Below are 72,089 nucleotides of genomic sequence, written 5' to 3'. Positions count from 1 at the left end.
TTGATACCCATACAACATACAACACATGCACATATATACACACATTAGAGAATTTTTTTAATTTAGGAATCTTATGTAAAGATAGTATTGTAAGGGGACAAGTAGTACATAGTATTCCTGAACACTGTCCTCAAAAACAAATGATTATTTATGCAACCTCCATCACTAAGAAAGAAGAATGACATATGGTATACCATGTTGGGTTATGGAAGCAGCATATTCCACAGCTGAGAATCGAGTTCTGACTAGTTTACCAGATGCCTGAAATGCAGCCAGATTTGACTATAGCTGACTAAAAAGGAATCCTGAAACATACTGCTAGACTATGTAACAACTCATAGGGTCTTGGGGCCTCACAAGCATATCATACTATGTCTGCTCAAAATTTGAAGCAGTTCTTAAACTGGCATGGCTTTATAGTAATTTAAGGTAGATAATGCAGTCTGCTTTGGTTGCTTGAAGCTGACCATGTTTCATGTATAAAATTTGTCTACTGGAAAGAAACATACCATCTCCAATGTTAGGAATGAAATGATTGCTAGCACCCATCTACATGAGAGTAATATCTAGATAATGATCACACATAGTTGCAGATTGAGAGATTTTTTTTTCCATAGACTTCCTGAAGTCAAAATTATCACTTGAAAGATGAAGTTATTTGATTAACTACACAGTTATTTCTTCTATATAAAGATGTAGTCTTCAGCTCATAAAAATCTCCAAGGTCATCTGGTTCGACACTTCAGTTATACAAATGAAGAAACTGAGGCAAGAGAAAAAATTAAAGAATTTGCCTAATACACTTGCAATTTAAATTTGAACAAAGCCTAATTTGCATCCAATTATATTCCCATAAAACTAAGTCTCATCAATTCCATATTTAACAATTAAAAATGAAAATCAATCAAATCTAAAATGCAATCATATAAAAGAGAGTCATATATTAAATCATAAAAAATAGAACAGGTGATTAAACAAAGAGTCATTTGTTCAGCCATCTCCTTATCTGGAAACATAGTTCACATGTCACATGGTCTTGTCTTTATTTCTTCTAACAAAATCCTTTACACAAACTCATAATGATACAAAGTTGCTAAAATTTATGTCCCCATTTGCCCTGATTAATTTATAGACTGCACATGATCACTTTTAATCATTTTATGAGAGTAGTATTTTTATGGCCAGAAAAGGCCTCAAGGTTATCTTTTGTGCTATAGGATTTGTCTCTAAGCTCCACAAATCCAAAGCTTGATGGTCTGATAAGTCAAGGGAAAAAAATAACTTACTCCTCCCAAACCTATATAAGGCTAATGGCCACCATAAAAGCCAGAAATCAGTCAAGCAAAGGTTTCAACCGATCAGGCCCTACACACTCTTTTAATATTAATTTTCTTAACCTCGTCTTTGAACTTAGATGTTCTTCTTTCTGGGCTTAATTAACACATCACACTTCTGACTCTCTCTCCACCTTTCTCAGCACCACAGCCTCCTTTACACCCCTGCATCTCAGTACTTAGATGCGGAAGTGCCTCAATTTGTAAGCAGGTGGGCTTCCATTCTTTATGCTCCATGATAGGAATTCCTTCCAGAGAAGATATGAATAAGAAAAAGTAAACCCTTATACCTGCTCATCCAAATTCAGTATTCTCTTTAATTATAAAGATATATAATAAACCAGAGTAACAGTAAAGTACCTGTCATTTTTTAGGCATCTTTTAAAATCACAGACTTCTTTAAATCTTCACAATAAAATTGTTTCAGAACATTTATGGGTCATTACCTACTTCATATGTATTGGAGGGGACCTAGGAAAAAGGTAAATCAGTAAATTGCTTGTCATGCACATATGAAGACCTTAATTACATACAAGAACCGTGTGTGTGTGTGTGTGTGTGTGTGTGTGTGTGTGTGTGCGCGCGCGCGCACGTGCGCGCTTTTATAGAGTGCCTGTAATTTCAGTACTGGGAAGGCAGAAGCAGGAAGATCCTCTGATTAGCCAGCCTAGTCTACTTGGTGAGCTCTGGGCCAGTAAGAAATATTGTCTCATAGACCAAGGTAGATACCACCTAAAGAATGACACCTAATCTGGACAGCCACCTGAGACCAAGTTGGTGTCTGAGGGCCTTGCTGCTGCCAAGGTCATGCTGATCTGGGTGGCCTGTGCCACCACAATGGCCATAGTGATATCTGGGCCTGAGCTGCTGCCAAGGGCCATGTCTGGACTGTGGTCTTGCTTCTGAGTTTGATGATGTCCATGGCCTATATTGCCACAAGAGATCATAGGAACCATGCATGATGAGGGCCAAGCTGAACCAGGGCACCGCCCTTCACTGGCCCTGGGATATCTGGCTGTGCTCCTTGCTTTGGGTGGGATGGTCCCAGTGGTCCATACTGACCAGCTATCACCCAGACCTACATCCTAGGGCTTGGGTTGGCCCAGCCTAACATCTATCCCATCTATGACCTGCTAGAACATATTAGGGACTAGTACTGTATAATGATAACCATAAGATCCCCATGATTCATGGAAAAAGCAGGATATCAAGAGTTTTAGTAAGGGCCCACTGATGATGGTGTGTCAGGGGCCTTGAACCAGATCAATGACTGATTGCGATGAATATTTTATGGGTGGGTCTGATTGAATAAAATGGTATATTGTGCAACATGCTGCAGCACCCAGTGGCACTAGGATAATTAAAGAGTTGTTGGAGAGAGGAGTGAGGTGTGGTTATTTTTGTTGTTTTTAAATGATTTTGAGGGTTCTTTTATGGGGGATGCTGCAGGGATGAGGAGAGTATATGGAGGGGCTGGGAGTATGTGATGTGAAATCCCCAAAGAATTACATAAAAAATAAATAAATAAAAAGAAGGATACTCAAGGTTGAACTCTGGTCTCCACATATGCACACAAACATATGTGCACATGAGTACACATACATACACACACACATGAAGAATACACACATACACACACACACACACACACATACACACACACACACACACAAAAGAGTACTGTGATCAAACCATCCAGTAAAAATGCTGGATGCATGTGAAAGTGTAAAATTGTTAGAAAGTACAGAATAAAGGAAAGATTAAGGTTTCATGGAGGTACTAAGAAGTGTATACATTTCTTCTCATGAGTTGTGGAACATTTTATAAAAATAACATTCATTATTGACCTTAAAAGATGTATAGGAGTTGCCCTGATGAGAAAAAAAGCCATCAATTTGAAGTCAACAGAATAAAAGCATCTCTAGGTCTCCAAATTGTGAAGGGAAGGGATGAATGGCTATATTCCATAGTAGCCAAGGACATAAATGAGTAATGAAACAAATATTGGGCAGATGATGAAACAGAGAAAATACATGGGAGAGAGGTTGTAAGGATGGCATAGCATGGTAAGACTTTTCAATCTTTTTTTAAGACAATAATAAACAGTTAAAGTTTTAAGCAAAATATTGCAACATCTCATTTGCATTTTAAAGTGGTAATGCCAACCACCATGGGGGGAAAGCTGACTGATGGACTAATTTTCAAGCTTAGGTAACACAATAAAGACTTTTCTACTAACATAAAAAGAACATGTAGATATATGAACACCAACTTTCAATCTGAAAAGTGATTTTTATATTGGAGAATTCACCCAGCTTCATGCAGGAAGAAAGGAAGGAAGGAAAGGAAAGGAAGGAAGAAACTGAAACTAGCAGAGGCTAAATAAAAGTAGGCTTTTCCTTTTTATACAATTAAGCAGTTTGAGTGTGGGAAGCTATGGACACTTACTTGATCAGAAGCTAATAATTTTTAGCTTCACCAAGGAACAAATAGGGGTATTAAATAAGCATCTCATCTTATTAATCAGCAGACAAATGGAAAACAAAAAATTTGTTGGAGGTATCACCATCAAATTATAATATAGAACTATAGTTATCAAAACATCATGGCACTGGTATAAAAATATCCACAGTGGTCAATGGAATGCAACTGAGAACCCACGTAAGTCCATACAACTATAGTTATCTAATTTTTCTAAAAACTAAAAAGATTACAAATTAGAGAACAGATTTATCTTTTTAAAAAATTATTTATTTACTCAAATTTCATTTTACATTCCAGCCACAGTTTTCCCTCCTATATCCTCCTCTTGTCCTCCCTTACCTTCCCCATCCCCCATTCACTCCTCCCAACAGGTAAGAGCTTCCATGAGAAGTCAACAAAGTCTGACATATTAAGTTGGGTCAGGACCAGGCTCCCTCCCCACTGTATTAAGACTGAGCATAGCATTCCACCATAGGGAATGGGTTCCAACAAGCTAGCTCATACACCACAGTTAGATCCTGGACCTTCAGCTAGGGCCCCCCTCAAAAGCTTCACAATTGTTTCTCACATCTGGAGGGCCTAGTATGATTCCCTGGAGTATCCACAGCTGTCAGTCTAGAGTTCATGAGTTTCCAAGAGCGTGGCTCAGCTGTCTCTATAGATTTCTCTATCATGATCTTGGATGCCTTTGCTCATATATTCCTCCCTCCCTCTCTCCTACTGTATTCCTGGAGCTCTGCCTGGTGCTTGGTTGTTGATCATTACATCTGGTTTCATCAATTACTGGAAGAAGGTTCTATAATGATAGTTGGGATATTCACCAAAAAAAAAAAAAAGTATCTTCAACAGATGATGCAGTCAAGAAGTAAATGTAGAAGAATGAAAATGAAATCTGTTCTCTCATCCTGCAACTTAACTCCAAATGGACCTCAGCCTACTATTCTTAACCTATTAGAGGAGAAAATATGGAATAATCTTCAATTATAGACATAGAAAATGTTTTTCCAAACAGGAACCTGGTTGTACAAACCTTAGAATCACAAATTGTCAAATAGGATCTCAGGAAACAAAATGCAAATCACTGAGAGACCTTTTTTTAATATTAACATCCTGGGCCATCATGGAAATGCAAAGGAACTTCAGATTTCATTTTACTCCAGTCAGAATAGATAAAAACAAAAAGACAACAGATGTTTGTATGGACGTGGGAAAAGGGAAATACTTATTACTAAGAAGCTTAAGCCAATGGCCAAACAATTTATAATTAATATAAGTCCTTATATGTTTATTTAGGAGTAAACAGCTTTGGGACCAGGTGGGACAGAATTTCCATCTGCAGTAACCCAGACCCTGATAAGCAAATGCCACATTTTCTCTCATATGTGGATACTAGGCTTGAATCTGTAGATTTATGTGCCTAAATTGCAGTACCTATGGAAATAATGGAAGTGGAAAGGAATAATAAGGGTATATTTCAATTAAAGGAGGATGGAACATAGGTGTTATGAAGGGGAAAGGGGGAACAATGGAACAGGAAGTGGTAAATGGGGCTAGGGGTTTGGGGCAGGAGAATGAGGAGGGATACGATAAAAGATCTTTTTGAAAAACTAAAATGAATGCCTAGTATTGTAGAAGCTCTTTTATATGTATACATATAAATGTATAAATGGAATTAGCCTATAATGGAAGAATGCTCCACCCAGTTACCATGAGCTATCAAACAAAAAGCTGCTTATTGCCATGATAGACAAATGGCATTGCTCTTAGTTATTGCTGAACATAACTATATACTTGAGTCATAGTACATGAAGAAATGGGTCTGGTGCTGAGCCAGGAGCTTCCCATTGTTGGCTAGCTGTCATTGTACTGGAAGTTGTTATGCTTGCTACCAGGGTAGAAAACTAATCCCTAACTCTGTGACCTGAAATAAAGATTGGCCTGACAAGATATGCCCACTGGTGCTACAGTGGCAAGAATATAAGGGAGCATTGAACCACTTTCTGGTTGGATTTAAAGTTCATTCTAAAAGCTGTAACTCACAACTGGTACTATTAACCAGACCAAAAAATTGTGGCTAGCTAGGCTCTAGGTCCTAGGATATAACTTAATACTATTGTTCTGCTAAAGGGATATACTGATAAACTGCTGCAGGTCTTACCTTTATGTCCAGTTATTAGTGCATCCCTCGACCCAAATTAGAGAAACTTCTTTTTGGAGTAGATGGCAATTGATATAGAGACACACAACTGGTCAGTATGCAGAGACTGTGGAGCAATTACCTATAAATGGGACATGTATCATGGAAGAAGGGGAGGAGAGATTGCAAAAGCCAGAGGTAGTGTACATTTTGGTGAAACAATATTGGATGGACATGGCAGGACCATTGCATCTATGAATTCACAGGGGCTGACTTCATGCACAAAACCAACACAAGGTCAGAATAGCATTCTGGAATGAAATGAGGAGTAACTCATGAGCTCCACACCTTACTGAGATGTTTTTTGACAGCTGATGGCTCCTAGAGGAAGAAGAATATGTTTTCTTTGAGGGTGTGGTTCCTAGTAGGTTTACCAAGCTCCAGTGGATGGCCCCACACTCATGAGTATATGAGCAGCACAAATTAGACGGCATAGTTTTTTTTTTAAGAGTATTAAAAGGGGACAGGGGTTTGTGTGGATTAGGCAAGAGTTAGAGGAATGAGTGTAAGGTGATTATGATCAAATATACTGCATAAGATTCTTAAATAAGTTAATAAATTTATTACTAATTAAAACATGATAAGCATTATACATATGTTAAGATCACAAAATTCAAGAACTGAAAATGCCAAATGGGATATGGAAAACTGAAAATTTCAAACACTGGGGACAGGAAAAGAGGATGACTATAAAGAGGCATGAGAGAAAAGTAAAGGCTGATTAATTTTACTGAATATAAATTCTCTTGCAAGGGGTGTGATATGGATGCAATATGTGTTAGAATGTACAAGCATGTCTACTTTCAATTTCTTAAAAATTAAAAATTGGTTATTTTTAATTAATTAGACTGATACAGTAGCATCAAAACTAAGCATGATATGAAAAAAAGAGAATTAAAGAATTAATATTAAATAGTAGAGTTTGCTGGTCAGAAATTTAAATTTCAATGAGATATGGATTTCTTTAGATCTGTGGAAATTAGTCGATGTACTTAAGGGTAATTAGAATGTTTTATCTTGATGTAATCATAAATAGATCCCCTTGCCTACCACACTTTAATTTTTTCCCAATGTATTCACTCCCCAACTTTTGTTACTTTAAGCAAGTTCTTTGCAATGCCGTTTTTTATCTTCTTATTTTTCAAAATTTTCTTTAGCAAAATACATTGCATACTCAATAACTATTATTTATTATTATAAATTAAATAAACAGGTTTTATAAGTGTGACCACCACTTCACACATATCATATCAGGACTTTTACCTATTTAACTATGCAAATATTAGCTTCCAAATAATTAAATCTGTAATAGTATAGATACGGTAGAATAAATAGATGATAGATAGATAGATAGATAGATAGATAGATAGATAGATAGATAGACAGACAGACAGACAGACAGACAGACAAATGATAGGCTTACAGTTTGGGGGTAAGACTAGTTGATAATTTTTTATTATTACATTGCAGAGAATATGTAACAACTCATCTATTTTTTTTTCAAAGTTTTTTATGTGCATTGCTCATACTAACCATTCAACATCTCTAATCATGTAAAAAAGATGGTATCTACAGAAGACAATGGTTCAATTCACTATGAATTCACAAACAGCACTGACTCAATAGAATTCCACATCAGGCTTTTTTTTCCTATTTTCTCATGACAGAATCTCTAGTGCATGAATACACGTCCAGGGCACAATAAAAAGTAAGTTCAAGGACAACAGTACTGCATTTTCTGGGTTAATAACGCCGAATTTGGGAAGCCATCTTTGCCCGAGTTCTCACCCTAAGTCTCCTGAAAGACGAGCTTGCGCCCGCACCACTGCAAACACTGCGGACTTGTTCTCAGGTTACATTTCTCTTCTATTTATGAACGTTTTGTCACAAAGGCTTTGTCAGATTTGTCCCACGCAATTATTTCTCTTCTGAGTCAGGCCCGCCTCCCCTCAGGCCTGCGGAGGACCCCCAAACAGAGGTTGTGAGTGAATGCACCCCGAGGTCCACTTTCTGACCTCGTCACTACACTGTACATGACTGTTTAATTTCCTCTTTAAGACAAATTAATTGTTGCATGCTCTAATGAGACTGCAAAAGCCCCTGCTCCAATCTGTGAGCTGGGGAGAGGTTACCCAGGGGTTGTCCAGATTGATGGTTCCAGGGTGGGTGACCTAAAGATGAACTTTGACTAAACTTTGCTCTTTGTGTACTTGGCAGTCTGCACTTGGAAAGGGGTAATTTTGCACAAGAGATGGTTTAAAACTCCAGGCCAAGATTGTGTTTGGAAGTTAGCCTTTGGAAAAGGAAAGGGGAAACTCTAAGCCAATGTTTTCAAAACCAGTAGTATCAATTGTTTTTCTAAGTGCTTTTTTCTTCTTTATTACATACAACTTACATTCCAAAATAGAAAGCATTAGCCCAAATATAAATGGCTTTTTCTTTTCACTTCCTTTCATCTAGGCACTATAAAAGTTAGATTAAATTGAACCCAATCTAAAATAATGCAAGTTATATATTGTTCATCACTTAAGAATTTCATTAAAACACTTACAAATATTCCTTGCTTCCTGCAACCTATGGGCCATGAGCTTAACTTGTTTTACTGATTACATAGAATTCAAGTCTGGATTATATTGGTACTAAAGACAGCTAAGTTGAAAGTCACTGAATTTCAACCATGGAGTGCAAGAGTAAAACCTGAAAATTCTTTCTAAACTAATTCAGCAAGATGCATATAGAAGGACACTTTTTCTTTATTGTTGCAAGTATTGTCCAAAGTAAAGTATTTGCTTTAGTGTAGTCTGGCACTTGAACTAAATTCTATGTGCTTCATAATAACATAGAAGTGATCTTATTTAAAGTTAGATGAATAAAATACCAGTTTTACTTTATGTGCTGTATGTTTCTCTTTGCCAATTAATTAAATATCACAATATTGTCATGGTGAACCATGAACAGGAAATTGCATCTTTGTATAAGGGACAGGAAAATGACCTTAGGAAGCAGCTTGGATTATTTTAATTAAACAGCAGGGTGGAACCTGTTAGTAGACAAATTTTAAAGAAGTTGAGGCAGGAGAGTAATGAATTCAAAGCCAACCTGGTCTTTCCCTAGAGTTGAGTGATAGCTCAGAAGGCAAAGTGCTTGTCTTGCAAGCATAGGGACTTGAATTCTACGCTTCAGAACTCATGCCAAAAACAGTAGTGTGGTGGAAGGCAAGAGAGGAAGGCCCCTGAGTTTGGTAGCCAGCCAGCCTAACCTACTGGGCAAGCTCTGGGCCAGTGCAAGAACCTGTCTCAACAAAGTGGATGGAGCCTAAAGAGTCACAATTGAAGTTGTTCTCTGGCCCTTCGCACACACATGCACATGTGCAAATGCATATGTACACACATACACACACACACACACACACACACACACACACACACACACACACTCAGAACCAGAAATCAACATTTCTTACTTTCTTGCCAATCTTCTTTTTTCTTCATTCCTTCATCATGTCCCAAAGTGACCAATGCAATTTTAGTAGGTATTTCTTTACCCTGTCCCTTCAGTCTCATGGTAATATGTGTGGAAAATGACCATGACACTGCCTTCACATGTTCCTTAGGCAAGTAGACAGGAAAATAGTTCACAATTGGCTTTTATTTGATCACAGCCACACAGAAACTACAAGATGTCATAAAATAAATTTGGTGCATTCTTTTTCAAATCTATTCTTTTAGAACTTTATATGTGTACAGAATAAAATATAGCCATATCTTGCTCCTTCTAACTCTCTTGGGTAATCTGAGACAATCCCTGTCACCTTCCTGTCCTTTTCTTCTTTGTTAATCCAGTAAGTCCAATTCATGCTGGCCCTTTCCTGAAGAATGCACAGGCTTCCAGTTGTCATACTTTCATAAAAGAATGCATATCCTCCCTCTAGAAGCTCCCCAGTTAGGGGCCAGGGCCTCATGAGCTTCCTCTCCACTCACAGCATAATTTTTACTGGCTTGCTCTTGTGAATGTCTGCTATGCATTCATGGGTACAATAACCATGTCACATCCAGATCACAGAATTTTAAAACAACTCCCCCCACCATCCTCCAGACTTTATATTCTTTTCATCTACTCATCCACGATGTTCACCACATTCTTGGAATCAGATCAAAGTGGATGTGAGAGACTCTGGGTCTCCCAAGGCTCCATAGAGAAATGCAGGATGCTTCATCTTCTTAAGCTTCCCTTGAACAGGAACATTTTAAAGAGATGCCCTTGGAAGGCATCAGCAACTCTTTCAGATTGCAGAAAATGCCACAACTAACTACCTTTGAACATATCATCTTCTCTAAGGCTAAGGCCAGTTTTCCCAGAGACAAGATGGATTGAAATTGCTGAGTCAGTTCCCATCATACTTGCCTAATTGAGGGGATCAGTTTTTTCAGTACCAACTTGTACCTGTTGACTGGTGGAGTTTGGCAAAGGTCAAAGAAGGTCTCTGTCTAAACTACATGCCACTAGCACATGCCCATTGAGGAAACAAATCCATGGAACAAAATATTACTATGTGGACTTTATCATCTCTTGAAATTAGATTATCCTTGGAAGACAGAATTGATGAAGGACTGTTAATAGAAACTTCAATCTTATATGTGTTCTTTACTTCCTCTGGCTTGTCCATTGGAACTCTCAGACTTGGATTGGAAATGTAATCTATGGCCAAAAATAAAATAACAGTCTGGGAGACACAACTCCAGTGGCAGCATTTCTTACATTTTTGGTTGTGAGCCTAGCCATTAACGACTGAGCCATTTCTCCAGCCTCAGTGGCAGCATTTCTGAAACACTGCTTTCATCTGAAGAAGCAACTGAGATAATAATCCATAGGATATAGGCCCAACCTCCTTTGTGAGACTATAGCCAATAGGGGAAGCTCCAGTGAAAAGAGCAGACTCTGATTTTCACATGAACAGATACAGTTTGAGTTAATGTTAGCAATGAAGGTGTCAAAATGAACTGGAGAATAAGTAACATGTGTAAATTGGAGAGGGTTTGTATCTGCTAAATAAAATGTCTTTCACACTGGTACATGAGACATCACCAGCTCTTCTAGGGCCATTTCGAATCTCTTTGTGTGGTGCTAACTTGGCTCAGAGGCTAGAAATTTAGACAGCTGTGGTCATGTGTTTATCAAGAGTTCAGGATGCTGTGGGGAATGGGGATGATGATCTGCTCTCTGCTGCATGCTTTTGCTCATAGATTTGCTTCTTTCTCCTTCCTCTGTAGGACTTTATTTTAGTGATGTTATTCTCATGAATATTTTTAAGTAACTGATTTATTTTTGGTAGAAATTAAAGATGTATTCCACCACAATTGCAGAACAGTGATGTAGACTCAAAAGGGAGGAAGTTGATAGTTGGGTGCCTTTGATTATTCCAACTTGAACCTCACATCAAGACTCTCACAGCAAATGAGGTGACTCCATGGATAAGTACACCTTCCTGCAGCCAAGCCTGAAGACCTGAGTTCAAATCTCAGTACCCATGTGGTAAAATGGGAGATTTAACTCCAAGCAAAATTTTCAGACCACCACATGTATACTCTAGAACATACACATGTACCACATATACCTGACATGCATATACACCCAAAATATAAATAAGTACATTTAAAAAAGCTGCAGCCATCTGCATTCTCCCATTTCTCCACTGGGATGTAGATTATCTGAAACTGTCTCTACTGACCAGATACATCTTCCTTTTCTTTTATGACTATTTAGGGGGCAGAGCCACTGCAAAGTTTTAAACTACAACACAACCAAAACATACCAAGCAAGAGAGAATTCCATTTTCCTCAATGACCAGTGTCCTTGATCACAGGCCACCAGAAGATCAGTGCAGCCTGGCTGGAGTTGATTTCCTCCTCACAAATAATTCTAGTAAAGTAGTTTGTAGTTCTATAATGTCAATTCTTACTATAGTTTCAGTTTATTCATCCCTGAAATATAAAAATAAACCCTTTGAAAGTCTAAGGTCTCAATAATTATGAGAATGAAAAACATTTACTCCCCATAGCATGCTTTTGAGTTGTTCAGTAACTAACTTGGAGTTAGATGATATACATAATGAAAAAACTTGAAAAGTGGGGAAATTCCTTCCCTAAAATATATTAGTCTATTTATCATGAAGGCAGGGAATATAACAGGTTCAAAGAGGCTGGTTTTTGTAACATATGCGTACATACTCATCTAAAAGTAAAACTGAATGTCAAACTTCAAAGTCTTCATTAATGTTTGTTTTCTTAACAATAATGTAAAGGCTTTTCTTTAAAAAAAAAGAGGTTATTGTTCTTTACTCCTTTTTTCCCTTTTATTAAAAATAGATTGTCTTCTCATACAATATATATTGTTTTCTCATACAATATATCCTGATTATCATTTCCCCTCCCTGCATTCCTCCCAGTTCTTCCCCCACCTCTCTTCCCATCTGGATCCACTCCCTTTTTGTCTCTTATTAGAAAAGAACAGTCCTTCAAGAGATATCAACCAAAAATAATAAAATAAAATATAATAACATAAAGCAAAACCATTCATATCAAAGTTGTACACAGAAACCCAGCAAGAGGGAAAAGAGTCCCAAGAGAAGGCACAAGAGTCAGAGGCACACTTGTTCTCACAGTCAGGGGTCAAATAAAAATATTAAGCTAATAGTTACAATATGTACACAGAAGAGCTGGTACAGACCCATGTAGGCCCTATGCTTGCTGCTTCAGTATCTGTGAGCTCATATATACCTTACTTAGTTTATCCAGAGGGCCTTGTTCTCCTGACAACCTCCAAACCTTCTGACTCTTACTTTACAGACTTTCCACCTCTTCTTAAACAGGATTCCCTGAGTGAAGGAATTTGATGATGATCTCCTCTCTCTCTCTCTCTCTCTCTCTCTCTCTCTCTCTCATGTCTCTGCATCTATTTTCATCTGCTGCTTGAGGAAGCCTCTCTGATGATTACTACACTAGGCACTTGTCCATGAATATAGCACTTCTAAGAGGTTGTTATAATTATTAGATATCTAAGGACCTATGGGCCTCTATATTATCATATTCATTCTACTGTCAATGTTGAATACCTTGGATTTCTCTTTGCTCATCTGTTTATGTGAGGCAGATCTCCTTCATATTATTTCCAGCACTGCTGAGGTGTGAAGTAAACATAAGACAACCATGTGCAAAGTATTCATTAGAATTAGGGGGGGAAACCTCGAAACTACTCAAGCAAAATTAATAAGAAGGGATGTAACAAGCCCATCTTCTTATGATTCATATGAAAGTCAGATAATATCAATTAGCATTTATAAAATGGGCAGGTGAGGATGACAGCATTTGACTTATCTTGCAGGATATGATATGATGAATGACTTGTTCGTGAAATATCTTGAGTCAGCATTTCCTGAGGACTCACAGTATGTTCTTAAGCAACCCCAAACATGTAGGCAAGTAGAAAAGTAGTGTGGAGCCACAACTGTGTAGATTCAGGCCCCAGTCACCAAGTCAGAGTTCTAACCTTGGAACCCTTCATGCCTTAGAAACAAACATTTTTAAAAAGTTAACCTGGAGTCTATTTGGTTTGTCCATAATACAAAGACTGTTTTCTGGGTATATATACCATTCTTTTATTAGGGCTCTAAAGCTAACTCCCCTCTTTCAAGATGGCTGTCATTTTAAAAAAAGAGAAAATGAATTCAAACCTAAGATTAGGAACCCTGTTAGACCAGCATTTTGCCCACTATGCTAAACTGCCTTTTGAAGTACCAAAGCCACAGGAATATTGTGCATCTATAAGTTAGAAATGGAAATATTGTGGCTGCTCATCAGATCTACTGAGTATCGACCTTCAAGGTTATCATGGATATACAAAACCACCTATACAGAGAATAGGATTTTCAATTCAGGAAGACATAGATCTTTCCCATGTCCCACCTTCCTTGCTGGCAAACCAGCTACCTTCAGTAGAAAGACAGTGCTTTTACCTTGTAGTTCCCAGCATCCTCTCATCTGAAGCCACTATGTCAATTCAAGTTATATGAATTTTATTTGAATATTGGGCATACTGGTAAGAACAGACTACAGAATGAAGTGCTGAAAGCAATTCTAATTGTTGCAATATGAGTAGTTTAGGTTATATCCATAAATCTGAATACTTTGTAGTTCTTGGCTTTCTATTACAATACATAATTATTTACATTAAATGATAATAAAACTGGTTTTATAGGAGATTATTTAATGCAGCTACAGCTGAAGTTTTCTGAGTCCATAAATGCATACACACTAATTAGCACAACTTTACAATAGGTTGTGCTTCTCATACAGCTAACAACTGCCTTGACACACAGCAGGTTAGGAGACTACCTCATTGGCAGAGAACTTAGAGGCTAGCAGAGGCGATTGACAGAGTACACTCAAATATATCATGATGCATGCAAATAAAACACTATGGATGAAGAATACTGGCAGATAATAAAGGAAAATACCCAGGTGACAAAAATGCATGTATGGAGAAAACAGGTAGCTGAATGTAATACAAGGAAAATTTTAGCCAGGGATATGGGGGCTTTGAGAGAGCTAGGTGGGAAATGAGGAAAAATGAAACAGAAACCAGGAGGACATGAACATGGCTTTAAAATGCTCTTTGTTTGAAAAAGAAAACGAGTTTAATGAAAATACAACTGATATAATGCTATAGGACATGTATATCATTTTTTGATGATTGGTGTTTTTTATATAAGAATTCAGTGAATATTTAACTCTACTTCCAAAAACTCTATAAACTACAAAACATGAAATATCGATATGTAGTTTGATTAAAAATGTTTCTCCATACTGCCCAAAAGTATGTAAATGTACTTAACTGGGCAAATTAAATTAAATAAATGCTGAAAAAAGAGAGTAGTGGTTAGAATCTGGAAAAGTGAATTCAAATTTTTAATGTTCTTTTAAACAACTTTTTTTTTAAAGATGACAACTCTCCACACATCCTTGGACGGCCTAGAACTCGCTATGTATAGACCAGGCTGGTCTTGAACTCACTGAGATCTACCTACCTTTACTTCCTTAATGCTGGGATTAAAGACATGTGTCATCACATGTGCTCTAATAATAGCATTTTAGTTAAACCCTCACAAATGCAAAGTTGAGATATTCAATATGATTTAAATGTAATGTTCAGCATTAAGAAGATATTGCTCTCCGCCCATACTCCCAATTTTCTCAGGAGTTAGGGAAAAGGGAAGGGGATAAGAGGTGGGGAGAGGAAGGCATGAGGGAGCAGGAAAATTGAATCAGGGAAAGAATAGAGGAGAGCAAGAAAAGAGAGATCACAATACAGGGAGCCATTATGCTATAAAAAGAAATCTGTCACTAACAAAATGTCCAGAGATCTACAAGAATGACCCTAACTAACAATATAATCAATAGGGGAGAGGCTACCTTAAATGCCTTTCCCCAATAATGAGACTGATGGCTATGTTATCATCCTGGAGCCTTCATCCAGTAGCTGGTAGAAAAAGAAACAGATACCCATAGCTAAAAAACTGAGCCAAACTCGTGGAATCCAGTTGCAGAGAGGGAGGAGTGATGAGCAAAGGGGTAAAGACCAGGCTGGTGAAATTCATAGAGACACCTGTGTTATCAGTATGTTTTTCTACCAGCCTGGTCCCACCACCATGCCAGACCCAAATAACCTACAGAGACACTGTGTTAGATATAAATGCTGTTGGCCAGTTACTTGTTTCTTATTGGCTAGCTCTGTCTTAAATATTAACCCATTTCTATTAATCTAAGTACTTCCAATGCTCTCATCTTACCAGAGAGAGGGGGGCTGGCATTCTCTTTGTCAGTCCACCATCTTGAATCTCCTCCCTACTACTTCCTCTTTCCTCCTAGTCTCCTAGTCCTGCCTATCTTGCTTTCCTATTGGCAACAGTGCTTTATTCATTAACCAACATGAGAAACATATTTACAGAATGACATCTCCCATCATCTTCTCTTTTCTGTCTAAAATAAAAAGAAGGGTTTTAACCTTAGCATAGCAAAATATATCACACAACAATTATCAAATAAGAACCACAGTAAACAATGTCCAGTCCATTAACATTTAGTAAGATTTAAAGAAAATATTTTATCATCTATCCTATCTTTGTGAGTCAAAAGTCCTATATGTAACTTACCTTTAATTCTAACTAAGAAAAACTATAATCTTACCTATCTGTCTTCAACTCCATCAAAGACCACAGAAGGATACTATATAAACTCTAGAAATGACAGAGACATCTTACTACCTGGTCAGTCACCCGAAGTTCTTCTGTAAAGTTCCATCTTCATCCTGTAGGCTATAGTGGGTCTGGCAGACTCCCCAGCAAAGCAAGAAACTTTAAAATGTCCACCTGTATTGGCAGTTTGTCACTTTTCTCTGTGTCCTGCAGAATGTCTGGCAGACTCTTCCATGGACCAGGAACCCTGTAGCAATGTACATCTTGTATCAGCAGTCACTTTCCTATGGGTCCTGCATGTCCAGTTTATACAGCACAAAGTTGAACAGTCCAGACAAGAGCAGTATCTTGTCCAAATAGTTAGTTTTGCCATGTTGAAATCAAACTCCATATTGAGTTTCTTTGATGTCCATCTTCCTTTTTGACACAGGTGGTGTTGTCAGGAACAGTTATATCTCACTGTCAAGAAAAAACCTAAACTATTTTAAATGCCATATTCTGTAGGTCTTTGAAAGGTTTGAAGAATATTTATCTCAAATACATCCTGTATATCTAGAAATCCTAAGTAACTTAACTATAAGCTTTGACTATCATAGGTAACTGTACTAATTTATACTTTACATTTCTAAATTAGCTATATAAACACAATACCTAAACAAGAGGAGAAATATAAATATCACAAAATTGACCTTAAATTGTATCAATAAATGAAAATCCATTCTAAAACAAAGTATTCATACCTATACCACAATCCCCTTTTTACCTTTAAAAAGAGGTTGGTTGTGGTCATTAACCATTTATAACAAGTCCACTTAAATAAAAACAAACATTTATAAACAATACTTGGGAATTTGGGCATGTTCTTTCCAAACTGCTTCCTGCTGGTAGGGGGCACTGTCATGGGGATCCTAAGAAGTCACAGAAAACTTTGCTGTAGTCTGTAGGGCTGACTTGTCCCAACTGTTTTGAATGTTGGGTCACCTGGGACACTGTTTCAGGGGGTCTGGCTTGATCAAACCACATTAGTCTGGAAAGAATCCATAGCTTTTCATTTTCTGTGGAAACAAAAATAGAAATCCTTTTCCCCAGTAACCTGTCCTTGAACTTAAATTTTGAAGTCAGAGCATTTTTAAAATATATAAATTGAATTAATCCAGCAGCATTTCTTTTAACAGTTGCTGTTATTTCCCTATACCTATAAGAATAGTCAGACATAGATGCTTAATCTTCAAACACTTGATAGACCTGCTGAACATGGCATTTAAATGTTTTAATATTAGTACTCCGTTGACATGAGACACTGTTGCTCCTAACAGCACCGTGCAATTTCACGAAAAAATGTTGGACACTGTTGTTGCTCCTTCTGGAGTTCATCCTCGCTTCAGCTAATGGCCTCTTGGACAAAGAACTGCCCCACCTTGACCACTGATTTGGACTGTGGTCCTATGTGCTTGCAGGAGACAAATATAAAAAACTGCTGAACCTTGCCAAGTCAGGTTAAGACAGCCTTTCTACCTCCATGCTTTTGTTGTGGTCTGTCAAGTACTCTTGGCCTTAGTCAAAATTGGGTGTACCAATGTTGCTATGAGACCTTGGGTGACTGTCCATGTAGCTTGCTATTTCTATCCTCACTGCACCTTTTGGAAGTTGCCCATCCGCACTTCCTGTCTACCCTAGTATTGTTATTTTCCTTCCAGGTCTTGATGAGGTTGAAGATTAAACTATCACAACTATTATTCTCTCTTCCTAGTTAGATATATTAGGTACTAGACTTAAGCTTTCCAGCTTAGGACAACTTCACCCTAGGATTAGATATGTAGGTCATTTTGTTCTCGATTTTCCTACTCTTAGAGCACACTTGTTATTACTGTTTTGTATATAGTTTTGTAACAAGCCTAAATCTTTTCTTTAGACTAAAAGGGGAATTGTAGTGAGATTTTTCACTTTGTCTGCTTCTGTGGCACTGACCACACCCATTGGGGGTGGAGTCACGGACAGAAGTGACCTGTGAATCTAGGTCTGAGGAGGAGCCGGGGAAGGCTCTCTTGGTGGTGGGACACAGAGAGGAGAGCATCCTGTGGAACCTGCTGGTGTTCATCTGTCTAGGTTGTAAGTTATTTCTCCCTGAATAAACATCTGTTTGGCCTATTTGTTTATCCTGACCCTTATTAAACCACAATACAACTGATCTGAACAAGGGGGAGCTCATGGACTCCAGTCTGATAGCTGGGAAACCAGCATAGGACTGATCCAGAACCCCTGAATGTGGGTGTCACTTAGGAAGACTGGGCAGTCTATGGGGCCTCTGGTAGAGGATCAGTATTTATCCCTAGTATACCAATGGACTTTGGAAGCCCATTCCACAGAAATGGATAGTCTCTGAGCTTAGACATATGGGGGTGGGGGCTATGCCCTACTCCAAATGATATGACAGAGTTTGAACATCACCCAAGGAAGGCATCACCCTCCCTGAAGATCAGATAGAGGATGAGATGGGGGATAGGGGGACAGGGAAGGAGGGGAGGTTGAGGAAACTGAGATTGACATGTAAAACAAGGTTGTTGCAAATTTAAATAAGAGAATGTTACCAAAATTCAAAAATATGAAGATATTGCCACTTTATAAATGGAAGAGTCAAATTTAAAATGTAAAATTTAATTTTATATTAGTTGTAATAGAGCAACTGTAATAAAGAGTCATGTTCTTTGTCATTCGAACAGCACAAATGTATTCTGTTATAGCTTACAGGCTCAAAACCCAGAATCAAGGCCTTGGCAATGTTGAACTGGTTTCTCATGCTTTCGTGGTAATCACTAGCATCCTTTGGCTTCCAACACCTTCAAGTCCTGCTCTATCATTGAATAACCTCCCAAGTTTGCCAGTTTTGTAAAGGCAACAACCATATTGAATTAGAAGCTATCCTAATATATGATGTTCCAGGCCAGACTGGGCTGTATGAGACCTTGCCTCCAAAAACCTAAACAAACCAAACAAAAACAGGAAGGAAGGTGGGGAGGGAGGGACAGAATCAACAGAACTCATGCTAGTTACTTGATTTTAACTGGATTACCTCTATTGACCCTGCACTTTCCAAACAAGGTCACATATTAGGTTCTAAGAGTGAGAATTATAATGCATGCATTTTAGGTCATGAAGACACCTAACTTCTGAAAACTGAAAAACACTGAACACAAAAATCTATGCATACTGAGAAGCACACTGTGTCTACTGCCTGGATGACTCAGGATGAACATGAGTACTACAGCTGTCAACATGCTAACAGAACATTAAATGTGTGAGAGATAAGATTTATATTAAAAAGCAAAAGAATTATAATTGTCAAATAATTTTGAAGGAGAATAAATTAAAAGGAATGCACCACCCAATACTAAGTCACAAGAAAACTGAAATAATAAACTATAGATTGGTTATGGGATAGGTACCTACATAAATGAAATAGAATAGGAATACAGAAATCAGCTTACACATATTTGTGCCAATTGAATTTTGATTTAAAAATGTAAAGATAGGCTGGGTGGTAGTGGCACATGCTTTAATCCCAGCACTTGGGAGGCAGAGGCAGTTGGATCTCAGTAAGTTTGAGGCCATCCTGATCTACAAAGTTGAGTTCCAGGATAGCCAGAGCTGTTACACAAAGAAACTTGGTCTCAAAAAAAAACAAACAAAATGTAAAGATAATTCAGGAATAATGAACAATATTTTCAGCAATTTGTACTGGAATAATTGAATATCCATATCCCAAAGATGAATCTCAACCTAAATAACACACCTTCTGTAAAAATTATTCAAAATAAATCATAGATCTAATTGTCTAAGTCAGTATTATAAAACATTTAGAAGAAATAGGAGAAACTTTTTGTGATCTGACATTAGTAAAAGAGTTCTTAGATATGATGCCATAGGCTTAATTCATTAAATAGAAAAATGATAAATGTAATTTTAACAGAATTTAAAATTATTACTCTAAAAAAAAAAACAAAAAACCACCACAGTCACAAGAAAGAAAAGACAAAAGTCATGAGTCTAAAAGGAACTTGTATCCAGAATGTATACAGTACTCTGAAAACTTAAACACAGTTTTAAAATACTTTTTAATTCTTTGAGAATCCTACATAATGTATTTTGATCATTTTTTTCTCAGTTCTCCCCTCAAGCCTCCCAGGTCCATCCACACCTCCTTGCCCCCCAAAACTTCCTATGCTCTTTTTTAGCAACCCATAGACTGCAGTTGGTGCGGCCCACTCCTAAGTATGGACATGTTAGGGTTCTCCAAGCCCTTCTGGCTTCTTCCTGTGCTTCAACAGTGATTAAGTTGGAAGTTTCTATGGAGAATCCTTGTCCACCTGCTTTCAAGATTGTCACTTGGTAGCTGGTGTTTTGCATAGTTGCTGTGAGCTAAAGGTACATGAGGTCATTTTTGCTTATCATCTTTCAGATTCACTGTGACACTGGAAATGCACTCCATTATTTCTATTCCTTCTGGAAGTACTATTAACCACAATGGCATCTTCTCATTTTTCCTACTATTTTTTTTTAAACATTACTTCCAGTTATGTTACTTTCGTGGCTGCTCTCTGGGTTCATTTCCTTAGACTTGTCAAGTACTCCATCAGTTATCTGTACAATCTATTATTTAAGACTTTTTCCAAGGTTTTTTTTTTAATTTCAGTTACTTTCTGATTTCTACAAAATGTATTTTATTATTTTTCAAATGCATTTGATCCTTTTATTCTGACTATTTCCATTTACCCCTTCTGTTTTATATTTTGCTGTTCCTGAGCATATTTTCTAGCATGTAGCTATTCTATCTAAATTCTTAGAATGCACACACAGCCTGCTGCTTGCCTGTATCTCTCTTTGGGTGAATTATTTCTTAAAATGGTATGGAGATGGGGATGAAAATGTCCCCCATTGGTTCCAGTGTTGGAACATTTTGTCTGCAATTGGTAGTGCTGTGTGGGGAGGTTTAAGAGGTATGTGAAGGGCTCTCATGGGTTCAAGCATAGCAAGCACACTGTTGGGAGCTTTTGCCTTTTATCTTTCTCTTCTTGCTGAACCGTTGGATTACACTCCTGAAGCTAGCCTCCAAGGTCTATTCCCTTATTTGGTCACTTTGTTATGCCTGACTCATTCCTGAGACTGATCACAAAAGTCCAACTATCAAAACATAAAGGCCCAGGAATCAAAATTCATCATTTTGCTAACCTAATTAAAATACCTAATCAGAACTTGCCAACTTGTCATAGCTCATTCTAACACAGACCTCCCCTTTTTTGCTATTAAAAATTACATGTGCTACTTGCTGCTATTTCTGCCTGATTCAGATTCAGCAAACTTGTCTCCCCACCTTGCCTAATGAAGTACCTGTTTGCATTTGGTTTGTGCTTGCAAACAGGGGTTTGGGTGTGGTCTGTGCCTAATCCAGGGTCTGGAAGGAGCACCCCGAAGTTTGTGGGTTCCTTCAATGTGGTCTTGCTAGAAGAAGTTTGTCACTAAGGGAGTTTGAAGACTTGAGCCACTTCCAGTTTGTTCTTTCTTCTTCATCCTTTAGATTCAAGATGTGAGCTGCCACTAAGATGCAGTCTTATTGTAACTGTAAATCCAGTTAATTCTCCTATAAATTGTCTTTGTTGTGGTATTTTTATCACAGCAGTAGGAAAGTAAGTAATAAAACTGGTTATTTTTATTTGTATCAAGAACTTCTCTTCCATATAACTTTGTGATTAGGAATCCCAGTGCTGTATATGCAATATTATTTAAACGAACTTTATTTTCTTCTGTTAGGTGTCACTTCGAGCAGGGTAACTAAGTACTTGGTGCCTTCCCATTTGGGGATTTAGTTTTCATACTTTCTTGAACCACTGGTCATGGTTACACAGGCTGAGGGAAGCTCTTTTTTTCTAGTCAGAATCAAGGCCAAATGAGAAACTTGCTAACCTTCATCTATTCCTTTCACCACGAAGAATTTTAACATTACATGAAGCCATCACTTTCACTATACCATCCTAGACATGTCCACACCCTCACCTGCTGCCTTCATTTGAGCATTGGAAACTGAGCCCTTACGCTATCGTTAGTTGTGATATCAACTATTCCATCTGTCACCCATTCCTAGCTGCAGGAGTACTGGACTCACTACACACATATCCACTAGTTGCTTGTTTGTCTGTAAGCACACCTTTAAATAGATGATTATGCTTTAGTTGTGTGTGATGATAACATTTCTAGTTTATCCTTTTTTATTTAAAAAGAACACTTTCAGCTCATTTGTCACTAGAGTAAACATTTAGAAACAACATATCACCCAGAAAATAAAGCAGAAAGGACTTGACCTCATCTCACCAAGTTATTGAATCTTCCTTCCCTCTCCTGTTTACTTATTTGTAGTACTCACATCTGCCCTGGAGGTTATGAGAGTTAGACTAATTAATAGCTACCAAGTGCTCATAATAATATTAACATTTATTGCACACTGTGTAAGTATCTGTTGTACAAAAATGAAAGTAAATAAGAAAACATCAGTCTATGAAATTAATGTACATGTTTGAAAAAAGGAAATTCCATTTGCTTTGAAAGGAGGTACCTGTAAGGAGTACGGTGTTTCCTCCCGCTGCCTGGTCTGGTCCCGCCGCTGCGCCAGCCCCAATTAACACACAGAGACCCTGTATTAGATATAATTCTGTTGGCCCGTTACTAGTTTCTTATCGGCTAGCTCTGTCTTAAATATTAGCCCATTTCTATGTACTTCCACGTGGTCTTACCAGGGAGAGGCAGCTGGCGAGTCTACCTTCTCCAGACTCTCCATCTTGCCTCCCCTTACTTACTTCCTCTTTCCTCCTCGTCTCCTAGTCCCACCTATCTAGCTTTCCTATTGGCCAACAGTGCTTTATTCATTAACCAGTATGAGAAACATATACAGAATGACATCTCCATCAGGTACCCACTGCATGAGTAAACTATTTTTATTTAAAGGATTTGTGTTAGTACACCTAAAGGTGAACAGCAGCACTCACTCAGTCCAGTTTTCATCACTCCATTTCTTTTTTTCTGTCATACATATTCACCTTGTCATTCATGTCTCACAATCCTCTAAGCAAAGATTTGTACATGACAACTAAAATTACTACCACATCTCTCCATTTCCCACTCAGAGAAGCTCTCATAGTGTTTATAGGAAACACAAATCCCGAAAGAAAATCAGCCCATTAAAGGATTAAAGAGATTTGCTTTTGTTATCTTTCTTCTAACTTCTGTAGAATAGCCATGTTGGCATACTCTTTCTTTGCCTTTCATCAGCCAGCACCAGTCCAGGGTAAGGCAGCTTCAGCAAGAAGTCATCCAGGGTCCAATGTGTGTTGTGTCTGTCTATAAATATGTTAAGCTTATATCTACACCTCTCTTTTGATTTGAATGGACTTCTAAATAATTTTTCATTAAGGACTCCTGAACATCCTTCCCACCAGGGTTTGAGTATCTTTTTATTCCCCAAAAAGTGTTTTTGAAACTGCTTTCCTAACCATTCATTTAGAGGATGAAGAAATGGTTAGCCTTGAGGTAATGCATGTCTGATCATTGTTTAAATGTCGAAGGAAAGAGAGAAAATGAGAGAGGAAGCCACAAGTCACCCAAGCTTATTTTGAGGAAGCCAATACACACTGGAGTGGTTCTATGGTAGACTGTGAGTAGTGAGCAAAAGCAAACATCCTTTGAACTCGCGACAGAAAAGGAACTACTTCCTAAAATGAGGAGGTTGTTTTCAGTCCTGCCGACTTAGTTGGGATACTTTTTAACATTGCAATGCGTGGATTATTTTGGAAACTGGTGCCTTGAACTTTATCTTACAGGGAGAGCACCAAGATGTTAGACAGTCCCTGAGATATCTATCTTGCTGCTCAAGAACAAGGCTGTTCATGCGTGTCCCATGTCATAAATATTCTAAGACAGTAACTATAACTGAGTAAAGTTTTATCTTACATTAATACCAGAAAGGCAGACAAATTGGGAATTATTATCTGGGAATGCAAATTAATCAATAAAAAATACCCCTTACTTGGGATCTTTATTTAATTACAAAGATAGTAACATATTGGTATTTTGATGGTACTGTAAACGCTAATAAAAATTACTCATGAAAGGATACATAGAAAATAATCAATATTTGTTCAAAACTTCTAGAAATTAAAGAAGCCTTTCCTAAAAAGTATTTGTTTCTTCCAATTATTAGAGCAATGATCTTTAATTTTGTCTGTTTTGTTGGTATTGATTCTAAGGCAGTGTCTTTCTGTGTAGCCAAGACAGACTTCTTACTTGCAAATCTTCCAGAATGAAAGCTGATTTTGATTTTTGAGATGGTGTTTCCTTATTCATCCCAGAGTGATACTGAGCTTGTAAATATTCCTGAATAAGCATCCAATTATCGACCTAATACCTTGTCAGTAATTGTTTTACACTTTATGTGTGTGGTATGCATATGGACATATGTAAATCAGAAGACAACTTGGGGATTAGTTTTCTTCTTCCAACATGCAGTTTCTGGGATTTTACCTCGGGTCATCAGCCTTGGCAGTCAGTATAGCTACCCACTAAATTATCTGGTCAGACCACAGAAACAAGCTTTAATATGGCCTGAAATGTATAGATATTTTATTTATTTATTTATTTTATTTATTTTCTGATTTTAAATATTGATCCCAGTTCCTTCTCCCTCCATCTTTCCCTCCCTTCCTCCCTCCTGTGTTTTAACGAACAATATTTGTGAGGTTTGTTGGGTATTGTGGTTGTTGTTTTGAAACTGGGTCTCATATAGATCAGATTGGTCATGAATGCTTAATCTTGCTGACTCTACCTCATAAATGCTGTGATCATATGTGTGTATCACCACAATCAGCTTACTCTTATTTATTTATGTATATATTACTAATTATATTATCATGCCCTTCTGTGCTAACTGTATTATTTTTAGTGTTTTGAGTCAGGGTATTTTCATAGCTCTTGCTAGTCTGGAAATCACTGTAGACCAGGATGGACTCTAACTAAAAGAGATCTACTGTCCTCTACCTTCAAAGTGCTGGAATTAAAGGTGTACAGCACACCTCCACACCCAGTTGATTGCATTTCAAAATACCAAATACACTTGAAAGTTTCACTGTAACTGAAATAGGCACTAACCATCTCAGTGCATCAAATTATTGTATCTAGCTTCTTTTTTGTTCTTTTTTATTTTTTGACCAATCTTACTTTACAAACCAATTCCAGTTCCTTCTCCCTCCTGATTTCCCACTCCCTCCACCTGTGTCTAGCTTCTTACCTTTGCTTGAGTTTGTTACGTGGCAAGTGATGAAAACTAAGAAACAGGGAAATAGTTAACTGAAAACTGTGTTTCTTCCATGTGACTCATCAATACAATCTTGTCTTTCTGTAGGCTTGCTTATTGGCTTATTTTATTCAAGAAACATTGAATCTTCCTATGCATTTGGTGAACCATCTTCTTAACAGAAACAAGACTCTCTTCATCTGAAGACTGGCTTCCATAGATTTCTCAGTCTGTTCTGATTGCACTACCAGAATGCTTTATACTACATCATTTATAAACAATAGACACTTATTTTTACAGTCTGAAAGCTGAGAATTCTCTTCAGAATTAAAGTTCCAGTAGAATCAATGTTCCAACGGCAGGAGCTTTCCTCTTGATCAGAGATACCCACACAAAGTCACTATGAAGATTGTTTGTGGAATGTGAGCCCAAGTACTTAGAGACTTTCCAGTCACCCACAAAATGAGTTTGTCCCCTATTTATATCCTGTCCATTAGTGCAAGACACTCAGGAGTTAAATTTTTAGGAAGAAAAAAATGATAAAGTCAAAGTATCAATGCTCTCACAACTAGACTGTCATTTTCATGCCAAATATTAATTTTTTTGTTATTCCCACTGTTCCCTCACCCACCCTTTAGCTTAATGTTTAACTTAATGTCTAGATTTACTATGAGATCTCTCTAAACATTTGCTGGAATTATTTTCAATGAAATACTTTCAAAGTAGCAGACATTAAAATACAAAGCTTAGTAGCATTGTGATAAAAAGAAGCTTATCCCAAAGACCTCTGGAAGGATACTTTGAAAGAGAGCCATGTACGTTATGTATAAAACATGGGAAGCAATTCTTCTGCCGTTCTAGAAGCCGGTAAGGTTTTTACAAAGGGCCAGATAGTAAATATTTTAGGCTTTGCTGGCCAGATGGTCTCTGTCACAAATACTCAGCCTAGTCATTGTGGCATGAATGCAGACACAGACACCACATAAATAAATAGGCACGGCTGTGATCCAGTGAAACTTTACTTACAAAGGCAGGTGGGAGCACATTTGACCTACAGAACCTAATTTGCCAACTCTGATCTCTACCGTAGTGCAGCTGATACTATACAATATCAAAGAAAAATACAATTAAGCCACAAGTTTTTCATAGTCAAATCACCTAAGAAGATTTTAAAAACATCAGTAAATTCAATGAAATGTGATTAATTTTTATTTGTGTGGGAATACGCGACAATTTTTTGTAGAAGAGTCAGAAATTGTGAAGAAATGTAACAGATGTTTTCAAAGATTTTCTTCTGTTTGATCTTGCTCCAGTACAGACTTTGGTTGTATTTAAGCTACATAATGCTCATATAACTTTGTATTAATTGTAAAATTTAGACTCTGACCTTATCATTTAGTATTCCAGGGTATTAATTCCTGTTGACACGTACGGTTGCAATAAAGAGGAGATTTCAGTACAGAAAATAAATTCTTCCCAGCTTGCATGAAATATGGAGCACCCATGAATGCTAAATATTGTGTTCCTACCTCACAACCCCTTTATTAGAGCATAGTAAACCTGAGACCTTTTCTACAGTCACTTTGTACTGCTGGTGAACATCACCAAAAGAAATATAATAAATACACAAGTCAAGTCACCAGAATTTAGATAGTGGGGGGCAGTAAGTTCTAGATCCCTTCTCTCAACATTGCCTCCTGAGATGCAAAATAAAACCTACTAATGTGACCCATATTTTCTGTTGTCTCTCTGGCAGCCCAAATCACTCTGTACTGCATGAACCACCTTCATCAGATGTTTTGAAAAAGGTCCTACTTCCCCACTCATAGGAAAAGACTACAAAAGCTGAGACCTCTATCATCATGGAACCACTGGGAAGCAAAAGATAAGGCATGGAACAGGCTTAATGAGGACAAACATAAACAGACAGACAAGACAGACAGACACGCAGAAAGACAGACAGACCAGTACTATGCTGTCATATATGATTTTCTCTGGCATTTCATTCTTCCTAGAGTTTGTATTGAAATACCTTCTTAGGAAACTTCATAAAGTCTCTGTCCCAAGTAACCTCAGACAAGATAAACTGAACATTTGAACAACCTAATAAGTAAACATTCTTATGATGTTTACTTGCAAACTTTTAAAAACATTAACATATTTATTTATTATTTTTGTACATATGAGTGTGCTGCATGAGTTTAATGTGTATCACATGCATTCAAGAGTTCATAGGTATCAGAGAAAGTCACCGTATCTTCTAAACTGGATTTACAGGTGGTTATGAGCTATCCTACAGGTGCTGGAAAACGAAAGTGGATCTTCTGAAAGAACAGTAAACAATCTTGACCAATGAGCCATCTCACTAACCCCATATTTTAACGTGTACTATTCACAAAATTCAACTAACACCTTGAGAAATATCATTTAATAACTATGTTGATATAGGATTCTCAAACTGCTTTTATATAAAAGAATGACGGATTCAAGAAAGTTGCCAAGTTCTTAACATGATTAAAAGATATTTGGTCCTACATGCACTATTGCCCCATTTTCTTTTTTAAAATCCTTAAACTGGGGTCATCGGATCTGTATTGACTTCCATTTGTGGGAACAAGAGTAAGAAGCGATGCAGACCTAGGCAGAAAACTGCCATGTCCTGTTTGTATTTGATTTCTTTCCATGTTCCTGACTTGACAACCACAATAGTGGGATAATTTAAAAAATAGTGAAATGCCTTTCACAGTGTGAGCCCCATCCTCCCCTCCCTCTCTCCCCTTTCTTTCTTAATATTATAGGATAGTAGTTCAGTCCTTACTTAGAACTCTTTGTAATATTTCTAAAACACACATTATAGTTAACCTTACAGATGAGTTGCAGTATATGGAATGATAAAAGCAGCACAGACAGTCTTAGGAGCTTGATTTACAAATGAGAGCTTCTGAGAGGACCCCAACTAATCCCTTGAGCCCAGATGAAAAACAAAAAAACCTTTACCCCAGTGGAGTCGGCTACCATATTACCTCAATTGCTTTACCCATTCTTTCCCTAAAGGTGTAATTCCTGGGTGGTTTTATCATAAGAATTACCTTTTTAGCAAATATCTAAAAGATTTTTAAGTGTAAGGTATTATTGTTTTTATTCCCAAATGCTCAGCCATTTTAATATCAATGCCTCTAAACTAACACTATTAAATGTAGTTAAGGAAGTTTTCCTTCTCTATGATAGACAGAGGATTTATTAGAATAATTCATTGTTCCCTAAAGACAATGATACATACATACAGCAATTGTTGCAAATCACATAGTTATCATCTTTCTTGCATTCTTCCCCTGGTGGAGTCTTGTTTTGCACAATCAGAATTTAGCAACTTCATTAAATGTGTTGCCTGGTAATCTGTTTGGACAGTGGGAGTCATTTCCTTTTTCCCCACACATTTTTATACAAGACATGCTGAATTTCCGTGAGTCTCTCTAAGGACTTTGAAACATCTGTACCCAGCAGTTTGCTTAAACCAACAAAAAGTGTTGAAGCAAAAATCAGACTTTGGGACATCAGATCATTTACAGCATAGGGGCAAGTGATATTTCCATTTACATTTAAGTTATGAAAATCCAAGTATACTTATATACACTATGTGGTACATTGATCTATCCATATTCTTTGAAACTTGACACTGAAAATCCTACCCAAAGTAAAAATATTATTACTCCTACCTCAGATCTTTTCTTTTTTTCTCTTTGAGTTATGGTATGGAAGTGTGATTGGCCTAGAATTCACCATTCAACCCAGACTGGTCTCAAGTATTCAGTGACCTTCTTACCCTCCAGAGGCTAGGGTGTATAGATGTGTACCACCTCACCTGCCTTGCTGCTGCATCTTCAATCTGAACTTGTTTTGCAGTTAGAATACAGAAGCAATGATGCCGTGCATTTTCTGAGTCTTGAATTAAGAGACCTTGCATATTTAAACTCAATAACTCTCTTGACACCCTGCCAACCTTCAACCTGACATAACCATATGAGTGAAGGCAGTCCAGATGAGACCAGCTCCAGCTAACTAGCCAGCTGACCACTCACACATCATGAACAAGTCTACAGTCATCCACACCTGGTCCAGAGTGCAAAAGCTATCCAACTGACCCATAGATTCTTATATCAATAAATGCATCTTGTTTTAATGCACGTTGTGATGTGATTTGTTAATAATAATATTTAAGTGACAACTTCAAATGAAAGTGTCAACTCACACCATATTTGTCACATATATCTGCCCACTGACACATTCATTTACTCACTCGATTTTGTTTAGTACTAATTAAATATTAACTGTTATCAAACAGATTACTCAACAAACATTCACTTTGTTTCTGCTTTGTACTACCAATACATAGAATACAAAAATGGGAATGGGAAGTGTGAAATTTCCTATCAGTAGAAACAGAGGTTGAGGTTGAGCACAAAGGAGCAGCACAGAGTAATTTAGGGCTCTGGAACTGTAGTCAAGGAAGAGACCAATGTAACAGAGGTACCACCTTGAAGACACCAGTCTCATGAAATATACTAAATTGGAGACTCTGTATGTAGTGTGCTTTTGCAGCATGGATGTGAGCTTCTTTGTCTCCTAAATTTCAGGATCCTGAACTTGTTGTATATTCAGAGCAAGGATAAACAAGTGAGTACACAGGGATATTTAGAAGAAAATTTAAATAAAGAGAAAAGGATTGAAAGTGAAATTTATTATATTGAACTGTGTGTCCATATGAAGCCCAGATTCTTTCTTGGGGGCGGGGAGTGGCTATGGTGACACACACCTTTAATCTCAACACTCAGGAGGCAGAGTCACACAGATCTCTGAGTTTGAAGCCAGTCTAGTCTACAGACAGAGTTTCAGGAAAGATGGGGCTATGCAGAAAATCCCTATCTTGAAATACCAAAAGTAAATAAATACTAAATAAATAAAATATATAAAGATAGTTAAATAAAAAAATAAGATAGTGTATTATCATGGGGAACTGTGCGTATTTTTTTCTGATCTCAGTTTGCTGATCAGAATGCAGAGAGTGATGACTGACATCTTAGTTTCTATGTCTCATTGTATTATAATAATAATAATAATAATAATAATAAATGGTCTAGACTCTAATGTGCAGGATCTCTATGGATGAAGAGGTTGGATATAACATAGGAGGAACCTGTGGGTCAGAGGCTGACAGGGTGGCTCCTGACAGAAGTCTAGATATTGATTGCAGCATAAGCATAGGTGGCCATACTAAGGTAGGCATCTGGATGTGGGATCCAGGGTAGATAGAATGGGTTGACAAAGAAATGTCAGAATTAAATGGCATTGTGCATCAAACAGACTGAACATATATTTGTAAAGTGTTCTTCCCAAACACCAAAAAAGACATAATCTAGTTATCAACAAACAAAAGTTTCTCTAAAACAGACCACATCTTGAGGCACAAACAAAATCCTCACAAATTAATAAAGAATGAAATAACTATGTGTATCCCCCCTGACCTCAATGCAACAAAAATTAAAATTGACAGCAAGCAGACTCATGAAGATTAAACAGCTCATTACTGAATGATAAATGGGTCAAAGAAGAAATCAAGACAGAAATAAAATTTCCTGGAATTAAATGATAATGAAACAAAACATTTGGGACATATTAAAAGCAGTCTTATGAGAAAAACTTAAAGCTCTATGTACCTACATTTTTAAAAACCACAAAGAACAGAAAAAAAATAACTAAATGATACAACTGAAAGGTTTGGTAAAACAAGAACAAACCCAAGCCCAATAAACAGCAAGAATAAATAAAAATCATTACAGAAATCAATGAAATGGAAGCAAACAAAAAAAAAAAAAAAAAAAAACACAAAGAACCAACAAGCCAAAGAGCTGATTCTCTGAGAAGATAAACAAAATTGACAAACATTCATCTCAAATAACCCATATAAAGAAAGAGAGGACCCAAATCAACACAACCAGAAATAAACAGGAAACCATTACAGTAGAGACCAAAGAAATTAAGAATATTCTAAAGGAATATTTTTAAAAAAAAAAAAATAGTACTCTATGAACACACACACATAAAGACTGTATTAAGTCAAACCACCAAAATTAAACCAACAAGAAGTATAGAGTATAAACAGAGCATATAAAAGTGAGAGAATAAAAAACACTTCCAAATTTAAAAAATCTAGGACCAATGAATTCACAATAGAATGCTACCAGACTTTCAAAGATCTGCAATGGAATGTTAGTTGAAGTGTTACATTCATTTATGATGTGGCATATTTGTTTAAAGATGCAAAGATATATTACATTCTTTATGTTGCAGTGTTTAACTCTGTGAAGCTGTGTTAGTTTGCTTGTCCAAGATATCTGATTAGTCTAATGAAGAGCTGAACAGCCAGTAGCTAAGCAGGAAAAAGAAATAGGTGGGGCTGACAAACAGAGAGAATAAATAAGAAAAGAGGAAGAGGAGTGAGAAAAGAAGAAGAGGACATTAAGGACCAGCTACACAACAAGCAATAGAGTAAGAAGTAAAGAAAGGTATATAGAGGCGGAAGGTAGGTGCAAACAAGCCACGCTAAAGCCAGGCATCCATAAGAAAGCATAAGACTTTGTGTATTTATTTGGGAGCTAGGTGGCAGGTCTCCAAAGAGTAAAGAGCAAAGAAAATAAATAAACAAACAAACAAACTACAACAGACCATACAAATGTAAGAAGATTGAAACAGTAATTTAAAAAAAAAGACTTCCAAAATTAAAAAATCCAGGAACAATAAATTCATAGTAGAATTCTACCAGACTTTTAAAGGTCTACAGACAATCCTTCTTAAGGTATTTCTTAAAAATAGAAACTTAAGGAGCACTATCAAATTCCTTATGTGAAGCCAGTATCACTCTAATACCAAAACCAGGTAAAGACACAACAATAAAAGAAGAAACTACAGGTCAATATCCCTGTTGAACATATATTAAAAAACATTCAGTAGAACAATTGCAAACAGAATACAGACATACATCAAAAGGATTATGCACCATGACCAAGTTGACTTTATCTATGAGGTGCAGGCATGGCTCATTATCCACTAGTGAATAAATGTAATAAACTACATAAATAGACTTAATGAGAAAAATTATCTCAATAGATGAAGAAAAAGCCTTTGACAAATACAATGTGACATAATAATAAAAGTCCTAGAGTATGTATGACTACAGGGAACATACCTCAACACAACAAAAAGTACATATGAGAACATCCAACAACCCCCTGAATGCAAAAGCGTGAAGCAATCCCACTGAAGTCAGGTTTGAGGTAGTTATGCCCACTTATCCCCACTGTTTTTCAATATTGTTCTTGAAGCACTAGCTAGAACAATAGTGCAAGAGAAAAAACTTAAAAAGATACAAATAGCAAAAATCAAACTGTCCCTATTTGGAGATGACATGATACTGTACATTAAATATCCCACCAAAATCTTTAGAAATGATAAACAAATTCCACAATATGAGAGCAATGTGGCACAATAAACTTGCACAAATAAGTGGCTTTTCTATACACCAACAACAAACCTACAGAGAAAGAGATCATGGACATACTCCTATTCACAAAAGCCTCAAAGAAAATAAACTATCTAGGGATAAAACTACCTAAGGAAGCAAAGGACTCCACAATGAAAATTTACACCTATGAGAAAAAGACAGAAAAAGATACTAGATGACGAAAAGTCATCCCATGCCCATGGATTGGTAGAATTAATATTGTGAAAATTACCATTTTACAAAAAGCTATTGCAAATATCTGGAAGATTCAATTCAATACCAATCAAAATCCCCACTCCAATCTTTACAGAAAAAAAAATATTGTCCTAGAATCCATATGGAACCACAAAATGCCCCAGATACCGAAAACAATACTGAACACGAGATCAATGCGGGAGATGGTGCCATCCCAGTTATAATGCGTGTTACAGAACCATAATAACAAAAAAACGATATGGTACTGGCACAAAAACAGACATATAGATCAATGGGAGAAAATTGAAAACCCAAACATGAGAACATGTAACTTCAGCTAATTTATACTTGACAAAGATGTAGAAGGCATGCATTGGAGAAAAGATAGCATCTTTCTGGGAAAACTGTATAACCATATGCAGAAGAATGAAATTTGATGTGTACCTATCATCTTTCATAGAATCTTTCAAATTAATTGAAAACCTAAAACACTTAAATTGCTAGGAGAAAGCACAGGCAATACCCTACATGGCACGTGTGTGTGTGTGTGTGTGTGTGTGTGTGTGTGTGTGTGTGTAAAACAATTAATGAAAAAGAGACCATGAATTTGAGATGGAAACAATATTATTTTGTTCTAAAAAAAAGGGGGGGTAATTTTTGTAAAAATATAAAATCTAAGAAAACCAAAGAGGAAAAAAGACCAAGTGGTTTAAAAAAAAAAAAAAAAGCTATATTCAACATCACTGATCATAACAGAAATGAAAATTAAAATCACAATAAGATACCATCTCACATCTATTCAAAGGACTCTTTTCCAAAAACTGCTTTTTTAAAAACAAATATTCTAATGGTTTCAGATTGTAGCAAATTGCTAGAGTTGGCTACACAGTCTACATTCCCCCTTGTCAACTTGAAGACCAGCTGCAGCATCCTCAGAAATAAATGACTCATTAACAAACCTACTTCTTCCCATAAATAATGGAAGATTGCCTCAATCCTTTAGCAACTACAATTCTCATTTATTGATAAACATTACTAAGGAAGTATACGAACTGATTCATGTATTAGTAAAACTGAGATCTACAAATTAAACACAAGAAGAAATTGAAAACTCAGTTCTGTTATTAACACTATTTCTGTGTCAGTTTTAGTCACCTCCAAACCTTCCCTCTTGTTACATTCAAGAGTGGTGTTATTTGCTGACTTGTATAAATCTGTCAGCTAATAAGCATGAGGAAAACCCAAGTAAATCAGGATCTCACAGAACCATTAAAATGATCAAGGGTGAAAGATCTTTTCTTCTAGGAACTGTTAAGGTATCAACTATATTTAGTTTATAGATATAAGGAACACAGGTAAGAGTCTTTAGGTGTTATGTTTATCATATGAAAGTGAACTCAGACTTGTCTAATGTGATTTGGAAGAGCAAATCAAAGATGTAGGAGTAAAATTTTATAGTTATTTTCTTCCTGTGTCTACACAGGGTTTTTGTTTTTTGTGTTCATGTCCAGTATCTCCTCTTGCAGGATCCCAGTCACATTGGATTACATTCCCAAGGCCTCATCTGGCCTCAGATACAATCACATTTTAAATACTTGATTCAAGTTTAACATAGGAATTGGGAGGTACAATCAATCCATTATACTCTTCATTCATCTCTCCCTGCTTTGTTGACAAAAAGTCACTGGGCTCTTAAATCCACAGAGGAAAATGAGAATGCCATAGAAAGGTAAGAATTTCGATAGTCAGTGGCTAATCAAGATCTAGCTAATTGAGGGAGACCATATGACAAACAAGAGGAAAATTTCCCAAAAACTTGTTAATAGTGGTTGGGAAAAACAGTGTGAGACAGATATTTTCTGACCTCACTTGCATCATCTGTTTTCATAAGTATTTATCTGTTTCTGCTGCTGTGTCTCCATATTAAAAGGTGATGCATATGTGCTGCTTTCAGTAAGATTCACTATTACCTGTTTCATATGTTTTTAATAACATATGTTAGCTAAGAAAACAGAGATTATAACAAAATTGTATACAAGAGGTTTTTAAATCTTAAAAAGTATTCACAAAATCTTTCAAATTTCACAAATCTGACCTTTGCAACAATGAGCTGAGATTATCTGTTCAGTTTCTATGTAAACTTTCTTAATTGGGGCATATCTACTGTCATCATGTACAGAGTTTATGGGTTCCTTCATTTGATAATTACTAAGAGGGTGATGACTGCCAAAAACTGTGGCTGCAACAGTAAATGAAACCTTCACAGTCCCTGACAGTCTCGTCTCTTGAAAACCATGTTCTCTAGAGAGGTGTGCAGACAAGTAGACAAGCAATTACCACAGTGGGTAGTAAGCACACCACTAGGACAGGCATGGGGGTGTCTGCCTCTGTCTGAGACAACAGGAAAAGATCCTTGGATAAGGAGTGTCTAGCCAGCAAGCAATAACATGCAGGTCACTCCATTAATACCTGTTTCTTCCAGCTTGTTTTATTTTGAAAGTGTTCAAAACTGTACATTTCATTTTTCTAAAAGTCTGTGTGTGTGTGAGAGAGAGAGGTGCATGCATGCATATGTGTACCACTGGATGTGTGTGAAGGGCAGAGGACAACTTGGAGCAGTCAGTTATCTTTCCCATCCTAAGGATTCAAGAGATTGAATCTGGATTGCCATGCTAGGCGGTAAGTGCTATTACCTGTTTGATCATCTTGCTGACCCCTGAAATTTTGATTGTAGAAAAGTGTAATAATAAATACCTATATACATTATATAGATATGTACATCTATATTAAAAATTTTTAATCTGCATCACAAATTTACCTGTTTGCTCTATTTGCTCAATATCTCTTACAACATAAGCACACACACACATTTTTAAACCATTTTGAAAATCAGTTGACTGTATCATAACAACTTATCCCTAAATATTTAACACTCTAGAGATACAATACACAATTATTACATCCAAGAAGTTTAAAATTCAACAGCTAGAATGAGCCCATAGCCATATATCAAAAATAATCCTCAAAGTCATTTATAACTTGCTTAGTTTATTTTACCCGGGATCCACATGAGGACTGCCAATGAACAAACGGGAAGTAGGTCCCACCCTTTCTTTCAGAAGGAAACAGCATTTCAATCTAGCTAGCCAAGGAAGCAGAGGTCCGGGTTCTGCAAGTGTAAGAAGGTGGTGTTTGCCATCACTCCTTAAGTAGTGCTGATGTTTAGACTTGACACTTGATCTGAAAATCTGAATTTCTAGTCCCCCAAACTCTGCTGTCATGCTTTCCATTATAGATGACGGCCACAAAAGGGCTGGGTCTGCCTCACGCTGTCAGGCTTGCCTAACAGATAATTCCTTTTTTTAAAAAAAAAAAAATATAATTTTTTATTTAAGTTTGAAACAAGCTTGTTTTACATATCAATCCCAGTTTCCACCCTCTCCCTTCCTCCCCTGTTCCCCCCACCAATCCTCATCCCATCCCTTTCTGCGCCCCAGAGAGTGTGAGGCCTTCCATGGGGAATCTTCAAAGTCTGTCATATCATTTGGAGCAGGGCCCAGGCCCTCCCCCATATGTCTAGGCAGAGAAAGTGTCCCTTCTATGGGGAAAGGGCTCCCAAAGTCCATTCGTATACTAGAGATAAATCCTGATCCACAACTAGAAGCCCCATAGACTGCCCAGGTTTCCCAGCTATCAGGTCAGCAGTTTCAGTGGGTTTCTCCAACCTGGTCTTGACCCCTTTGCTCATCACTCCTCCCTGTCTGCAACTGGATTCCATGAGTTTGCCTAGGAAATATTCCTGAGATGTTGCACTTGGTGGCCCTGCCTGTGACTCCTAGTCCTCCCTACATCCCCCAGCACTCACTGAGAGATTTTCTGCAGTCCCTCCCTCTCATTGAACAGAATCTATCCACAGGTGTCATTAGGGGTTTTCTCTGTTCAGTTTTGCACTGTGTCTAGTACAGTGCCTGATGTTTGCTGAATGAGTAAATTACAAACGAAAATATATCCATTTATCACTTCCAAATGCCTCTCTGAAGTAGTGTTGCCTGCCAATAACCACAGCATACATTCACAGGTATTTATGAATTTGTATCATATTATTACAAGAATGCAGTTTTAACACCAGTGAATTTCCTTCGTCCTGGCTTGTAGGGAATAAAATAGCAATGTGTTTTCATAGTCTCCCTGTATATGTTGGTAGTAAAATATTCACGACTTAGAGAATTATGCAGTGTATTTCAACAGCAGCTTTTGGAAGCCACTTTTTCCATTAAAACTATCCGTTCAATAATACAGCCATGATTTCCAAGCAAAGAAGCAGTATGATGCAAATCAAAACTGGATTTCATGTTTTATGTTTATGTACTTTAGGGCCTTCATGGTGTAGAGTTGTTGGGGTTTATTTTAGACTTGATGTAAATCTTATCCATTAGAATGTATCATCTTCATTATGAACCAAATAAACCTGGCTTATGGTCTATGTGGTATCTCCAGGTACTGTACCTGCTCTATTCACTAGCAACTGCAAGGAGAAAGAGTATTGCTTAGAAAAGCATTCCCTGTGACTTTACTCCTTTAGTAAATGAACCTCTGTGTCTTCTAGGCCATGTACAATGGTGGGAAATGTGCTCTTATCCCCAGAGATCTATAATTACACCATAAACGGCCAGTCAAATAACAAAATGAATCAACAAATTTATAACCAAGAGCCCTCAAATGTAATAAAAAGCTGGACTTTTTAGCTAGGAAAAGTTTATTAAAATCTTAATAAATTAGTTGTAATAGAAATCCTTCAGTGGATTTGTGTTGAGGAGAAAGTACTTGGCAACAAGACAGAGTCTGCTCTTGATTATAGGTTACAAAACACACTTGGGCATACTCAATGGCAGCGGGGGGAGGAGCATGAAGGGAATTAAAACTCTTAAAATAACAGTATTTGTCCATAAGTGCTGAGATTCTTCCATGACACGTGGAAGTGACAAGATGATTGCCTGTTTAAATACTGTGAGATAATATGGCTCAGAGAGTCCCGTCTTTCACAATATGGTGGCAGGAGAGGACTGTATAAATTACACTAATGCTGGGACCGTCCTCCAGACTTAGATTCAAATTAGATGAAGATGGGATGTTTAAGCATTCCCTCTGGTCAATAAGTCTCTGTAAAGGAGGAAAATGAGCTAAAGGAGTATATAAAACAGCCATGACTCAAAATGTTGGCTCCGGCCTCAAACAGCCTGCGTTCCAGTTCTGGCTCTATCACTCCTATCATTCACTAACTCCTTAAAAAGAGAGCCCCTCTGCACACTGCTTTCTCTGTCTCTAAATTGGGGTAGCTGACCCCTGATTTGACCAATTCAAGGCCATTCCTTATACCTCTCTCCTTTTCCCAACGTAGGTGGAGGAAATCCCTACCTGCTTTTCATGTTCTTGCAGCTGCAGCAGAAGCAGTATATTGAGACTCTGAAGGGAGACATGCTCAGCAGTCTCTGGCAAGAGTTGGAGGAAAGTTGCTGCCTCAAGCTCTTCGTCTTCTTACTGGAATGAAAGGTTTCCTAAATTGTGGCAGCCACCTTGCAGGTTAAGGGGAAAGTCTGAAGACCCCAAAAGGCAAGACCCCTGATATCACAGAGCCACAAGATAATCACCCACAGGTCTCCAAAAACCCTTCCATATAAGAAAACTAAGCATCTGTTTTAAGGTTCCTAGCCACTTATAGCTTCAATTGCTCTAATGAATGCAATCAGATAACAGGGTAGAATTCAAAGAAGTGTGTGATTTGAGTAAGAATAGCTCCCATTGGCTCATATGATATTTTTTTAATACTTGATCCTCAGTTGGTGGAAGCATTTGGGGAAGAGTAGAAGGTATGGTCTTGTTACAAGAGGTGTATCTGGGAGCAGGATTTGGGGTTCCAAAAGGTTAACAGCACTCCCAGTATACATCTTGTGATTACGTCACAGGATTGTGAACTCTTAGATACTGCTCCAGTGCTCTGACTGCTTGCCTGCCTACCAGCATGCTCCCTGCCATGATAGTCATGGACTCTAACCCTCTGCAACTGTAAGCTTGATAATCTGCCCTGGTCATGGCATTTTATCACATCAGTAGAAAATTAACTGAGACAAGCTGCTAACTAACATGATTCATCAAGTACCCAGCATCCTGCTTGATGAGTATGAATGGATGATGACTGACTAGCTGTGGTACTAATGGCAGCAGTGTATGCAATATCATTATTATATTTTTTAAAATCCACCAGGAAAAAGATTACCAACAAGATACGCCTTTGTTACTGCCTTTAATGCCATGAGTTTAGAGCAGAGGCTAGGATCCTCAGGTTTAATTTGCTATGAAGAGGACCAAGCACTTGAGAAATCTATTGTGGCTTTGAGATAGCATAGACTAAAAGCCATGATCACTTCAAGCATTGAGTATCTGGGTCATTACAAATCCACGGTAAAAGAGAATAAAAAAAAAAGGCAGAGAATAGTCTGTATGAATTTACCATAAATTTAAAGACAGGAATAATGAAAGAAAAATATGTATATTAACATAAATGTGTATGAGTGTTTTGTCTGCATATATGTCTGTGTACTATGTTTGTGTCTGGTACTCAAGGAGCCCGGAAGATTTCATCAGATTGTCTAGAACCAGAGGTGGAAATAGTGGTGAACTACCATGTGGGTGCTGGAAATCAAACCTGGGTCCTCTGGGAGAAAAGGCAATGTTCCAAACCCCTAGCCATCTCTCCACACCCAGAAAATTACCTCTTTAAGGAAATCTGCTTTTTCTCTCATCTTTTTCCTTAGGAAAAGGCAAATGACTTCCTTCCCACCATCAAATAATGAACCCTTAAGCATCAAAAGTGCTCAGCCAGCTTCAATCTGGAAAAGGCAGGCAGTCTTTCCCCATCACTAAATAACTGAATGGCAAACGCCAGTGTATTAAAAAAAAAATATGGGCACTTAAACCACAGCACTTTGATTGAGAATGGGGAGCCTGTGTACAAGCAGCATAGAAGGTGTAGCCTAGTCACCTTTCTGCGGGGTCTCCCAGCCTTTGCCCACTTCCTCTCACTTTTGCCAGCGGGAGAAATAGCAAGTGTCAGCAGCTAAGCTACAGGTTAGTAAGAATAGCTGGAGAAAATCTGTGTTGGTCCTGGCAGGCAGCGACACAGTACAGGCCTCCACACTGAACTCCCTGCACTGATCTGACAGTGACTGGCAAAACACTAGATATGGGTTTATTCCAAAAGCTTACAGCTACTCAAGTTGATACTGTCTGGTGTGAAATAAACATTATTATGTAATTCCCTGGCTTTTGAAGCTGGCCTTTCTGGAGCATAATAGGCCTACTTCCTGTCTTCTGGGTAAACAGTGTGTGATTCAAAGCTCTGTGCCGCGCTGGCCCATTAGACAGAACTACCCAAGTCTCCTGGCAGCATAGCTTTAACTCACACAGTACCCCTTTCTCCTTCCTTCTTATTCATAGTGATGTGAGGATGAATTGTGAGCTTTCACTCTGAGCTTCCTGGCATTGGTCCATTTGTATCACCACCCTTGCATTATTCAAACCCAGTGTGCTTCATATTTATGAGCTTACAAAATTTCTGGTCTCCTGCTTCTGCCATTCTTAAGAACCATCAAGGGAAAAGGGTGTGACCATAAAAGCTAGTGTGTAACAAACCTCATCCAAATGCAGGCGGTGTATTGGGAATCTTAATTCTATTAGAGCATGGACAATGAATGTATTTGTGTTAGTTACTTTCCCACTTTGAGGTTAAACAAACCGCTGAATGGGACTCCGGGTGGCAACAGAATGAGATACTGCACTGGATGACGCAGGCCCCCAAATGTCGGGGAGCATTTTAAAAACAAGTCTCTTTGCTGCCTTCCCATGACTCTTTAGCCATTTGGATGCTGTAAATGGAAATGAATAGCCTCAGTCCACCAATATCTTCATTCAGCAGTTTGGTTCTGAGATTCAAGTGATGCATTTATCTCTATGGCTCCTTCTAAGAAAATGTGCCCCATTCAAAGAAGGTTTGAATTAGCCATCGTTAATGTGTTCCATCTACTCCCAAATTGATATCCTTTCCTGAATAAGGTTCTAATTTGCAATAATTGCTAGACTGAATAACTTGCTGCAAGCCTTCCTCCAATGCTTCCACAAGATGTTTCCAGCAGTGTGGTGAACTCAATACAGTTGTATTTAAACAACAACAATAACACACACACACACACACACACACACACACACACACACCACTTTCTCTCACACACACATACATGGATACAATTATACACACATGCCACACCTTTGACAATGGTGTTGGCCCCACACTGGTCCTCTTTCATTGCTGTGCACACATAAGATAAATAAGCAGCATGTATTGAAGGAGTGGAGTGCAGCTGCTTCTACCACCTGCCCAAAACACCCACTTCATGAGCAATTACTTAACAACACTGTATTCAACATGGTTTGTAATAAAAACTGGAGGGATATGGACTCAGATTTCTTATTCTAAAGATTAATTTCTTTAGGTAAAAGATATGGTGCAGGATGTAGAAACCAAATACTAGTAAGTGACTAGATATTTTGGACAGCCCTTATTAGCATGCTGTTTATCTCAAGGCCCCTGCATTATGGTTCAGAAGCTATGATTGAGTAAAAATCATTTTACATTTAATTCTCCAAAATGCATAAGAATCAGACCCTCCCAATCAGGCAAGTGCTAAGTGTCCAGCCAGAATATGGACAGTAAGAATAAGAGGAGCAGGACACAGCATGATATTGTTCTCTGTGGGGAGGGCTTTGAAGATTTCTCCAAGTCTAGTCCAAATCCCTAGAGATAAAACAGCCTACCTTTCTGTTAAATCTCCCACTGCAAGGGTACAGCTATTCTGATTTCTTTTTAAGAATTTTTTTTAAATTGTGTGTGTGTGTGTGTGTGTTTATCCGTGTAAAGATGTGTGCATGTGTAAATGCAGCTGCCCATTACAATCAGTGTGAGCTGCCCCACATGGTGCTTGGAACTAAATTTGTGTAAAATCAGTACCAACTCTTTACTTCCGAGTCATCTCTTCAGTCACAGTTATTCTATTTTTACATCCTCACAAAAGAGCAATATAACAGAAATAATCTTTAGTATAGTTGGAGTGAAATATGACATATTTTTCCTAAGAAATGAGAAAATCATTCTTACCTATTTTCTTCTTTTTTATTTTTTTTTATTTTAAAACAATCTTTTTCTCATTTTATATACCAATACCAGAAAAATGGACACAGTATGTACTCACTCATAAGTGGATAATAGAAGTAAAGGATAACCAGCCTATAGTCCGTGACCCTGTAGAAGCTTGATCCTACCTATTTTCTTCTTTTTGACATTCATTATTTATATTATTGCTAGTGCAATAATATAAACTTATCTTCTAACAAAAAAAATAAACCACATGAATATTGCCAAACTTTGAATCAACTGTTCAGCCTACAAATTTACTAAGAACTTTCAATATTATGAGGAATTAATGGAAACACTAACTGATGTTTGTCTATAGATGGTCTAGAACCAAAAAAAGACCTATACACTTGTACAATTTCCTCACTGTGTCTAAAATAAACAAATACAGAAATAAGACAAAAATACTATGTACAAAAATGTTTCACTTCAGGAGTCCTGATATTTGTTTGTTTCTAAACATAAACAAGTATTGAATGTTTGCTACCAGATCTATGAGTAAAAGAATAGTGTGATGATCTACTTAAGTTTTTGGGGTTTTTTGTTGTTGTTGTTGTTTTGTTTTGTATTTTATAGAGCTTGGGACTTTAAATGAATATTAAGGAAAACAATGATTAAGTCTGAATTAAAGGTTTTCACTAAATCCAACCTCCTTATTAAAAAAAAAAATTTGCTTGTGTACTTAGCAATAAGCTTAACTAGGACTTCTAGGACTAGGACAGAAAATTTCCTAAGCTACTATCTTTCCTAAGTGAGTACACACCAGCCCAGAGAAGCAGGTGAGGAAAAACTTGCTAATTCCTTCAGAAAAAGATCTTTGAGATGCTCAGCTAGTTTAAACATGCAACAACATCACATGTCCATAATGGAAGACTTAACCCAAAGTCCAGAGTTTGCAAAATCTCAGTCCCCAAACTCTGGCCCCCACCAGTTAGTTGCTAGAAGGCACAAGCTATTCCAGAAATTCTAAGAAAAAAAAAAGTTGTATCTGAATAAACTCTAGAAGCAAACTTAGATAAACCAAGTTGAAACAAAGCAGTTTGTCTCCCCCCTGTAAGTCCCAGAAAACATTAACTCAATCATTACTATATGTCTTCTATTATCCACCTAACAGAAAGCTGCTCTTCAAGGCAAAAGTATCATAGAATGCACACCCTTTGACTCTCTTCTGACAGGTTTCTCACTGAAGATTCAGGCCTGCATCATAATTCTCTTGCATCAATGAATTAAAGACAGATGCAAATGCTTTCTCCGTATGATACATCTTGTTGAAGGCAGCCAATAAATTTAAATTTTAATGTCCTTTGAGGCAGAGAGTGTTCTTAGATATCTCTTTGGTGGTATGTTACAATAAAAACACATATATTTGAGTACCTAATCATTTCTCATTATGATTGAAGCAATAAACAATAAAGACTTTTTTTTTTATAGAAATAGGCAGAGCATGTTTCTATGGTGTGACTATGGTGGGTTTTGCTTTTCAACAAAGTCAACCAACAAAGAAAGCCTGTACTCATCAGAATGAGAAAGTATTTCAGCCCTGGTTCCTATTTAGTCCTTGACCTCAAATGTGACTGACAAGTGGAGTGGTGATTTGGGAATGTGAGCAGACACCTGTCCACTGAGGAATGGACTGGAGCCAACAGCTCATTACACAGAAAACTACTAAACAGCCATTGTAGTGCAACGACTTTTCATCACCTGGGTCAGATACAAACCAATAACCTAGAGGTGAAAGGCTGTCCATCAAATTCCAGTTCCCACTTCCCAGGTCCATTCAATTCCATCTATTCAATTCTGAGGACTCTCTTCTATAGGTTTGTGCAAAAGAAGCCATGTGATTCAATAGAGTTCAGACTGTTATTATTTATGGGATGAACTGAAAGGATTATAGATTCGATCACAATTAAGTTCTCTCCTAATGAATCTGCAGGCTTTAAATAATCTTCTCAAAGTGCACATCACTTTCCTTTTCTCCTTACGGACTCTTGAGAGAAGGCACACTGGGTGATTTCAATGGTAGATACTCTGGGCTGTGAAGTGGATTTGACATGTCGATGAGGCTGTTTTAAGCCCAAGATTGTGAAGTTCACACTGGTTTCAGTGTTTCTGATGTCTAAGCATGCATTCATGAATTAGCAGCCAAAGTGTTTAATTTTCGTGCAAGTACTTACGTGTTTACTAAAGATTAGCATTTTAATTAGTCTATATTTTTCTCTGAGACAATTGGCACGAATGGTATTTGCTGATACCTGACTAAGAGGGTTCGGTGTGGAAGGAAGGACACACAATTTTACTCACAAATAGTCACTTCCTTGGCATGAGACAAGAATGACATAAGTATACATTAGTTAACCAGTGAACTTCTGTGTGGCTGGTTAGTTTGAGACTTCGGGGTTTTAACCTTATTTATTAAAGGATTTTCTTCTTGACTATAACTCTTTATAGAACTTGGCAAAAGCCTTTTCTCTCAGGTGGCATTACATTGTGTATCTGGGACATGCTTGGAATATTAAGTATTTCATCTCTTTCATTTTCAGTTTGATACTGTAACATTATAAAGTGGCTTTAATTTAGCTAATTTCTGGAAAAGGCGGAGGCCTTGAGCTTTGTCTCTGGCTTTTGATATAACTAGATGACATCTTTAGCATGAAGATATTTTTTATGCAACATGTGAATAAAGGTAAATGTCATTTTAAAAAATAGCAAAATAATCCAAAAGGAATCAAAAGATTTCACCCAAAGATGCCAATAAACTGCTCATTGCATGGGATTTACTTTAATTTCACAGATCGAAACACAGCAATTCAGAGGCTGTGAGTGTTTATTTTGGCATCTGAGCAAATCACATCACACATGGATTCACCTTCTCCAGTTACCAGGACTTTAATGTGGAAAATCAGTTAAAGTTCTCCGACTTGCTCATTATCTGCAGGTATATTTTCCTTCCATTTGCTACTTCAGTTCTCTTTTCATTTTGTTCAATATTTCCTACTTTGACATACAAATTCCTGTTCTTGTGTACCTTCATATATTATAATAGTGTGGCATTTGTCTGTGTTTTGCAAATTTTCTAAAATAAAATATTTGAGAGACGTTACTTTGTGCTTCCAGATAATTTGTTTCAGATGGCGTGCTTTTCATTCCCTAACAGTGATTAACAGAAAAACTTTCAAATTCATGAAAAGACTGTAATGTAATGTTAGGTCATCAAACATGTTTGCTTGGCTTTCTTTTTCTTCATGCAAGGACTATTTTGAAAGAAAGGGGTGAAAATGAGTGATGAATTTTTTTTTTCAAATTACAATCACAAAGATGAGTGTAGAGGTAGCTGTGATGTAAATGTCATATGGACGTTTAAAATGTATAATGGAATCTGATCATCATCATTGACACGGTTATGACTAGCTGTCACATGTGTATATTTTATGGCATTGTATATAACCATGTGGTGTTATTATAACATGTAACATGACATCTGACAGACGTTAAATGGCTCTCTGAAGAAAGAGGGCAAGGAGACAAGAGACATCAAAATTTTCATGAAAAATAAAATAAAGCAAAACAAACGAAAAGTCAAATCATTAAAAACAGAATAGTCATTACGCCCCTTTCATAGTATCACTCAGAAAATAATTCCTCCACACTACAGTTCTTTTAGATAGTTTTATTTTTTCCCCCACAGTGTATTTTGATCATATTTTTAAAACGTTTTTCTTGAAGAATTCCCTACAACATATTTGAATCATGTTTTCCCCTTCCCAAGTCCTCTCAGATCTTCCCCACACAAACTGAGTTCACTTTGGGTTGGCCAACTACTCCTTGATTTGGTGCATATCTGAGGATGGTTGACATACCCAATGACACTCTGTTGGACAACACTGCTTTTTTTTCTGCCAGAGGATGTTATTTACATATAGTGTATTAATCAGTGAAGTGACCCATGTTTACTTCCCCACTCAGTGTTGAGACCTGTCTTGCTTGAACTTGTGTAGGTCTTTTCCATGCTGCTACATCCTTTGTGAGTTCATGTGTTCATGAGTCCTGTTGTATCTGAAAGACTCTATTTCCTTGGAGCTATCCATTCTATCTGGCTTTTAAAATATTTCTACTTCATCTTGAAAAAAATCCCTGATCATTGAAAGAAGTGAATTGATGAAGGCATACCATTTAGGATTGAGTTCTCCAAAGTTTCTCCCTTTCTACATAACTATGTTAGTCCCTATCTACTGCTGGAAGAGGCTTCTCTGACATAGGTTGAGTGAGGTACTTATATATGGTCTATCAGTATTTATTAGGAATCATTTTATTGCTATGTTCATTTAGCAGAATAACTGTAGTGTATTTTCCACAATTCCTCAGCCACTTAACAATACAGGTATAAACCAATCTTATGAAAGGCCTTAATACAATAAAAGGCAGGGAGTCGTTACCCCCATAACATTTGTGCCACTATTGCTCAAGTATATCTTGAGACAAGTCACTGTTGTTGAAATCCTTGGTCTACTGCAGTTAAGTTTTATGTGATGTGGTGATATGGATCTGTTCTAATTCTTCTACAGACAGCTTTATTCAGTTTGACCAGCAGCATGTATTGAAGATGCTGTGTTTCTCTAATGTGTATTTTTGGCTTCTTTGTAAAAATCAAATGTCCAAAGGTATATAGACTTATGTGTGGCTCTTCAACTTGATTTTATTGATCAAATTAAATTTTTTTAATGGCACTGCCATGCTGTTTACATTACTGTAGCCTTATCACACAACTTGAAACCTGGGGTAGTGATACTTTTATGACTTGAGATTTGTTTTAGCTATACTGCCATTTTTTTTTCTTTTTCATTTAAATTTGAAACAAGGTTGTTTTACATGTCAATCCCAGTTCTCTCACCTTCCCATCCTCCCCTATCACCTCCACCAAACCCCATCCCTTTTCTGCTCGCCAGGGAGGGTGAGGCCTTCCATGGGGAGTCTTCAAAGTCTGTCATGTCATTTGGAGCAGAGCCTAGGCCCTCTCCCCTGTGATTTGTCTAAGAAAGTATCCCTTTATGTGGGAAGGGTTCCTAAAATCCATTTGTATACTAGGATAAATACTGATACATTACTAGAGGCCCCATAGACTGCCCAATCCTCCTAACACCCGTGTTCAGGGGGTTTGAGTAGATCCTATGCTGGTTTCCCAGTTATCAGACTGGGGTGCATAAGCTCCCCCTTGTTCAGGTCAGCAGTGTCTGTGGGTTGGCCCCTTTGCTCATCACTCTTCCCTCTCTATAACTGGATTCCAGGAGTTTGGCTAGTGTTTAGCTATGGGTGTCTGCTTCTGCTTCCATCAGCTACTAGATGAAGGATGGCATGTAAGGTAGTCACCAATCTCATGATCATGGAAGGGCATTAAAGGTAGCCTCTCCACTATTGCTTACATTGTTAGTTGGGTTCATCCTTGTACATCTCTGGGCATTTCCCTAGTGCCAAATTTCTCCTTAAATCTATAATGGCTGAAAGACACTTAAGAAAGTGCTCAACATCCTTAGCCATCAGGGAAATGCAAATCAAAACAACTCTGAGATACCATCTTACTCCTGTAAGAATGGCTAAAATGAAAAACACCAAAAAAAATGTATTCTGTTGAGGATGTGGAGAAAGGAGAACACTTCTCCACTGCTGGTGGAAGTGTAAACTTGTACAGCTACTTTGGAAATCAGTATGGTGGTTCCTCAGTAAAATAGGAATCAGTCTACATCAAGATCTAGTAATTCCACTCTTAGGCATATATCCAAAGGATGCACATTCATAAAACAGTGACATCTGTTCAATTATGTTCATAGCAGCATTATTTGTAATAGCCAGAACCTGGAAGCAACCTAGATTCCCCTCAACTGAAGAATGGATAAGGAAAATGTGGTACATTTACACCATGGAGTACTACTTAGCAGAAAAACACAATAGAATCCAGACATTTGCAGAGAAATGGATGGAACTATAAGAAACCATCCTAAGTAAGGTAACCCAGTCACAAAAAAAGACAAACATAGTATGTACCCACTCATGTATGTATTTTAGACATAGAGCAAATAATCACCAGCCTACAATCCACACTGCTAAAAAAGCTAGGAAACAAGGAGGACCCTAAGAGAGACAAACATGGTCCCCCAGAGAAGGGTAAGGGGACAAGACCTCCTGAGCAAATTGGGAGCATGGAAGGAGGTTAAAGGGAATTAGGAGGAAGAGGAGAGGAGAGGTGAGCATGACTGAGCAGGAAGATTGAGTCAGGGAAAAAATAGAGGAGAACAAGAAAAGAGATACTATAACAGAGGGAGCTATGATAGGTTTTAAGAGAAATCTGGAACTAGGGCAATGTCCAGAGATCTACAACAGTGACCCCAACTAACAATCCAAGCAACAGTGGAGAAGCTCCCTTTTATACCCTTCCCCTATAATGAGACTGATAACTACCTTATATGTCATCCTAGAGCCTTCATCTAGTAACTAATGGAAGCAGACACTCAGAGCTAAACACTGAGCTGAACTCCCGGAATGCAGTTGCAGAGGGCGAGGAGTGATGAGCAAAAGGGTCAAGACCAGCCTAGAGAAACCCACAGAAACAGCTGACCTGAACAAGGGGGAGCTCATGAACTCCAGTCTGACAGCTGGGAAAACAGCATAGGACTGACCCAGACTCCCTAAATGTGGGTGGTGGTTAGGAAAACTGGGCAGTCTATGGGGCCTCTGGTTGTGGATCAGGATTTATCCCTAGTATACAAATGAACTTTGGGAGCCCATTCCACATAGAGGGATACTTTCTCAGCCTAGACACATGGGGGAGGGACTAGGCCCTGCTCCAAATGATATGACAGACTTTGAAGACTGCCCATGGAAGTCTGCTCCCTGGGGAGGAGAAAGGGGATGGGATGGGGGTTGGTGGGGGAGTGAACAGGGGAGGACAGGAAGGTGCAGGAACTGGGAATGACATGTAAAACAAGCTTGTTTCAAATTTAAATTTTAAAAAATATTTAAAAAACAATTTTTTCATATTAGATAACCAAGAATTACTCACAAAACTATACAAAAATGCTTACCTAGCAAATTTTTGAAAATTGCCAAATTTACATAATGACATGATGAGTGAATATTTCATAATCCCAAGTTACCTAGCTGCCTATGTGATGCTTCTTTGTGACCACCTGACTCTGCTGTCTCCTGGGTTTCTTCTCCATCTAGAGGGTTGAGGGTCCATGAAGGTAGATGAGGCTGGTACTGTGTGCTTTACACAGATTTAAAGAATTAATGACTGGACCTTGTAAAGTGTGAACTTATGTCATTTTGACTACAGTTGAGCATCATAATAATGATTAAAATAAATAAGAAATCATTTGCCTATCTGTAAAATATACTTTGATATATACACATGTCAGATGTAAATATTTCATTGAATGCTTTCCATGAATGACTTTTTCTGTTGTGTTATGAACGATATTTTACACAGAAAATGCTAAAATATAATGTTCCTGAAAATTGCTAAATGAATTCTAATCGTAACAATGGGAATAAGAGTGTTTTAAGAAGTGCAAAAAAGAATCTTTTACAAGCTTCCAAACATTTCGTTAACCTTAAAGGAGAAAGCAAAGGGTGTTCTGTTTTCTCCAGACTTATATTAATTTTTTCTGCCATAAGTCTACCTTTTAGCCCGGTCCCTGTTCTTGTTTGTTTCCATTTCTGAAGTTTGGTGATATTTAACCAAGTTTAAAGGACCAGGGTACTTTCACCAGAAGGGTCAGCTTCAAACAGTCACTGTTGTTTTCACTGTGGTGTTTCACAGAACTCAACGAGATTGAATCTAGTTCCCACCACTATGAAATAAAAATGCAGTCAGTTAGCACGCTCTGTGACCTTAAGGAACTCACAGTCCAGTGAAAGAATAATATGACAGACAGACACACAGACACACAGTCAGACACAGAGGGAGAAAAAGGAAAGCAAAGGGGAAATGAAAGAAATGAAAAGAGAAAATAAAAGAAAGCCCAGGGCTAGTTTTAAAGGGCCCACTGTCTGGGGCTGCTTAGCAAACATGAACCCTTCCTAGATAATGAAATTTGAAAGGGGAATCACAGAACAGCCATTTGGACTTTATTCTCCTAACAATAGAACTCTAAAAATGTTTAAATGTCAGCACAAATACTTAAAACGGATTTATACAAAAAATTTGATTTTCAGAAAAACTAAGTTTTAGAATTATATTTTTGTATATCATATTTCATCATGGTGAAATGTCAATAATTATTTAGCAAAGAAAAAATATAAGAGATTTCCTTGGACAGTTATATAGTTATATAGGAAATATTCTATAGTTAACTTGGCAAAGCAATTCACAGTTTTCATTAGATTGCTTCATGCTCTTGTAATCCATAAGAAAGAACTGGGCAGGAAAGCCAAATTGTCTGAGCTTCTTTCCATCAAGAATTCTTTCTTCCTCTATCAGCCACAATCACTGTGAACTCTGTTTGAAGACAGTGATCTAGATATGTAAATGATCTGTAGACATGCTACATATTTCTTTCTTCATCAACAATATCACATAAGTTGTTGATATCACTAGACTACCTTCTTTCCCAAGATGCCTTCACTCTTAGTAGAATCGCCTCAGAAATTACACCAGGTGGTGATTTCACAGTCATGTCCTCAGAGATTTAAAATGAAGGGTTAAGTTTGGATTTCCAAATGTTTATAAAGAAGACATAAAAATATTATTGCACACAAGTACACAAGTCCCTGATTTCAATTTGCCTCAAGTGTTGAGATAACAGATATCTCTAATGACTTACTGTGGGCTTCTGGGCAGTCCATTGTGTTTATGTCATCTAAGAAGATGAAGAATGACCCAGAAGGAATATGGATAGCCTGAAACCATCATCCCACAGTGTTGCTTTAACTCATACTTTCCTTTAACATACACAATTTTTATAATTAAAACACCATGTAAAACTGGTCTCATGGTAAGAAAAGTCTGTGATAGGTAAGAATACATGTAAAAACACTTGATCATCTAAAACAATTAACTATCCCTGCAAATTAAATATGGCTCACAATTACATGTTCATCATTATTTTTGCTCTACTAAGAAAACTTGATTTTTCTGTAATGGACCAAATCTCTGAACATTTTTAGTTTCTCTTCACTTCATCCTGGAAGAAATAAAGTTAATCTATTGCAGTCTTTAAGAAAAGATTACATCATTATTTCCAAATTAAATTGGAAGCTGCCAGAGATGCAGAGCTGTTCCCTCACCTGATAGGAATTTGAAACAGCACTTTAAGTACATTTTTTTTTGTTTTGTTTTTTTGTTTTTGTTGTTGTTTTGTTTTGTTTTGTTTTTACAATACACAGCATTTAGTTTCTCAGAGATAAGCTGTTTTTCAGAAGACATCATTGAATAACAAAAGATATTAGGGCAATAGAAATCCCCAAAGCTGAGAACAACACGAAGACCTCAGAAAGCCGAGATGGGTGACACATTCACCCACAGCCAATATGGTAAATTCAGTTTAGATGAAGTGAGGTAATAGCAATTCTTGAATATCCACAGACTTAGAATATCCTAGGTGCTTTTGAGGCCCATCAAAGAAGGCTACAGTCTGTTGATAAGATCTTACACAGTATGGCTTTTTCTTTCTTTCTTTCTTCCTTTCTTTCTTTCTTTCTTTTTTATTTATTTTTTTTATTTTTTTGTTGTTGTTTTGTTTTGTTTTTAGTTTCACTCATGGGAAAAGGAATGAAATTTTGATTCTGGCGCATAAATCCAAAGTGTTTTCTCAAGGTTTGAAGATCTTACTCTTTTTTTAATTATAACTATGCTCTGCTTTGGCATTGGAAGACATTCATGACTGCTATCAAGGTAAGATGGAAATTGATAGATTGAAAGCCCATGTTTCTTTAGCCTGTGTCATTCAGGGTTTGCTTGCGAGATGTAGGATTTATTGTGTGTTCATTAGTTCTAGGATTACCAGGCCATGGTTGGTGCCTTTTATGATAATGAATCCCTTGGCTCCTTTCTGAGGTATTAGAGGTGAAAAAGCCCAGTGCAGCCTGGTTTGCCCTCAAGGTAGCAGAAATAACTTGTGTCCTACCTGTGCCCTCTTTAAAATGCACAATTGGCTTCTTCCACATTTGCCAGGGACACAAATAGTGTGGTATAAGAGAATACCCAAAATGTCAGTCTCCAAAGAACTTTTAAAATAGATGGTGTTAATGAAACAGTATGTAGAATGAGAGGGATAGCGGTAATCACCATCTTTCCAAAACCACTTTTTATGAGGTCAAAGCAAAGCTATACACTTACTATTTTTTTAAAGCATCATCTACCCAACAGGTAAAATTTACAGAGGGAAAGAGTTCACTAACTATTGGTCAGAAACCACCAAGAAAGGCAGGAAAAGATTGAAGAGCTGAGAGCTAGAAGCAAGTAGAAAACAGCCAAATGTGCAGACATTTGGACAGCGCCAACAGGGTGGCTCTCTCACCAGGGTTTGATAGTAGTGACTAGTGCTAATTTTCTAGCTAATAAGACCTTGCAAGCTTATTGTACAGTTTTTAACAGGCAGAACACAAAAGAAGTTGGAGACTGCCAAAGATGGTCAAATTATGTAGTTCATTAGGATGACCTCTGACCTCAGCCGTCATGAGGTCACTGAAAAAATCTTCCAATACACATTCAGGCCTCACCCCAGAAACTCACATTTGTGTCCCATAAACTCAAAATGTCTATCACTTTCAGAAATTATAAATAGAAAATGGTTGTCCTAAAACACTCATTCAGAATCTATCTCTCACTAACCTTTCTAGCCATTATTTCTTTTGCCAACAATATTCGCATCCACAGCCATATATCCAGCCACATTTGCTTTTTTATGCTCCTGTGTCTTCCTTGGGCCCTGTGCTTAGAAATACTTCCTCACCTTGATTTTTCCTTCTCCAAATGGTGAAAACTCCATCCCCAAAAGTCCAGATCAGTTTCACTTTTCCAGTAATGTTTTCTGAGGAGCTATCTTTCCCCTTCTCATGATTCCACAGCAGGTGGATTTCTGTGAGTTCAAGGCTAGCTCGATCTACATATTAAATTCCAGGGCAGTCAATGCTTAAAAAAAATTGATCTTGTCTCAGAAAAAAATAGTTCAAAGTTATCATTGTGTAAAAGTGATCATGTTGTAGAGACCTGCTTCAACAACAATAGCTCTCACAAATGGACAAAAGGTCTTGGGCCATCTTTAAAAACCTGACCCTAACACATATTACTAAGTACCCAGGGACTTGTGTATTAAGATTCTGAATGTATATGCACACTTAGATATTGAAAGTGATCCATATAGTATACAAAGGGGATATATAGAGATATAGATATATAGATATATAGAGATAGATAAAATATATCAAGGTATAAAATATTCTGTAAATTAATAGAAAACGTCAGTTCATTGGGGTCCTAAAAGGAACACTTGTATCCCCTCATCCAAGGTTCAGGAAAGGGAGGGCAGAAGAAAATGTAAGAAACAGAGGTTAAGGTTCCCAGTCCTCTACCCCACATGGAGTATGACTGTAGACCCCAGGGCACTGGAATATAAAAGACCTCATGCTTTTGCATCAAGACCACTTCTCCTTAGAAATGTACATCATGAGTTTCCAGTGAGATCCGACTATCCTGCAAAACCGTCCCAAGTCCCAGCTCAGCCCTTGTCCTCTTCCGCCAGCTATTGGCCAGAGTTGAAGGACAAGTTACTGGGGAAAAGGATTTCTATTTTCATTTCCACAGAAAATGAAAAGATTTGGATTCCTTCCAGACTAATGTGGTTTGATCAAGCCAGACCACCTGAAACAGAGTACGAGGTGATCCTACATTCAAAACAGCTGGACAAAGCAGCCTTACAGACTACAGCCAGGATTTCTGAATCTTCTTCGAATCCCCCATGACAGCGCCCCTTACCAGCAGGAAGTAGTTTGGAAAGAACAACACCCAAATTCCCAAATATTGTCTATAAATGTTTGTTTTCATGTAAATGGACTTTGTTATATAAAATAAATTTAAAAAAAAAGAAACAGAGGTTAAGACTGATAATGCAAATTAGTATCTTCTGGACATGCCTTAGCTACCTTTGCTACAAACTCACTCCAGCTGTGGTCACCTGTACATGGCTGATCCATTTCATCATGCACAGTGTCTGATGGCTCTTAGATCTTTACCCCTCACTGTAAGCTCATGGATGCTGGGGAAAGGAGTGGCATTTTCTTCAGTGGTGTAGCCACTGGTAAGTAGTTCCAGGACATCAACCCCACTCATACTCATACCAGCAACCAGACTTAAACATGAAGAGACAAAAGGAGACATCAAAGTAAGAAAAGGCTCATTCTAAAGACAAAGGGTAATAAAGACAGAGAATAATGAAGGTGAAAATGACCAAAATTCATTATGTACATATATAAAATTGTCAGAGAATATAAATAGACAACAAGTCTGTTTTGAGGTTTGCAAATACTTTTATCAAATAGTTTGTCTTCCAATATGAGAAAATGCCTATACTGGTATACAAACATGAAAATTATCACAGAATAAGTGAGTAAAACTGATCCATTATGTTGAATCCTCAAGAAGAATCTCTTAAGCATAAACACACACACACACACACACACACACACACACACCAGCTCAATATCAATAATACATAGATGAAAAGGAAATGACCATGAAAACCTTGAGGCTGTGGGCATTATTCCCTCTACATGAAGTATGCTTCTTCCTTCTTTTGGAACTTCTCCAATGAACGAGGAATCACTTTGATTGGCATACCTGTGTTTCAAGCTCAGCACAGATCTGTGTTCTTTATTTGTTTTTGTAATGGCAAATTCACGTTTCCTCTCTTGGTAGAATGCTTCTGAAAGCAGAATGACTTCTATTAGAAAGCATCCCTTCTTTGAGTACAGAATAATACAGCCTCTAACAGTGACTTTAAGTTGTCCTCCTTATTTGCTTGCTTTTCATAGGGAGGCATGGCCATCCAAGTCTTTAAAATGGCTTGTTGCTGCTGACCATGGAAAGCCAGAGCTCAGAGTCTTTTGTGAAATGCTGAACACAACTATCATCTTCCTCTTCATGATTCAGGGTTAGCAAATGGGTGTTCGTAAAAAGTCTCTTCATCCATGTTCTTCATGTGAGCACCAAAGGTGGGGAGCACCTTACTCAGGCTTTCAACCAAGCTGAAATGCCAGAATCTATGCTGATCACCATGGCAATGTCAAACATGAGAATATCCTGTTGCATGCAGATTAATGTTACAGCAACATAGATGAAAGGGGAAGGAAGTCATCCCATTTCTGCACTGTAAATTCTCTTTCATTTGTCAAGGAACCAGATATGGCCCTGCCTACATCCTCATCAAATGTCAATCAGTTAATGTCAAATCACCATATTCTTGTAAATTCATTGAATGGCCTGGGAGTTGGCTTACCCCAAAAACAGCTTTTACTTTTTTATTGAAAAACACTTTCCACAATATATTTCCCTCAAGCTTTTCCTTCTCCTGATTCCTCCTACATCATTCCCGATTCCCTATCCATTCTATATTGTCTTACTTTCTCTATCTCTCCTCAAAAATAAATAAATAATAAGTAAATAAACAAGAAACATACAAACAAAAAAATGCCAAAAATGAAATGAGACAAAATGCCAACAAAACTACCGTTGAGTTTGCGTTGACCAACTACTCCACAGCATGAGGTCTACCTGAAGTGAGGTTAATATATCCATGAGACTCCATTGGAGAAACCTAATTTTTCCTTTGCCAATTGGCATCAGTTGTAGATAGATTCTTGATTAGGGATGGGACCCTGTGTCTATGTCTCCCTGTCAGTGCTGTGACCCTATCTGGCTTGAATCTGAGTATGCCTTTTATATGCTGCAATAATTCTGAGAGGTCAGATGTGTGTCAGTCCTGTTGTGTCTGGAAGACACTGTTCCCTAGGTGTCATCCATCCCCTCTGTCTCTTAAAATCTTTCTGCCTCCTCTTTACCATAGATTCCTGAGCCTAGAAAAGAGGGCAAGAATAGATTTTTAAAGCCATCATATAATAATGATTTCAGCTGTATACATGAATAAATAACAAAATGGGACTGCAGTGGGTTTTTTTTTTAATTTATTTCTGCAAGTCTTTTTAAATTTAAATTGAACCTAAACCGTCAACACTTACTAGGATAGATTTTTAGATGAAAATGAAAAATTTTCAACATTTTTCATCTTAAACACTGTTTAATTTTAAGAAAGGAAATAGGATGAAAGCTATTTTCCTCCAGAATCTTTTATGGAATCCTATATGAGACATGTAGCCAAGACAAAGCATTATTGTGTTTGTGGTCTGGAAGCTTCCATGAGTTGGTTGGGAGTCCAGGCCTCTGAACCTTTTCTTTCTTTGCTCCCCTTTTAAACACAATAGAAATGGAATCTGTTATGTGCACATAATCATTTCCCCGGAAATCTAGGTAAATTTGTGCTTTTGCCCAGAAACTGATTTTCAGTTCTGCTACTTCCAGTTGGCCCTCAGAAAAAGGTCTAGGTCTCATGAATATTAGTTGAGGTTTGAAGAAATGGCTTTTGTGCTGGAAACGAAGCACAAGAAGTAACCATAGCCAGTAAAGAACTGGCCCTAAGCACCTGGATAATTGCATGAGTGATGTAAAGCATAGAAGCGTTACACTTCAGAGAGCAACCTTTTCTTAATCTTGATATTTTAAACATAATTTCTTTATTGAATCTTTGTGAATTTCACATCATGCAACCTAATTCCACTCACTTCCCAGTCCCTCCATATACTACTCTGCAACAGCCCCCAAAATGAAAATTTTAAAAAATTCAAAACAAAACAAGCAAGCAAACAAAAAACAAAAGAACAACAACAAAAATCCTCTTTGCTCTTCCATCTTTCCTGCCTGTCCAACACCTCTTCATTCATCTTGGTGGTGTTGGGATCTTCAGTGTAACACAGTATAACCTTTTGTCCAATCAGCTTTACTAAGCAAATGTTCATTGCAATGAATCACTGGCTTCTGGTTCACCATCAACACTGGATCCTCACTGAAACTCCTCTAGGATATCCAGAGGCTGCCCCAAGTCATGGAGATCCTGAGGGTATTGTTCGGCAGGATAAGCCTTTTCATGAGCTCCTTCAGGTCCTAAATGGGGCAGATGTTAGAGCGGGCCAACCCCAGACCCAGGCCTAGGTGGTAGTTGAACTGGTCAGTCGGGGCCACTGTGGCAGCCCCACCTCAGGTGAGGGGTGCAGCCAGCTCCCCTATGTCCATTGCCAGTGGTGACTGGTAGGGCTATCTTTTCCTAATTCAGGGCCAGTTCTCTTTCTGGAGCATCCAGCAAGGAACAAAGGGGCAGGGCCACCAAAAGGCATAGCCACCTTTTGGGGGGCATGGCCTTCTAATTCCATCATGCATGGTTCCCCTAGGCCCATGAGGTGACACTGGGCCACAGACATCAACACAGACCCCAACTGCAGTTGAACCATGGACCCAGACATGACCTTTGGCAACACCTTGAGCTGGATGTTGTCTTGCTTCCAGGTAGAGGCAGAGAATGGTGCTGGTGGTGGCATGGCTTCTGAACACCAACAAGTTGCAGCTCCAACCCTGAGCTTTGATGTAATCTTTGGTAGCCACACAGACTCCAGCTGTGGTGGGACTATGGACCCAGACATGGTCATCAGTAGTATCCAGGTGTGGATGTCACCATTACCCCAAGTGGCAGGGCATGCCACTCAGATCAGCATGGCCCCAGAGGCATAGTGGGCCCCAGACACTAATTTGGCCCCAGATCTCAGACATCCACCTGGCTTTTGATGGTAACAGGAACCTTGGACAACAACACTAACCCTGGCTGTGGTAGGGCCACAGACCAAGACACAGGCCTCAGCTGCAGGGGAGCAAGCTTTTTAAAAATAATTTGCCTTGAGAGGGAGGACAAGAACAGGCTACAGAAACACACAGAGACAGCTGACCTGAACAAGGAGGAGCTAATGGGCCCCAGACTGATAGCTGGGAAACCAGCATTGGACCAGCTCAGACCCCCTGAACATGGGTCTCAGTTAGAAGGCCTCGGCAATCTAAGGAATCTCTGACAGTGGAACCAGGATGCATCCCTGGTGCATAAAAGGACTTTGGGAGCACATTCCCCATGGAGGGATACCCCCTTAACCCAGAGGCAGGAAGGAGGGCCTAGTCCCTACTCCAAATGACTTAACAGATTTTGTTGACCCCTCCTGGAAGGCATCACCCCATTCTGTGGAGTGGGGTGGGGGATGGGATGGGAGGGTGGTCAGGGGGATAAGAGGGTGGGAGAGAGGGAGGGAGGGAGAGGGAATTGGGATCAATATGTAACATGAAAAATAAATAAATTTTAATTTTTTAAAAAAAAAGATAACTTGCCTTAAAAATAGAACTAGAAAGGAGGAAGAATTCTGTTTCCTCTTCTGTACCAGGCCCTTGTGGAGATGGTCTCGTTTAATTCTTACCATATCTCAGAGAAATAAATGGTATTATCCCCACTTCATAGGAAAAGAAACTAAGAGTTGGGGTGGGGGTTAAACAACATATACAAAGTTCTATGGCTCACAAATTTCAGGTTCAGAAGTTTGGCGCTTAATCTCCAGCCCTTGGCTTAAAGATGCGAACATCCAACCCTGTGCATAGTATCTATGAGAGAAGGCTGTGTTTTGCCTGCTGAATGCCCAGCACCAGGTACAGGCAGTGGAAGAGGAAATCTTATCTCCACAGTTGTCCTCTGACATCCACCAGCATGCTTTGGCATGCACATCTCACATATATCATGCACATATATATACAATAACAATAAATTTTTGATCAAGAAGGCCAAATGAAAGAAATGAAGAACAATAAATATGTAGTAAATAAAATGCAATAAATAAAAACAAAAGTTTGAAGTATTTAAAAGCAATAAATACCACATTCCATTTTAAATTCTTTTTTATCTCTGTCACTGGAATAGTAAGGGAACTGGATGTTTTATCAAACTGGAATAATTTTGAAAATGAAAGATGGCAGTCCTAAAAATTCTTAATCTAGAATATAGATTGGTAAAGTACTTGCCTAGCACATGCAAGGCCCTATAATATTTACTACCAAAATATTATATAAAAAAATCATCCTGACTTGACATGTTCAAGCCAGGAGCTTTAAGAACAATGAAGGTTAGGAAAATATTTCATTCTATGGGAAAAAATAGTTACCATTTTGTTCAGGACAAGAAGAGCAAAATCCAAATTTATCGTATCTTCAGAGTTACTAAACTTCCCCCAATTTATAATTTTCCTTTGTGAAATTTTACTCCAGTTTCCAAAACTGAATCCCTTAGCGAAAAGATTTTAAGTAGCATTAGTGGCTGAATATATTGTCTACCCAGCAGTGTTCATATTTTAATATAAGACTATATCTGAAGTTAGAGAAATGAATTTGTTATTATAAGGTATCAGATAAATACCACTTAAGCATTTGGGGTGAAGCAAGCGTATCCTTAGCATTAATACAATAGCATACTAATTGTGAGGGTGAAAGAGCCTATTCAACTGAAGTAAACAAGCCAGAGAAGAATGTCTAAGTCTCAGCTCTTTTTTTTTTTTTTTTTTTTTTTTTTTTTTTTTGACTCCAAAAGGTGGCCATACTACACAGGTGTCCTTCCCATTACCTTCTCAGCTGTCTTTTTGTAAAAGAAGCTGGATGTCCCCAGTGGATGTTCTAAAATATCTCTCCAATCCAGAAGCGGGTTATTTCACATGAAGAATTAGGCAATCAAGCTAGTCAAATATACAAGTGAGTGTGTGTTTACCTAAGGCTGCAGTGGCACACAGCAGAGTCTGAGACATTCAAATACATCAGTAATTAAGAAAATGAGGTGATCTATAATACCGGAGATGAGGTCTCCAACTGTTAAATTCTGTGGTCTTCTACAGGCAGGCAGGGTTCAGACCTTCACCCTGAAAACACAGGACACTAAGCAGACAGCAGTAAGCAATAAAAGAAAGCAAAACAGCCTGCAATATGTGAAGTCTCCACACAAACCACAGAGAGAGGAGGAGAGAGAGAGAGAGATTTGTAGTAAAAATCGGAGAGCAAGAGGTTGATATTTAGAGATGGGTTCCTTCTTGATTGGGATGGGAAGAGTTACTCCTGAGAGTCAAATGATGAATGCAAAGGTGAAATATTTTACAGATACGCTGAAGAGGCAAAAAGGACTGAGCAGAAAAGGGGCGGGAAGCTAAAACAACAGTATCTCTTATTTAGTAACTATGAAAGGAACACTTCTATCAAAAATATATGACACACAAAGTTAAAACCCGGTAATACCTGTAAAAGGAAGCAGAATCTATGCACTGGGGGATAAAAGTGTAGTTATAGACATAGGAGGGCAAAGGAAGTAACAGGGGCAAAGAGACCAAATCCATCAGAGCAAAAATGTAAACGCAGAGTGTTAACATTAAGCATAATCAAAGGGAAGGAAAGCAAACCATAAGAAAGTAATAAAGTAATAAAAATCACACAAAAATAGTAATAAAAAGGTAAGAAAGCAGGGGGAAACAGAGAGAAGAGCAAAGAAACAACACGATTTTTTATTCAGAAAAGTCTGCCCTGAAACCCCCCCATTTCCATATGCACACTCTAAAGAAGCAGACACACAACTCTTTTCCCAGACATTAAGAATGTCTTTGGCCCCAGACATCACCCCTGAGCCCCCCTTACAAAAATTCTCTGTGTGTGTGACCATCTCCTGGGAAAAGCAACTGCCCAGGCCGCAGTGCCTTGCTTGGTCCTTCATTAGAATAGTTCTCTCAGGCAAGAGGCCTCACTAGTCATACACAGGAATCCCATATGGCACAATCTGGACCTCGCAGAAGGGAAATCTGCATAAAGTAGGACGAAGCCAGGGCCAGCACAAAAGGCGAGACACACATGTAGCGACACTGGCTCCGTGCCCTCTGACCCAGCTCTGTCCTTGTTCCCACACTCGTACAAGCACAGGCGAGTGTGTCGTAGGGCTTGTAGGTAGTCGCAGTCTGTCACAGGATGAGCATGGAGCCGAAAGGAAGCTCAGAATTAGTCTCCCGACAGTGTGTGGATCAATTTTAAGACAGTGTCTTGTCATCCAAAAAGAAAATCTACATGTGGCTGCAATTAACCCGGTTAGCCTGTGTTTAACGTTGTCCTACGGTCAAGAAACAGCGCTGTAGTGAGATGGCCAGGACAGCATACTGCTTTGAAATTAGCAGATTGGCTCAGTTCTCTCCTTTCTGGGACTGGGAGGAGCTGACTAACAATCTCTTGTATGTGCCTGTGTGCTTGTGAGTGTCCCTGGTTGTTTCTTACTGCTGTTGTTTATTATTCTTTGTTGTTGTTGTTGTCATTATCATTGTTTTAAGTAAAACCACTTTAAAATAAAACTGTGCTTGTATCAATAGTTCCGGGGGAGGGGGGAGGGACCAACTGTCAGCCAAGGGTTATAAATAACTACGTTGTATTGTATTGTAAGTTGTTTAATAAATACCATACACTTCAATTAACTAAGAGCCTTTCCTTAAAAGAGGCTATAAGCAGGATACACAGACACATATGCAGTGGACACCAAATTCAAGCTGCTCAATATGAAAACCAGGCCAGGATTGCTCCCTGGCTTGTAAGTGTGCCCATTCCCCTGTGTCAGTATTTGTGCTAATAGGTGCCCTTAAAAGGAAAACAAACAAACAAACCAACAAAAATATCAAAAAGGTGTGAACGAATCTCTGAGTCAGCCAGACACTTCATTGCTGTAATTACAAGACTATATATATATATATGTAAAACTACGGCTCTTTATTTCAAGGTGGGCAGTATTTTTTAAACAGAAGTGTTTCTTTAATCTTCCTAATTTTCCTCATAATTTTTCTACATATATTTTAAGGTGTTCACTGCACTATAATATCAACTGTATCACTGTCTTTTCTGAAATGAATACAAAATACAAAAGCATTTCACAATTTTCATTGGAATGGGGAAAAGCAGTCTGTCCATTGCTTGCTTAAAAAGAAATCAGAACTCTATGGAAGTTACTGGATTATTCAGAAACAAGGAAGGATAGTTTTCTCTCCTTCCCAAGCACGCCAAGATCTTAGAAACCTGCATCAAGCATTTTGCAACTAACATGGCCTCAAAGGGCCTTTCTCTCAAGACTGTCTGGTATTGATTTGCCATGTGTCTTCACACATGATACAAATCCAAGCAAATCGCTGCGCTGGAGTCTACAGATACTCCATTTGCGTGGCCCCATGAGCTGCTTCATGGTCACTAAAAATAATCCGAATTTTTCTGTTGTGAAGATGCAGGCAGTTATCATAAATACCCACTACGCATGCCCCATGTCGTAGGCACTTGGCAAATTAGCCATCCACAGTTTCCTGCCGCCCACCTGATTCTGGTCCACTCCAGGCTTGTGTGGGATTATTGCAATGCCATTCTTGTTTTATCTGAGTGTGTTGACAGATTCGAATGCAGACAGGGCAGTGGAAGGAGGCATGGGAGGCATCTGAAAAGAAATTTAAAACATGGTTTTCTGTTGTAGCTAAGGGAATTGCTGCTATTTGTTTTCTAAGTACAGGAAATAGAATCTATGCACATGCTAGGCCAGTACTCTACCACTGAGCTACACTGCTAACCTGGGCCATTTTTCAACATACTTAATACCTCATTTAAAGTCACAATGACTTATTTGTTTCTGATTTGTTTGATCCATAATCATATTTGTTAACAGGGATATTGTTATATTGTTTAGACTGTGGTTATAGCTCTGTAGTACATACACACTTAGGAGCTGGAGGTCCTAGAGCTGAACTCAGTCTCAAAAAAAAAAAAAAGATTATTGCTTAAATATTGTATTATTTCCAAAAAGTGTGTTGAATTATAGTGTTGTACTACTATAAGGTATTATAATGCTTTATAATGCTTGCTAAGCTTCTTATACTGGCTTCTAATCAGTTATAATGTCATAAAGTTTTATATGACATGCATTACATATTATTTCTTTTTTTCTTTCTTTTTTATTTTTGTTTTTTTTGGTTTTTTTTTGTTTTTGTTTTTGTTTTGTTTTGTTTTGTTTTGTTTGTTTTCCGAGATAGGGTTTGTCTGTATTGCTTTGGAGCCTGTCCTGGAACTAGCTCTTTAGACCAGGTTGGCCTTGAACTCCCAGAGATCCACCTGCCTCTGCCTCCTGAGTGCTGGAACTAAAGGCATATGCCACCAGCGCCCGGCACTATTATTTCTTTAGCAAGAATTCTATAAGATGTATTTACTTTATATTGTTCTAATTTAATGCTATTTATTATTAAGTTAAAAATCTAAAGTATGACGACAAGGCAACATCTGTAAAAAGACAAAATTATAACTTCAAGACAATACATTCTTGCTAACAATAGCTGTGTGTTCTGATGGGAAGTTAAAGCATACTTACTGTGCAAAGTCTCTGATACTCAACTATAAGCAATGTTGATAAAGATTGGAGAGTAAGTGATATGAGATAATTAACTAGAGGTATGCTAATAGTGTCCTCTACCATAGCAAATCTTCAGTAGGAATGCCAGTGTTCTAGTATTAATACTGCATTTCCTTGAATCTATTTTTAAGGTACAGATACCCAGCTGAGAAGGCTTTAAGTCATATCACTAACACCTTACCACCAATGGGAGCCCTGACAGTACTGCTTGCTATAATTCAGCAGTCTGTGGACGAAAGAAGCACCCCTGAAGTATCAGACCTACTTCACCCTGGTAAGTAAGAGGTATCCCCAACTTCTCTGCATGTAAAGCTTCAGTGTGACCAGAGTCACCCAAAGCATAGGCTGACTGATGTCACAGGTGAGGGCATCACTTACCTATAGCATCCTGTTTCCAGATAGTGAGGAACATTTGTGATCTGCAGTAGATAATAGGAGGATTTGATTTTGTAGTATCTAGCAATGTACATATTCTACAGTGTGAATTATATTTTAAGTCACTTGTTTTGAAAACACCTGTCTATGTGTTCATGGGTGTCTGCCGATTAAGCCGATTAAGCAAGGCCCCAGTTGGACAGAGCCAGTACTTTGGCAGCCCCTGGTTCTCTCTTTACAGTGCACTAAAACCATGAACATTTCAACTAGTAGTTACCCTCATAATTGGCAGCAGGATTGTTTTTCTCCTGATGTTTTCCCATTTTCCATTCTGCCAATGCTTTTTCTGATACATTTTATAGGGAAGGAAAGTTAACTTCTTTTAGAACAACCTTAGAGTGTGACCAAGCCTAAAGGGACATAACTGAAACAATTAACAGATTGAGTTCAAAGGCCCTGGAGGGCATCCTTCCTCTGCTTCTGCCCCAGCAGCCCTCTCCCAGCCTCCCATCTCCTGTCACCTCAGCAACAGAAACCCTCTGATGCACAGGTCACTCTACTATGGCTTTGACAAGACCACACTCCCTGTGGGTGGTCTGGCTCTTACGAGTGTTTGGACACAAATACATTAATGTAGCCATTTCAAAGCAACTGATCCTTTTATTCTTTTCACTGAAAAAAAAATCATCCTAGCAATTCTTTGCTCCCTAAAATGCTGCTGCTGCTGCTGCTGTTGTTGTTTTAATCTAGTAAATCTAGTGGTTTTCAGACTTCTGCTAATTCCTGGTTTTTCCATCACCTTTCTGCCATGCTGTCAGAAGCTCATGCCTTGATGCATTTTAGTGGTGTTTTCAGCCTGCTGCGGGACCTCTGAGAATCCCCATGTTTTGTTGCACTGCAATGATACTTAGTATCCTGTCAGTTTCCTGGTGGCAAGGAGTGCAACCCAATGGTTTGCTACTTAACCAGCATAAACTGTGAACACCTAGACGTTACCTTAGGAAAGAGCTGACCTGGCCTGACCACAACAGCAGTTTACATTCTACATAGGTAACATCTCAAAGCCTGTTGCTAAGCAAAATGTGTTTTAAATCTTGTTTTAATTTGCTAAGAAAACACTGTATTTAAAGAGAAATCTTAGGTTGATGTAGGTGATTGAAGTTAATTTAATCTATATCAGACATTAAGCATTATTCCCCATAGAACAGGTTGTTCAAGGTCTTAGAAAGTATTAGAGTATTTTCTTCATGATGGACGGAAACATTATTTACAACAGCTGTACCCTGAAGACAAAAATGCCTAATTCACTTGTAGATTATTAAAAAGCAGCATGATATACTTAGAGTAAATGGGCCTTAGTTCTTTATATTGAGGTGACTGTTAAGGAGAGCAACAGCGGAACTTTTCAAGGGCTCTTTCTGTGATCTGAGTTCTGAGAAAGTCGCAAAAGTTCTTAAAGTTGACTCTGGGAAGAAACAACTAAACTAAATGGTTTGCTTTTCAAGGCTGGGGATGAGGAAAGAGTAAAAAGTGAATTATTCACAAGGCCTAATATATAAAAATGTTTGTGATGTGTGGGTGCCTATATTTGTGTGTGTGCATGCGCGTGTGTGTGTGTGCGCGCGCGTGTGTGCATTCACACACTTGCCTGTTGTCAGAGAGAAAGAGAGAAAGGAGAGAGAGGTAGGAGAAAAGAGAAGGAGATCTGTGGGACATTGTCACAAAGCAGACATGGGTGGGTCAATTTCAAAGGAAAGCTGAAGTGGAAAACAAGTAGGCTTATAGTAGACTGTTGCAGGTGCTGGTCTACCAATTCCTGAGCCTCCTATCCAGTTCACGCAAGAGCCCACCCACCTCCAGCTTCACCGGATGTGTGTCTTTGGTACTCTTCCTCCTCCTTTGCACAGCAGTCCTTGTTTTGCTTCTTTGTTCTGTCTGGTTTTGTCTTCTAGTTTTGTCCCCTCTTCCCTGTGACCCCTGCCACTCTTCAGGAGGCTGTTTCTCTGTGCCATGACCTAATGCATGTTTTGTCGTTGTTATTGTTGTTGTTGTTTTGTTTTTTCAGGTCAGACATCCTTGAACTTCTTCTCCCTGACCCTGAATCTTGTTCTGGCCACATTCGTGCCATAGTGCTGCTGTTCAGAGGGCTGCCTGGAAGGACTAAGTACGGACAGGGCTAGCCTAGCTAAACGGCCTGAACCATGCGTTTAAATCCCTTATTGACAGCATCTTCACAGGGGTGGAAAGCATGAGTCCATTTTGAACTTGAAAATTTTGCATGGTTTCCAAATGTCCTGAGTGTGTCCTCCTGTTTCATGTGATTATCACTGTTCAGCATGCTGCCAGCTACCTAAATCCCATGCAAATCACTTACAAGATGCCGGCTCAATGAAAACAGTCTCCCACATGCACAATAAAAACCAAGCATTATTCCCTACAAATCTAACTGTAAGAAATGAAAAAGGGAGGTTATTATTATTTTTAATATTAATAGCAACTATTAACTGTTCATTTGGCCTGTTCATTTGGCCTAAGTCATCTGGAAGGGAAATCTGTGCTGCTTGCTTGTTAGTCGAACGGAATGCATGATAATGTTCTGTTGTGTGCTATGTGGCATACTCAGTTGCTAGGTTACCCAGAACATCAGGAATTCAGGGAACAATGTACTTATATCTTTTTCAATTTTGAAAAATAAAATAGGTATTGACATAAAATACAGTGTGGCACTGAAGTAATTTTGTAGTGGAAAGATCAGAAGAAGGGGGCCTTTCATCTCGGTGACAGCAGTTTACTCCTCGTGGTGACTTACTGAGGGCAGGGGCAGGACAGCACAACAGGATGTCAGTCTCTGGCAGAATGCTTATGGTCCCTGTACCCCAGCAACTCTTTCTTGAGTCAGACTCCCCAAAGCCATCCTGCAGCTGCTGTTCTGAGCTATGTCAACTGGTCCTACAGAAACCTATGACAGGTCCAGTGATGTATGGGCCTGCAAGGGAACAGCAAAGGCTTTCATGTTAAGAACAAATATGACAGATCATGCTAAGGTCCTCAGCTAGCTACGGCCATGCCAGGAACTTTTTTATGATGATGATTATTATTATTATCACCTTCCTACTCGGAGATAATGTCATAATTTACAGTCAGGCATTGTATGACCCAAATGATTGATGCCACTTGGACATGAATTGGTGGGGTTAATAATGGTCATTCAGTGTGGCCCAGCATGGGAGGAAGCACTCTCAGAAAGGCTGCCTTCACTTTGATATTCTGCTCAGGACAGGAAGGTGGACTTCTGGGAATCAACACTCCATCACGGTCTGCTTCTGAAAGCATCCCCGGGTCCTGGTGAAAGCTAGGGACTGGGAAACCTCAAAGCTCCCTCTGTTCTTTCCAAGAATACTTTTGATTTTGTTTAACCTTCAGCCCTAGATGTCTGCACTGAAGTTCCACTGAGAGGTGGAATTCGCTGATGAAACATGAGCTACATTTGTAAATACAAAGCCAAACCCCAGATAGAGAATATACTCCACTACTAGCAACATCTTTTTTTTTGGGGGGGGGGACCCCAAGCTAGAATGAATTGCTTCAATATTCTCTTATTTATTCATCCTGGAATTATTCTGAATGCTAAGAAGAAATCAACAATGATTGGGATAACAGTCTTGATTTTAAAGTGATTAAAATTAATTGGGCATGCTGTAATAAAATTTAAAAAAACAGGGTGAAGAGAACATATTCATTTTATTTCAAGGTGGAAGGTGCTGAAAAGCAATTTTGTAAAACTTCAAAGAATTTAGATTGAATCTAAGCAAAAAAGCCAAACACCTAACTTAGATCTCAGAGCTCAGGAATTAGAAACAGCAGGATCAGTAGTTCAAACCCAGCCTCGGATATGTAACAGTTCCAGGAAAGCCTGTGGGACATTAGCCCTGTTTCAAAAATAAAGCAGTGCAAAATGAGACCATACAACACGCTGAAAACCAGGACACTACCCTGAAACTCTTGGGCTGTTTCTGCTACTCTTGGAGTAAGTGAAGAGATAACAATGCATGTTTATGAAGTTTTTCAAATACTAGTATAAAATCCTGCAGCAATTAAGAGGAGCTGTCCTCTGAACAAGGCCATCAGAGAAGGCTTCTACAGTGCTCTGTGACAATACAGACCTTCAGAGGTGATCAAATGTCAAATAAGAGAGAAGCACCATAAAAATCATGCTGGGAGCCATTTTTTCTGTTTGGAGAGTCATTGCTTTGTTTCCAGCACTGCTAAAGAGAAGAACTACTCTTTAAAATGTTTAAACTTGGACAGCTTGTGCCTTTAAGGAGCAGCATTCATTTTTCTCATACACAGCAGTTCAACTGTCCCACTGAAACACATTATCAAGCCATCAACATATAAGCATCATTCATCTTGAATTTTCTTTTTAACTTTCTACCTACATCCAGGAATACCTTTCCCCCAAAAGCCCTAAAGCATTTTTAAAAACAGATGATATTATTACTATTTTACTGGCAATATCAAGGAATTGTATCCACTATGTCTAACACACTGTCACTGGAATGATCGACATATACTAGTGATAAAGTTTATTCTTTGTGAACAGAAGAGGCAAAGGGCAGAGTGCCTTCTTGGGTACTGAAATAAGGCAGAATTGTTTCATAAACATACAGTTATGCAATAATAGTGAACAAAATCAACTCTAAAAACTCATCAATGTCTTCAAAAAGCAACACAGCTTAGTGTCCCACTTCTTCCAATTCTGAATCTCTCTCATCAACTTCTAACAGACTTCCCCAAGCACTGTAAGAAATCCCAGACTCATCAGTATGGCATATAGTGTCCCTCCACCATTTTACCATAAACTAAACCAAAACATCTCCTGAACTCTTCCCTGAGTGAGCTTCCACCTGTTAACCACAATAGAAAGTTCTCAGTGAGGTTCCGATAAAGCCAAAGTAGGACAGGACAGGGAGGTTATGTGACCTGCAGTTCCTCATTGCCCGCATATATATGTATAAACTGCAATCTGACCCATATGTGAGAGAGAACATGAGCTGACTCTTTGAGAGTCTGATTTATTTCATTTAACATAACGTTTTCCAATTTCATTTTCCTTCAAATGTCAAATTGTAACCTTCTCTTCTTCCTCTTCCTCTTCTTCCCCCAACACTCCTCATCTTCCTTCTTGTCTTTAGATATTTAGATATCCTTACTCCTGTAGCCCTGACTGACCTGAACTTGCTGCATAGACCACACTGGCCTTGAACTCAGAGAGATCTGCCTGCTCCTGCCTCCCATGTGCTGAGATCACTGGTGTGTACCACCATGCCCAGGCTTCAATTTTTCCTTTTGGCTGAATAAAATTCCATTAGGTATGTTACCACATTTTCTTTATCCATTCATCTGTTGTTGGCCATCTAGGAAGGATTTTATTTCCTGCCTACTATGAATAGAGCAACAATGATTATGGATGCACAGTGTCTCTGTGGTAGGACTTGGAGCCCTTTCACAAGAGATTTAACAAGTGTCATTTAATAGTGCTACTTTTGAGAAGCCTACAGGCTGATTTCCATAATATCTGTACTAGTTTACACTTCCACCAATAGGATGTGAGCGCTTGATAGGGGATGTCCTTCTTTATGCTGTGAATATATGTTTCTCTTATTTGATGATGAATGAAACTGTTTCAGCCAGTAGAGAGGCAGAATTTAACCAGGAAGGAAGTATAGGCAGAGCTACCAGACTAGGAGAATTCTGGGAAGAGGAAGACAAAGAGACACCAGGTAGCTACCAAAAGAGTAACATGCCAGAAAATTACAGATAAGCCACAGCTTTGTGGCAATATATAGTTTAGTAGAAATGGGTTAATAATTAAGAAAGCTGGCCAATAAGAAGCCTGAGACATCAGCCAAAGATTTTATAATTAATATAAGCCTCTGTTTTTATTTGGGAGTAAATGGTTGTGAGACCAGGTGAACAGAAACTTGTCCATAAGAGCTTCCCTTTCCCCACATCCTCTCCAACAGGTGTTGTCATTTGAGTTATTTTATTATTATTTATATTTTTAAGTATGTGAGTATTTGCCTGATGTTTTATGTATGCCATCTGCATGTCTTGTGCCTACAGAGACCCAGAAGAGAGTGTTGGATCTCCTGGCACTAGAACTACAGACAGTTGAAATCTACAGTGTGAGTGCTAGGAACTGAACCCAGTCCTTTACAAGAGCAATCAGTGTTCTTGACCCAACTGCTAAGCCATCTCTCTGGTTCATCCTTTGTTTTCTTGATGCTAGCCATTCTGACTGAGGTGAGATGGAAATTCAAACTAGTTTTAACTTTCATTTCAAAATGAGTCATCTGTTCTACCGCTTAGAAAACTCACAAGTGTCAAGGGAAAAGTCCCAGACATTTGACTTCTGAAGGTCAGAATTATTTCAGGGGATTGGGTGGGGAAGAAAACAAAACAAAAACAAAACAAAAAAAAAAAAAAACAAACAAAAAAGAAGGAAAGTCAAGGTGAAAGCTCTTCTGTAGGGACAACTGGAATCTGATCCATTTCACCTCCAGTCTGGCATTGTCATGGTACATATCAAGAAGCTTCCACAGATGGCTGCACTGGACACAACTTTCCCAAGATTCTGCCTGTGGTGTGAGTTCATTCTTCCTGTGTGCTTTATTTGTAAGGGTCAGCTGCCATCAAAACTCTTGATGCTGTGTGAGATTTTTCCTCCCCTGTACTTTAGAGTCTTCCTTAGGTCCCTGTTTTGCTGAGAGTTCCTAATATGGGTCTCATTGTAGATTCTCCATCAGCCCTTATTTTGAATACAAGGTGAGCTCTTTTGACACAGAAATTTATGTCCTATTTTTATGTAAATTTTCTTATTCAATTTTTTTGTTGTATTTTTGTCCAGAGCATTTAAAAGTCAGTATTGACCTTAATGGACTAACTAAACTTTGGTTCTCATCTTTGCGTATGTGAAGTAGTTGTATGTGAGTGTGTGTGTGTGTGTGTGTGTGTGCGTGTGTGTGTGTGTGTGTCTTATAATGTATATATGAGATAAAGAGTTGTGTCAGAGTGTGTATGTGTAATGTGTATGTGGAAGAGAGTGTGTGTAATGTGTGAGGGGGAGAGTATGTGTATGTGAGAAGAATGTGTGTGTATGTGAGAAACTGTGTAATTTGTGTGTGAGTGTTATAGTGTAAGTGTGTGTAAAAGTATATATAGTATGTGTTTGAGAGAGAGTAAAGTAATACAAAAAAATAAGCCACATAAAGTTGAGAAATACACAGGGTGTCTGTTTTCTGTATGATGTTTTGTTGACTTGAATTTTTTTGAATGCTGATGAACTAATGACAGCTGACAGACTTTATTTGGGGGGACACCCCAAAAGTTTTGGCAATAGATATAAAGAAATAAACCTATAGAAACTAAAGGATGGGTGATGTATATGCTGATCCCTGTACTATGAGAACAGCTCTGAGACTGGATGAGACATGATAAATCTTGGTTACAGAGTCCTCATGACTTATAATTACATGACATCCTTT

Source organism: Phodopus roborovskii, unplaced genomic scaffold (assembly GCF_943737965.1).
Source record: "Phodopus roborovskii unplaced genomic scaffold, PHOROB, whole genome shotgun sequence".
NCBI lineage: Eukaryota > Metazoa > Chordata > Mammalia > Rodentia > Cricetidae > Phodopus > Phodopus roborovskii.
This window is presented reverse-complemented; position numbering follows the sequence as displayed.